At 42.5% G+C, this 71,686-nt stretch overlaps 4 protein-coding genes across 7 annotated transcripts; 1 reads left to right on the forward strand and 3 right to left on the reverse strand.

Annotated features, from left to right (window-relative positions):
• Positions 1-4,710: 4,710 nt before the first annotated feature.
• On the reverse strand, positions 4,711-18,785 carry LOC115151847 (carbonic anhydrase 5B, mitochondrial). Of its 3 annotated transcripts, none has more exons than XM_029696138.1 (7): positions 18,243-18,782; positions 15,846-16,043; positions 15,270-15,388; positions 14,211-14,306; positions 10,669-10,731; positions 8,209-8,367; positions 4,711-8,065 (listed from the first exon to the last, which is right to left on the reverse strand). In XM_029696138.1, the coding sequence occupies exons 1-7, from the start codon at positions 18,382-18,384 to the stop codon at positions 7,895-7,897; spliced, it is 948 nt and encodes a 315-aa protein (XP_029551998.1). In that variant the 5' UTR covers positions 18,385-18,782; the 3' UTR covers positions 4,711-7,894. The 3 variants fall into 3 exon arrangements, with proteins under 3 accessions (XP_029551998.1, XP_029551999.1, XP_029552000.1); XM_029696139.1 differs by lacking the exon at positions 18,243-18,782 and adding an exon at positions 16,169-16,484; XM_029696140.1 differs by lacking the exon at positions 15,846-16,043 and having other exon boundaries at positions 18,243-18,785.
• Positions 18,786-19,674: 889 nt separating this feature from the next.
• LOC115151848 (SUMO-activating enzyme subunit 2-like) lies at positions 19,675-21,212 on the reverse strand. The gene is made up of 3 exons (XM_029696141.1): positions 20,897-21,212; positions 20,651-20,790; positions 19,675-20,434 (listed from the first exon to the last, which is right to left on the reverse strand). The coding sequence occupies exons 1-3, from the start codon at positions 21,022-21,024 to the stop codon at positions 20,229-20,231; spliced, it is 474 nt and encodes a 157-aa protein (XP_029552001.1). The 5' UTR covers positions 21,025-21,212; the 3' UTR covers positions 19,675-20,228.
• A 2,575-nt stretch (positions 21,213-23,787) lies between these two features.
• Positions 23,788-45,485, reverse strand: LOC115151846 (SUMO-activating enzyme subunit 2). The gene is made up of 17 exons (XM_029696136.1): positions 45,234-45,485; positions 44,572-44,655; positions 43,861-43,931; positions 43,710-43,774; positions 43,477-43,577; positions 43,230-43,351; positions 41,737-41,804; positions 41,475-41,596; positions 41,248-41,347; positions 38,379-38,527; positions 38,145-38,238; positions 37,453-37,565; positions 37,025-37,180; positions 36,668-36,764; positions 25,022-25,127; positions 24,776-24,915; positions 23,788-24,559 (listed from the first exon to the last, which is right to left on the reverse strand). The coding sequence occupies exons 1-17, from the start codon at positions 45,372-45,374 to the stop codon at positions 24,354-24,356; spliced, it is 1,935 nt and encodes a 644-aa protein (XP_029551996.1). The 5' UTR covers positions 45,375-45,485; the 3' UTR covers positions 23,788-24,353.
• A 14,269-nt stretch (positions 45,486-59,754) lies between these two features.
• Positions 59,755-65,105, forward strand: LOC115151849 (phosphatidylcholine-sterol acyltransferase). 2 transcript variants are annotated; one of them, XM_029696143.1, is made up of 7 exons: positions 59,767-59,833; positions 60,031-60,267; positions 62,572-62,728; positions 62,939-63,054; positions 63,137-63,232; positions 63,370-63,594; positions 63,873-65,105. In XM_029696143.1, exons 2-7 carry the CDS (start codon positions 60,117-60,119, stop codon positions 64,418-64,420), a joined length of 1,293 nt encoding a protein of 430 aa, XP_029552003.1. In that variant the 5' UTR covers positions 59,767-59,833; positions 60,031-60,116; the 3' UTR covers positions 64,421-65,105. The 2 variants fall into 2 exon arrangements, with proteins under 2 accessions (XP_029552002.1, XP_029552003.1); XM_029696142.1 differs by having other exon boundaries at positions 59,755-60,267.
• Positions 65,106-71,686: the final 6,581 nt, after the last annotated feature.

Consider the following 71,686-nt stretch of genomic DNA (forward strand, 5'->3'; position numbering starts at 1 on the left):
CAAGGAATGTCATTTTGTCTGGAGCTCAGAGGGACAAATATTGCCCCACTCACACAATTCCTGCCGTTTTCCTCCGAAGAGGAGGACATGGGAAAAGAATAGTGGATTTACCTCCTAAGGTCTTCAAGTTTTTGGCTCCTCATTCAACACAGCAAAAAAAGTTATTTCAGACATACACAGGCTTAGTTTTTCATCTATAATCTGAATAGTTGTTTTTTTCCTAAATACCAAACCCAGGTAACTGCAGAGAGCATTGTGAAGAAATAAATTAGATATACAAAAGTATGTGGACACCCTTTTAAATTAGTGGATTCGGCTATTTCAGCCACACCCGTTGCTGACAGGTGTATAAAATTGAGCACACCGCCATGCAATCTCCACAGATAAACATTGGCAGTAGAATGGCCTTACTGAAGAGCTCAGTGACATTCAACGTGACACCGTCATACGATGTCACCTTTCCAACAAGTCAGTTTGTCAAAATTCTGCCCTGCTAGAGCTGCCCCAGTCAACTGTAGGTGCTGTTATTGTGAAGTGGAAACGTCTAGGAGCAACAACGTCTCAGTCTCAGTGGTAGGCCGCACAAGCTCACTCACTACCAAGTTCTAAACTGCTCTCTGGAAGCAACGTCAGCATCAGGACTGTTCGTCGGGAGCTTCATGAAATGGCATTCCATGGCCGAGCAGCCGCACACAAGCCTAAGATCACTATGGTCAATGCCAAGCGTTGGCTGGAGTGGTGTGAAGCTCGCCGCCATTGGACTCTGGAGCAGTGGAAACACGTTCTCTGGAGTGATGAATCACGCTTCACCATCTGGCAGTCCGACGGACAAATCTGGGTTTGGCGGATGCCAGAAACATTCTACCTGCCCGAATGCTTAGTGCCAACTGTAAAGTTTGGTGGAGGAGGAATAATGGTCTGTGGCTGGTTTTCATGGTTCGGGCTAGGCCCCTTAGTTCCAGTGAAGGCAATTTTAACGCTACAGCCTGCAATGACATTCTAGACAAAAAGGGAAAGCCCTTTCCTGTTTCAGCATGACAATGCCCCTGTACACAAGCGAGGTCCATACAGAAATGGTTTGTTGAGATTGGTGTGGAAGAACTTGACTGGCCTGCACAGAGCCCCAACCTCAACCCCATCGAACACCTTTCGGATGAATTGGAACACCGACTCCGAGCCAGGCCTAATCGCCCAACATCAGTGCCCGACCTCACTAATGGTCTTGTGGCTGAATGGAAGCAAGTCCCAGCAGGAATGCTAAAACATCCAGTGGAAAGCCTTCCCAGAAGAGTGGAGGCTGTTACCGTAGCAAAGGGGGGACCAACTCTATATTGATGCCCATGATTTTGGAATGAGATGTTTGACGAGCAGGTGTCCACATACTTTTGGTCATGTAGTGTACCTTGGTGTCTGACTATGCCCTCTACTTGTGTAACTCCTGATAATTTATTTAGAATCCGGCCCTACGATTCAGAGGCGGTCGGTGCCGTTTAAGATGGAGGACGATAAATTTTTTATTTCAATTACAGCATATTGGATGACTGTCATTCATATTCCATTCACTCAGCTCAATATAACATCGATAAGTTTAGGCTACTGCATGATTCTCACATTTTCCCTATACCCATCATGCAGTTGCTACAACCTGCCCATGAATGAAAGTTTACAAAGTATGTGCACAGTTTGAGAGAAATTGACACATTCAATACCGCCTTACACACTTTTGCCTGCATCTAGCTGATCTAGGGTGTAATCATTAGCCCATCAGTTGGAAACGAGTTTCTATTGGGCAAACTCAGATATGTTTATATTTTTTTAGTTTATTTCTGTTTTAAGAAACGTTTTTCAACAGATTACAGCAATTATTGGTGACGTGAATATATTTAGTATAGTTTTATCTAAAAAGGATAACTTTTTAAATGTTTCACTTTTTATGAAATTTACTGAGGATGGTCCTTCTCATCCTCCTCTGAGGAGCTTCCACTGCTACGATCTCATATTGCACAATATGACATTCCACACCCTTCTTTTAGTTTAGTCAGTCACAAGAACACAAATGTTAACGCACATGGGAAGACTTATTTCCCCTCATTTATTTCCCAGTTCTCTTTTTGTCCTCTTCCCTCTCATGATGTCCAGACGTTTTAATACCTACTGATATACTCAACCGAATCACTGGTTTGTGGGACTCATCATTCGTTAACCCAGGTATCAGAGGACTAAGCACGATGGTGGTTGGGCAGTTTGTGTGCATCATGGCAAGGTGAAGTGATGATCATCACTGGCAGAGTGATGAAGGTACTGCTGCCTCCAGATGTGGAGGTTCTGCTTTCTCTCCCGGCAGGTGATCTAAGGGTGGGACTGACCTCTAATACAGGGCTGGTCAACATAAGGAAGCAAAAACAATCAACCATCCTCTGAATGGAGCCCACAGAGGGCCTGCCAGCAGGGGCGCAGGGAGGATCTGAGGCTGTTGCTGAGATTGCATGGAACATATGTTTGTACATAGTGTTGCTATTAGGATAAGGAGTCCCATGAACAGCAATCCTTAAAACAATGAGAATAAGTAAATACAGTAACACAACAAAATTAATGTTATACAAGCTCTGTGATGTAGGCTCACATTGTCTGAGGTGAGAAACTTACTCAGAAGTAGTCTAACATTCACTGCATCTTTAAAAATTCAGTAAGTCAGTAGAAAAATCAAGAGAACAGAAGTCCCCATTCCCATGGTCTCTGTGTGATGTGTTTTGGACTGAGATCAATAAAGACATTTATGACATTGCATTTTCTGATTGACAAAACAATGAACACAGGTTATTTTCTTCAGTTCAAAACAACATCTGAAGATCCTGTGAACAAAGCATACTGGCATAAGGAGTGCCCAATCTACTGCCAACCATTCTCATAACCAAAGAGCCTGGACTATCCTCCTTTTATGTTTCAAGGAGCCAATTTCAGGTGAAGCTGGGGTCTTCCATTCACATCAGAGAGGACTTCTAGTTCTCAAACCCTATTTATGAGAAACAGATTGAAATATCTGATAAACCAAACAAACTTTTGAGTTGGGGGGGAGAAAGAGCAGCTGGATGGGAGTTCTGAGAATGTCCTGAAGCTGCAAGTTCCTGTTTACAGTCCTAGTATGTGGGCTTTGGGAGATTGGTTGCTCATCTTTTGTTCTAAAAATATCCTCTTAAAACAAATAACAAAACCAAGAGAAGAAGAAATTCTTTAATTAGACATTTTCTTTCATCTTCTAACTGCCATTCATCTTGTAACTTAAGGTCAGTGGAAAGAGGTCAGCTCAAGCATGAGGACCAGACGGACATGACACTTATTCCCATACTCTGAATGATAGCCATGTAGTCACAAAAATATTCACTCTGATCGCCTGTTCATTTAACTTCGCCATTTGTTTTTACACAGTTCAAAGAGCAGCTTCTCAAACTCTCCCATACAATAATGGGAAACCATGCAGCCTTTTGGGAGATATCTCATCCCACTTTTATATCCCCCGTGGCGAACCATAATAAACACGAATAGGGGTCTGTTTGAATCAAGTTGAGACAAAACTCAAACCAGGTTTCCTAACATTTATAAACACCCACACCCCATTCTCTGTTGTCTTCAAAGGTGCCGTCTAGCCCTTCTGTGGCGTTATCAGCCCTGGTCCAGGTCCTTATTGAATGTCTGGGCCTAGGCTCTTCTCTGATAGGGAACAATGGAGTGCAGCACAATTATTGTGGACAAACCTTTAAGAACCCAGAGCTCTGTGACATTGTTTCTGTTGCAGACCCTCATCTTAGTTCATGTGTAGGGAGTTCTGGCTTGAAATTGCAACGAAACATTACATACGTGCATAACAGTGAAGAGGAACCTTCATGTAATTCAAAGTGTTTGGTGTATTGAAAAATTGTATGGAAGTGCTTCATAGGTACAAGCCCTGTAACTTCAGTATATTCTGCTACTTCAGTGCCTACTACTGCCCCGCATGACTCATAGCATGACAAGCCCAATGCTGAGTAACAACTAAAGACAACAAGTACCTTGTTCCACAGGCAAACCATCTTTCCACAATATTGACTATTGTACCCTCCCTCCTTTTCCCACCCTATTGAGGATATCATAAGAGACACATTCAACACACCCCAATATGACCATCCTATAACAACCACATGGGCTCACAAAATCAATGGCAAAGTCCAAAAAAGTAAAAGATGATGGCATGTCCCATAAAATACTTGTGTTATTATATGGGAGATGCAATCACCCTTACTTTAACTACATGACTTGGCCCAGATGAGCACCCCATTCCATATTTTTTTTAATACCACCTGCACATCAAAATAAAATAGGCATTTCTTTATTATATTAATCTTTAATATAGGCTTTAAAATCTTATATATAAACATTTTCTGTCAGCAGTGGATGTAAGGTCCATCCCTGTGGCGTTTTAGGCCTGTGGGACATGATAGTAGCACCACTTCCTGGTTGCACAGCTGGACTGGGCCAATCCGGCACCTGGTGCAATAACAGGCCTGTTGGAAGAGGGGCCCCAATTTATCCCTTGAACCACAGCTCCTCAAGGCCCATGGGGCAGGAATTTGGCCGCCGACGATCAAACAAATACAACATGTACTACAGTACAACACACAGAACACTCCTCTAGCCTCAGGAAAACACCTGCTAAGTAGCAAACAAAGGGGAAGTACTGCAAGTCATATTTATGTAAAACATGTACACTGAGTATACAAAACATTAAGAACACATGCTCTTTCCATGACAGACTGACCAGGTGAATGATAGGATCCCTTATTGAAGTCACTTGACAAATCCACTTCAAATCAGTGTAGATGAAGGGCAGGAGACAGGTAAAAAAAATATTTTTAAGCCTTGAGACATGGATTGTGTGTGTGTGCCAGAGGGTGAATGGGCAAGATGAAAGATTAAAGTATCGGTGCCAGGCGCACCGGTTTGCATCAAGAACTGCAACGCTGCTGGGTTTTTCACAGTTTCCCCTTGTATCAAGAATAGCCCACTACCCAAAGGACATCCAGCCAACTTGACACAACTGTGGGAAGCATTGTCGTCAACATCGGCCAGCAATATTAGGAAGGTGTTAATGTTTTGTACACATTGTATATCGATCGAGATCATTGTGCATACTAAACTTTTACACGTTTAAAACGGGCATTGATGGCAGACACATTAAAATACAGCAGTTCACCAGAGGACATATTAACCAAGACTAATGATCCATTTTTAAAGTACATAGTCATTATAGTACAACATTTGTGTCCGTTTATCATTTGAAAACTAAAAATACAGTTAAATGAATGGAAACCTCCAACTGGAGAGTATCATTTCAAATATTAAAAAAAGGCAGAACATAATTAAAACAGACCAAGACAAATGGAAGTTGAAAATAGGCCCTGTACAACAGAAAATAAAATCTCTATACTACCATCAAACCTATCAGCACCCATAAAAATGCCCATATGAAATGTGTAACCATTCATAACTGTGTTCAAATCCTCCCTGTACCCCAACATTGTTCCCCTAAACTCTAGTGTAACAAAATGCCACCTTTAATTTCATAGGGAACGCAGTGAAACAAGCAAGTGTCAGTTGGGTATAGAGGGCAAGAGTCTTACGGTTCCTCAGTGTTAGGACAGTGCTTTACAGTTTTCAAAACAGGTTAGTGTCAAGCTACTTCTCTGCAATTGACCTAGTGGGGAGAGGGCCAGGTGGCTCTTTCAAGGGAGAGGCCCCACAAGGGACAGTTTATACAGGAACATTGTTATTGAATGATCACAAAGACAACCATTCACTCACGTAATGCTTTATAGAACAAACAATACCAATGTTGCGTCAATGTCTGCTCTCCCTTTTCATTCCGTTTATAGAACAAACCAATCAATCCCTTTAGCACCTACTTCACTTTCTCTGAAAACTGCAAACATAAGACCCCCCCTCTTTATCCAATCACTCCCTTTCTTTGATGAAAACAGTGAAGCACTGGAAGGCACACCCAGAAAACTGCAACGATAAGTAGGCTAATGGAAAACAGGCAGCAAGGTATTACAATTGCTATATCACGTATCATGGTTTTGTGTCAACATGGGGAATAGCAGTGCTTATATTACAGTTAACCTTTTGGAACGCTATTAAAGCATAACATTAAGTGTAGTTATGTTTTAAAGTTGATGCATGTAGTTGGTTCCACTGAAATCCCTGTCCAGTTCTGCTGGGAACTTTAAAATCTCAATTATATAAGTACAGAAAAAGCTTAAGTCTCAAGAAATGACATACAAATATCAGGAGAATGATTTCTGTCGGTGTGCTGCTAGTGCTTCTAAAAAGGCAAGTAAAAACCTACCGACCTTCACCAATAAATAAATACAGAACCAACAAGATAACAGGTTAATGATGTATGATGTGATACCCTCTTAACTCTCCCAGCGCCTAAACCAGAAACTGGAAAACATACAAATTGACTGACTTAAGCTTGGTAGGGGCAGAATATTATCGATATGCGTTAGACCAGCAGGCCCCAACAGAATAGACACACTGCCATGAGCTATTGATCTATGAGAACAGAGGTGACCGCCATGTGTCAGTATGATGCATAAAATAGAAGGTACTATGGTAGATTCCTGTTTAGTAGAACAGAACAATTTGATTACAAGAGGAATATATGCTTAGACACCCATGCTAAAATACAGATGTTTGCTATTGAATTCAACAAAATAGTTCTGCATATTAGTTGTAACAAATGCCTGTGTCCCTGTGCTTATAAGGCCTTATAAAAAGGTGTCCATCCTACACATATGATTTTTACCTCTAACTTACAGATAGTGAGATGTACATTCTAGTCCACTCAATAGACTATGTAATAAAATCAATCTAAAACATCTTTCAAAGCAATGAGCAACACTCATTTGTGCAGTTTGGAGCCTTAGCTAGGCCCAAATACAATGAACCAAATCTCTTCGGCTGTGTGCCGTAAACAAGTTCAGAGCTTAAACCTTCAAACTAAATCCCACATCCATATATGGAGCCCCTTCACCTCAAATACTTTGTCAAGGAAGGAGAACAATTACTGCAAGAGTACTGCTCATACACGAGTGTGATATTCTTATGCTTTAGATTATTAAATCGGTGATAGTATAAAAGTGCAGGTAACTGCCAAAATAATGGAAACACTTGAGTAAATGAGGGAAACAAAGTATATTGATAGCAGATGCTTCCACAGGTGCACTTGCTGAGTTAATTAAGCAGGTAACAGCCCATCATGCTTACTTAGGGTGATGTATTAAAATGCTGGGCAGATCATTATTTTGGATACGCCCCCATAGGATGACAATGCCCCCAACCACAGGGCACGAGTGGTCACTGAATGTTTTGAGCATAAAAACAATGTAATTATTTTGACAGTTACCTGTATTTCAGCAGAATCCCTCATTGGTTTCTGGAAGCATTTCAAGTGGGACTGTTAAGGACTGAATAAAAAAATCTATATATATAAAAAAAAAAAATACTGATTCACCTAAGAGACAGGGGTTTAAAAAAATCAGTTAGCATAGACTATAGCAATACACCTGCCATGTGTTGATGATGCCTTTCACTTATTGACAGGACAGCAGGCAGTGAGATAGCTGTCTAGTGCCAAGGATGGTCAACAAAACAGCTTTTAGATGGTGAAATTGGAATTAGAAAATCCCTGGGACTTAAGTGAAATCAGAGTGCTTTCTGAATGCATAAGCGTTTGGAAAGATGCCATCAGTATGCCTTCTGTAGAGTCAAACGTAAGACTTTGTTAGCCCAAAAATGTGCTTCCCAGGGTATTGCATTATTTTGGTTTGAAGGGTCCGAGTGAGTCTCTGTGTAAAGGTCAGTGGCCTGTGTGTGGACCCTTTGCAGGTTGCTCCTCCTTCAGGAAGGGCGTAAACGAGGAACGCACAGTGCGTCCCTGCAGCGACTGCTGCACACGGAAGTTGTTGACCATGCTCTTCTGTACCTCCTCCTCTGCTGAGGTGAAGAGAAGGCTCCGAAACACAGCCAGCTGAGGAAGAGACAGGACAGGGAGAGAATGTTATGCAGACATGGAACTGCCGAGAGAAGTCACTAAAGTGTAGTCCACGAGTAGTTCTAACATTCCTTCCCTTTTCACCACACACATGCACACGCTCTCACTCACACACTAACCTGCTCATGGCTGACTTCTATGTGCTGCTTCATGATAATCCAGGTCACAGCTTCGGTCAGAGGAGGCGTGGTCAGTGACCCTGCATACGTCCAGTAATCATCAATGTTAGTGGGCAGTAGGCAGGCTGGGTCGAACCTAGTGAACTCAACAACACTGTCCTAAGGAGCAAAAAGGGGAAGAGGTATGGGTTACATGGTGCTGCCAACCGTGTCATAAGTTATAATAATTATTATTATTGCCATTTCCCAACCACAACCTTAATGTGTGATGTATTGTTGTCTCTACCTTCTTGACCTTTGTGCTGTTGACTGTGCCCAATGTTTGTACCATGTTTTGAGCTGCTACCATGTTGTGTTGCTGCCATACTGTGTTGCTACCATACTGTGGTGTCATGAGTTGCTGCCTTGCTATGTTGTCATCTTAGGTCTCTCTTTTTGTAGTGTCTCTTGTGATGTGTTTTGTCCTATATTTATATTGTATTTATTTATTTTAATCCCAGGCCCCCGTCCCTGCAGGAGGCCTTTTGGTAGGCCGTCATTGTAATTAAGAATTTGTTCTTAACTGATTTGCCTAGTTAAATAAGGTTAAAATATATATTTCATTGTAGTGGCATGTAATTTGACTCATGGCCACTAGACGGCAGTTAAAGTTGACAGTCTCCCCATCTCGGATCATACAGTATGTTCCTTTGCAGTAATACTTCTGTGGAAGGTAACAAAGGGTGTGTGTGTGGGGGGGCGTCTTTAAATAATGCTAATTTGACCATTCTCCTATTTGTTTAAAATGCAGTGGTAAATATGAAACTACACCCCCAACTCTCTGTCATGGTTTTAACCATTTATTTCTGTGGCAGTGCTGTCCATCCAGTAGGCTAGTGCTGAATTTCAGCTTCAGTCGAGCTCCTTTCAGCATAGATACTTTGTCATTTTCGCCATTTGTTTGCCATGCAGCCTTGATAAAAATAGCCTGTCTTTATTCCAATGCATTAGATTTATCCATTGATTTATCATTGTTTGCTTTTGTCAGTCAGCTGTTTAAAGCACTCATTGCTGTTTTTTTAGGTGTGCGCAGGTACTGGTGTTCTCCCTGCCAACCGTGCCCAGAAGTACCAGACCATCTATATTGGTTTTCTTTACTGGATCACCTGATGGTCGACAATATCACAAGACAACTAGCCTACAGCTAGACACCAATGCGCATCCAATTCATCCAACAAGTTTACCTTAATGACAGTAGTTGACTCTTTTGGTTAGAAGCATTCGGTTTGGCAATGGAATAGGCCTACATTACTTTGGATTTGTGTGCCCATGAGAACTGTTTTCACTGCGAAACATCACATAATGAAATGTTACAGACATAGTTACACTTAGTGGACTTTCCCAGATCTCCAATATCCATTATTTGTATAGGGTTTAAGTTCAATATTCTAATTCAATTGTTAAATACTTAATGACATAACACTGTCATAAATGTCATTAACATAAGGAAAGAAAGGTACTGTTTTATGTCCCCTTATCTGTGAAGATTCCAAACATTAACTCCTGACTTATGGACAATTAAAACATGTTTTGATTCAAATGTATTATATTGAATGTAAGCCACCTATACTGCGTGTGTTCATGTGTTTGAGATTGCCTTGGCTGAGGGGGTAGGCTACCGGCAATGGTGTAGCCCTAGTGAAGGATAAACGCAAGTAAATGTTGTTAACCCACCTTAAAACATGTTTTACATTTTTTTAAATGCATTCATTTTAAACACTACATCCCTGACTACCGGTAGGCCCATTTGAAATTCATGCTAATACACATTGTAGGCTAGTCTAGTAGGTTGACCGTGTGTTAGGGTGACCATCCCGTTTTTCCCGGGACAGTTTCAGCCCCATTTCAAGTGTCCCAACTTTTCAGGCTACAAAAAATATCAATTTGTCAGCAAGACGCATCAATTAAAGTAAGAATAATCAATGGCAATCGCTGAATGACATTAGGCACAATTTTGGTGCTTTGTAACAAATCTAGTAACAGTCAAACAGCGCAAGTATACATGCAGTTTGGATGCTGGAATTATTTTGGAGTGGACCAACATGCCTACTTTTTAAAGAGATTTGTTTGACAATCAGATGGAAATATGACTAGTTGTGTTCATGCCACATAAAAAGGTCATTTATTTTTTACAATTTAAATTACATCTTTATTATTAGGCCGATAAATTTGAGAGAGAATCCCCCGAATAGCATGGTGTAATTCACACTCCAATAGCCATACAAATGTCATGTGTGTGCCACCGGAGAGAGGCTTGTCTAGAATACCAACCTGAGTCGTACAGAACTGACTACTTATGTTCTTAAGCTTTGGGCGGCCTTCTCAGAAACTCAGCGACAAAACACCTGCTTGAAACATTCTCTCTGAAACCTTGTTAACAAAATCACCTGCATGGTTTAAGTGGTCAATCATTGAACTCACCTTGTGTCTGACAGCAGGTAGGACATCTACTAGTTTCTGCAGTCCCTCGTGTCTCTTCCCTATCTGAGGAGGAAAATAATCTGTGTCTGAGCACTGAGTCCTTCTGTCAGGCATGTGCTGTGAGTTTACATTCACTGCATGGGGTGTTTACATTTCAATGTCAGTAAATATTGAAATGGTGTGTATATGACGTGTACAGTTGAAGTCGGAAGTTTAAATACACCTTAGCCAAATACATTTAAACTCAGTTTCTCACAATTCCTGACATTTAATCCTAGTAAAAATTCCCTGTTTTAGGTCAGTTAGGATCACCACTTTATTTTAAGAATGTGAAATGTCAGAATAATAGTAGAGAGAATGATTTCATATTTTATTTCTTTCATCACATTCCCAGTGGGTCAGAAGTTTACATACACTCAATTAGTATTTGGTAGCATTGCCTTTAAATTGTTTAACTTGGGGCAAATGTTTTGGGTAGCCTTCCACAAGCTTCCCACAATAAGTTGGGTGAACCCACCAGGTACAACCCCAAATCCGCACCCTCATAGATATCATCCTAACCAACTTGCCCTCCAAATACACCTCTGCTGTTTTAAACCAAGATCTCAGCGATCACTGCCTCATTGCCTGCATCCGTAATGGGTCTGCGGTCAAACGACCACCCCTCATCACTGTCAAACGCGCCCTAAAACACTTCAACGAGCAGGCCTTTCTAATCGACCTGGCCCGGGTATCTTGGAAGGATATTGACCTCATTCCGTCAGTAGAGGATGCCTGGTTATTCTTTAAAAGTCCCTTCCTCACCATCTTAAATAAGCATGCCCCATTCAAAAAATGTAGAACCAGGAATAGATATAGTCCTTGATTCTCTCAAGACCTGACTGACCTTGACCAGCACAAAAACATCCTGTGGCATTCTGCATTAGCATTAAACAGCCCCCGTGATATGCAACTTTTCAGGGAAGTTAGGAACAAATATACATAGGCAGTTAGGAAAGCTAAGGCTAGCATTTTCAAGCAGAAAGTTGCATCCTGTAGCACAAACTCCAAAAAGTTCTGGGACACTGTAAAGTCCATGGAGAATAAGAGCACCTCCTCCCAGCTGCCCACTGCACTGAGGATAGGAAACTCTGTCACCACCAATAAATCCACTATAATTGAGAATTTCAATAAGCATTTTTCTCCGGCTGGCCATGCTTTCCACCTGGCTACCCCGGTCAACAGCCCTGCGCTCCCCACAGCAACTCGCCCAAACCTCCCCTACTTCTCCTTCACCCAAATCCAGATAGCTGATGTTGTGAAAGAGCTGCAAAATCTGGACCCCTACAAATCAGCCGGGCTAGACAATCTGGACCCTCTCTTTCTAAAATTATCTGCCGAAATTGTTGCAACCCCTATTACTAGCCTGTTCAACCTCTTTCGTATCGTCTGAGATTCCCATAGATTGAAAAGCTGCCGGGGTCGTCCCCCTCTTCAAAGGGGGAAGACACTCTAGACCTCAAACTGCTACAGACCTATATCTATTCGAGCCTGCCTTTAAGGTCTTTGAAAGCCAAGTTAACAAACAGATGACTAACCATTTCGAATCTCACCGCACCTTCTCCGCTATGCAATCTGGTTTCAGAGCCGGTCATGGGTGCACCTCAGCCACGCTCAAGGTCCTAAATGATATCATAACCGCCATCGATAAGAGACACATTACTGTGCAGCCGTATTCATCGACCTGGCTAAGGCTTTCGACTGTCAATCACAACATTCTTATTGGCATACTCAACAGCCTTGGTTTCTCAAATGATTGACCAACTACTTCTCTGAGAGTTCAGTATGTCAAATCGGAGGGCCTGTTGTCCGGACCTCTGGCAGTTTCTATGGGGGTGCCACAGGGTTCAATTCTCGGGCCGACTCTCTTCTCTGTATACATCAATGATGCCGCTCTCGCTGCTGGTGAGTCTCTGATCCACATCTACGCAGACGACACCATTCTGTATACCTCTGGCCCTTCTTTGGACACCGTGTTAACAAATCACCAAACAAGCTTCATGCCATACAACACTCCTTCCGTGGCCTCCAACTGCTCTTAAATGCAAATAAAACTAAATACAACCGATTGCTACCTAGGTGTCTGGTTAGACTGTAAACTCTCCTTCCAGACTCACATTAAACATGTCCAATCCAAAATTAAATCTAGAATTGGCTTCCTATTTCGCAACAAAGCATCCTTCACTCATTCTGCCAAACATACCCTCGTAAAACTGACCATCCTACCGATCCTCGACTTCGGCGATGTAATTTACAAAAGAGCCTCCAACACTCCTCAGCAAATTGGATGCAGTCTATCACAGTGCCATCCGTTTTGTCACCAAAGCCCCATATACTACCCACCACTGCGACCTGTATGCTCTTGTTGGCTGGCCCTCGCCAAACCCACTGGCTCCAGGTGATCTACAAGTCTTTGCTAGGTAAAGCCCCACCTTATCTCAGCTCACTGGTCACCATAGCAGCACCCACCCGCAGCACGAGCTCCAGCAGGTATATCTCACTGGTCACCCTCAAAGCCAATTTTTCCTTTGGCTGCCTCTCCTTCCAGTTCTCTGCTGCCAATGACTAACTTACTACAAAAATCTCTGAAGCTGGAGACTTACCTCCCTCACTAGCTTTAAGCACCAGCTGTCAGAGCAGCTCACACACCGTAGTCTGGCTTTTTTTTAATGGCGGTTTTGGAGCAGTGGCTTCTTCCTTGCTGAGCGGCCTTTCAGGTTATGTCGATATAGGACTCATTTTACTGTGGATATAGATACTTTTGTACTCGTTTCCTCCAGCATCTTCACAGGGTCCTTTGCTGTTGTTCTGGGATTGATTAGCACTTTTCGCACCAAAGTACGTTCGTCTCTAGGAGACAGAACGCGTCTCCTTCCTGAGCGCTATAACGGCTGCGTGGTCCCATGGTGTTTATACTTGCGTACTATTGTTTGTACAGATGAACGTGGTACCTTCAGGCGTTTGGAAATTGCTCCCAAGGATGAACCAGACTTGTGGAGGTCTACAATTCTTTTTCTGAAGTCTTGGCTGATTTCTTTTGATTTTCCCCATGATGTCAAGCAAAGAGGCACTGAGTTTGAAGGTAGGCCTTGAAATACATCCACAGGTACACCTCCAATTGACTCAAATGATGTTAATTAGCCTATCAGAAGCTTCTAATGGGAATTTTCCAAGCTGTTTAAAGGCACAGTCAACTTAGTGTATGTAAATGTCTAACCCACTGGAATTGTGATACAGTGAATTATAAGTGAAATAATCTGTCTGTAAACAATTGTTGGAAAATTGACTTGTGTCATGCACAAAGTAGATGTCCTAACCGACTTGCCAAAACTATAGTTTGTTAACAAGAAATTTGTGGAGTGGTTGAAAAACTAGTTTTAATGACTCCAACCTAAGTGTATGTAAACTTCCGACTTCAACTGTATATGGTCAAGTATATATGACGGTGGTGGTGGGTTGCATGTGGTAGGGATGCATTGCTATGTTAACAAGCAATAAGTTACCTTGAGGAAAACCCCGATAACAGCCAGTCCATTCTCCTCCATTACCGCCTCCTCAAACCGGCTGTACTTATCAGAGTTCCAGTGGACCATGTGGAGCTATCAACAGAGGAGGCAACGCATACATTAATTAGAACCTATTTATCCACACACCCAGAGAATTCAAATGCAATGTGTCACAGATTATATTTACTGCTGGATAATTATGAATCATCTTTAATATCGTTCTCAAGATAATTGATTGTTCTACCACAAAGGTGATCGTTTATCAAAACTAACAAAAATAAATCTGATTCTGAATGTGAAAATCCACCTCAAAATCCTCCAACCTGAACAGATGGGTTTCAGTAGCTTTTAAACCAAACGGAGCATTGTCTGACCCTGAGGTCACATGCAGCTGCTCTTTGTTTTACTCCATCTGAGTGTCCAACCCAACCCTACCCATACCACAGAACCCTCTTCACCCTGGGACCTGGGGACATTTCTATAAAGAACGGTACAACCCAATAAGTAAAGTGAGAAGGATCCATTACCTCTGTTACACACTGTGGTGTGCTCCTATTAGGCACAGAGTGAGTTGTGTGCTGTAATCGTAACTTGAGCCTCTGTACACACACTGCACCTGGGGAGTGTTGAGAACCCTGACATGGTCAGATTCTCACAGTCACTAACGCCAGCAGGGCATGGCAGTAGTACTCCCTCTATTGTATGCTTTAGGTGAGTGGAACAATATGAAAATAGATCACACATTAAAAGGTGGGCCTTAAGGATAGGACAGAATGCATTCTGCTTCTATATGTAGAGGTTTCCAACAGCCACAATCCCCCTGTCACAGAAATTGCATACCAATGTCATCATGGATTGGCTAGGGCATCAGCATTGACTTGATGACTAAGCAGTCCCTACTATCTACCATTCCATGACACAGTCTCCTGAAGACTATGGCTCTATTAGACTTGACATGTTAGGAGGTTCTTACTATAGCATAGCTAGAGTCATTCAACAAAGTTAACAGATACTGTCTGTATTTAAATGTTAAGTGAGAGGACGTGCAGTAGCTACCTCAGCAGGGAAGAGGCGGCGGTCCACTGTGTGCTCAGAGCCCCATGCATTGCTCTCCCCCCAATGGAAGTGGAACTGACACAGCCGGAAGTTATCCTCCAGAGGACCCCCTTTAAGTGCTGAGTGTGTGAGAGATCGACGAGAAGAAATCGACCACTCATCAATGTTGTGTTAGAGACACATACAATAATGAGAAGAAAGCGTAACTAATACACACAACAGCTGTGGCGAGTGATAAACATGATTATATAAACATACTTGTTAAAACAGAAGTATCCTCTTCTCACACAAACACACATTAAAAGCAGAACTAAGAATTAAATTACAGATCAATTAGCCTACTGTATTCTTGGCATGAAAATATTTATGTAAAGTCTAGCGGTTAACAAAATATACATTTCTGAAATAATATTGGATTGGAAATTAGAGTAATTAGACTGTCTAAACAATAAGACCATGATGTTGAGAAATAAGCCTAGGGCAGGGATACTTAAATGTAAATCAAAGCCACGTTCCACGTGGCAGGCATTGCGGTTTTAAATTAGGAGGTCACGCGGCAGAACAGAAACTGCTTACTGGATTTGTCGGTGGTGTCATCATACTCAACCAGGAATGAGTACCCGTTGTTCCATATCTGTGAACATGTCCTGGGGTCGTAATCCGGGGTCAGTGGCTTGAGATGCGGATCAAAGACACTCTTGCGCACCCGAATATCGATAGGAGATTGTCTGTTGCCCCCAGGAGCAACAAGTGGTCCCTGCCACATTGGATGCACTGGAGTCAAAGCATAGGAAATGGGATTTAAATCTAGTCTGATAGTAAAATGTAAAACAGCTTGTCTTCAGTAAATCACATTAGGTCCTATTGCTTAGCCTACTATAACAAATGCTGACACTTACTTTTCATAGTGTACTCTCCAGCTTCCTGCATTCTTAAATTGGCTATAATAGTCAAATTCCCAAATAACATAAGATCAAATGTCTCAAAGTCGTCAAGCAGTGAGACCAGTAGTCTAAACCTCCTCCGTTGATTCCGTTTAAGAAATTAGAAAAGCAGGAGGAGGAAAAAGAGAATTTCTTCACTAACTCCCATTGAAAGGAAATGACAGAATAAGTAAAATGTGGGTAGGCTACAGAAACAGACTCGCGGAATGTATTGGCAGCCCACCAGGTCTACTCCGCAGCAGGAAAGGGAGACACTAGTTCAGCTCTGAATGGAACGTTTCTTAGATATGCATCTACTACAACTTCCTGGTTTTGCCATTGGGCTGCGAAACAATAACTGCCTATGATGCAATTTACATCAGTCACTGACCGCTCTGCCAATGCTTAACTTATATATGTACAAAGGTCGTTTGGAAAAGGTATTTCATGGAAAAATGTATTTCCAATTATCCATTTTGCTACTGTACCTGAAAAAAAAGGCCTATCCTTACTAGCATTTTCTAAATTCGAATGAACCACCTGCAACTGAACACAGACCTATTAGAAGATATGTTTGACCGAATCGAGGACGAAGATAGTGTCGCCAAGTTAAGGTTGATCAAAAATTCTCTGTGCTACGCCAAACAGTAGCTATCCTGCAATGACTAATAGATCACAGCTCGTAACAATCTACTAGATATTCATGAAGTATGTGGACGGGTGTGGCTATTTCACAAAACATTGTGTAAAACTTGCCGCCATTGGATTCTGGAGCAGTGGAAACACTTTCTCTGGAGTAATGAATCACGCGTCACCATCTGGCAGTCTGACAGACGAATCTTGGTTTGGTGAATGCCAAGAGAACACTACCTGCTCCAATGCATAGTGCCAACTGTAAAGTTTGGTGGAGGAGGAATCATAGTCTGGTGCTGTTTTTCATGGTTCGGGCTAGGCCCCTTCATTCCAGTTAAGTGAAATCTTAATGCTACAGTATACAATGACATTCTAGACGATTCTGTGCTTCCAACTTGTTGGCAATAGTTTGGGGAAGGCCTTTTCCTGTTTCAGCATGACAATGCCCCACTGCACAAAGCGAGGTCCATACAGAAATGGTTTGTCGAGATCGGTGTGGAAGAATCCCAGCGAACACCTTTGTTAATGCTTGTTTACGGAAGACAGAGGCGACCACCTGTGCTAAGCGTAACTGGGGAGAAGGTGTAGCGGAAGTGTAGTTCGTCGGCTGGACAGACACACAGCCATATGGATCTGTGCAAATCTGCTACATTAAGTGAAATATATATACATATTATTTCTCGCTTATACAGTATTAAAGAAATGCCATACGTTTCGAAAACCCTATTGCAAGCAATGATTGACGGTTCTAAATATTAAAACAGAGCGCTGGGATTTTAGTTCACATATTCCCACCGGTATGCGATGCTTATATCTGAGAACCCTTGGAATAATGCATAATGCCTTGGGTTCTGGAGAGCAAAGTCAGGCCTTATGAATGTCATGAGTAAGGACAGACCATAAACCAAACATGCAGTGTAAAATAGGCCAAGTTAAAAAATAAAATACAAAAGATAAAAACATAAATTGTGATCACAGTTACGATCAAATTGACATGTGTATGTACACACCATAGTTACAATCAAAACCAGTACCCGGCCAGAAGCTCAGAATTAAGTAATTCCCCCTGAAAATGTGACGCCAATTCACTCATGCAGAAATCCAGTCCTTGGTTTCCATGTATTCTTTGTGCACCGGTTGCGATGAAAACAACGCCATTAATTAACCCTTTAGTAATGTAGACATTATGGATGTCGATTAAAACTTTACAACGTAGCCATTCGCGTTACTGCTGCTTGAGCGATTGAAACAGTCTTATTTATTGTGTAATCTCAGCTGCCAGCTGGACTGACCATTAATGGCACTGTTCCAGTCTTATGAAATGAAGAGCAAACAGCTAGCGAATTCAACTGCAACTAATCATAATTCAACTGTAATATGATGAAAGCTACCGTACTTTTAAAGTTTAGACACTTACAGGCTGAAAGCACATATTTGCTTGAACATGCAGTGAGGTTGCATCTTCTCACAGGTATCAACCGTTGACCTTTAGTTTGCTTGATGATATGTCTTTGCAGATGCCGGGCAAGTGGGTTTACGATCGATGAGAGAGCCACCATGACCACGGTTCTACGAATAGGCTACTCGAAGTTTGCGAGAGTCAAAATGAGCTGTTGTGTTATCTTTTCAGGTAAAGCAAAACGTCAAATAAATTAAAACTGCTCCCGTCTCCCGAGTCGTTCGGTTTCATATGTTTTCAATCAGAAACAACAACAGGAGTTGCGTTATGCCCCCTCTTCCACACTGTGACAGTTTCGGATGGCTGCCGGCTGGCTCTCCACGCTATAGCTTGATTGGTCTGGAAAATAGACAAGCTTTCACAAGATTGAAACATTCACGTAAATTCCAAACGTTTTCACTTGACCTGTTGATGCGTGCTAACTTGAACACCGCGGCGATTTATGTTGGCTACCTACTGCTATCGCACGCGCCGAATCAATAATGTGGTTCCAAAAGGAAGAGATCGCTGAGTGGGGCTCGTGGAAGGCTTTCGACCAATCGGCTTTATCCTCTGAGAGGCGTTTCAAACAACATGCGCGAGATCTAGACCCTTGACATAGATCTTTGGTGTACTTTTTGCTTAGTTTTGTTGAAATGTCTGTGTGGTTCTTGTCATATGTCATAACAGCACAATTAATCGGAGCCTCGTGATCTCCAATACAATACACGGTCAAATGTGCAGTGCTTTCTCTATATAAAAAAAAAACTCACTCATTGACTGTGTCGTTTCCAATTGTGGATGAACACACGTGCGTCTTTACCAACAGCCCAAGTGTTATATTCTGATTTAATGTCAATTATTGGATGAGGTTATTTTGATTAACATGAAAGTCTTGCAAATGTTGTGCAAACATTGTACTAGTATGGGACTGAGAATATGTTCAGCTAAAGCTCCTTAGGAATGTCATGTTTATTGTAAACATGCTTATGTTATGGCTTTTCTTGTGTACTCCATTTACTGACAGGGCTGAGATGACTCTTTTGGACCTACACACACCTCCAGTTACAAAATATTTGCTCTGAAAAATGTTTTTCCTTGGAAGACAAACGTTAAAAGGATGTTATGAAACTCATTCGCTCTTTCGGCAAACTTGTAATTGCTATAATGAGGCCTTTTCTCAGCCTGAACACTTCAGAACACAACTGTGGCAAAAACAGATCATTTATTGTCTAACCAAAACCAAGCAATGAAAGGGCTTCATAGTCCCCCCAAAAAGCACCGCAAATAAGTTAGCAAATTGAAATTTGGTGGTGTGTCCAGTAAAAACAAGCCAAAGTACTGATGTTCCAAACAAATACTGTATACCAGTAATACTGTGTATGCTAAAGCTTAAGAAAACAATTTTGGGGTCGTTAGATCTGTAAGTGTTTATTGTGTCGTTATCTATTTGGTCCAAAGGGAGGTTGAGGCCTGGATATGATGGCTCCAACTATAAACCACATGAAAGATTTATAAATAAAGTAACAAACTCCAGTACAATTTCTTTTTTAACCAGCTGTGACAAAGCAACTCGTCCTGCAAGTGGTCAGTGGTTAACAATTACAAAGAAAATTCAGTCAATGCTTGACTCAAAGAAATGATTGGGTTTGTTAACATTTTTTACATTCCTTCAATGGTGTAAGTTTACTGGATGAAATACGCTGAATTTTTTTATTTATTAAATGTTTCTTTCAGTCTCCCTACAAACCACACCCTGACTTGTGACATGACAAATACATTATAAAAAAATACAAAAAGCTAAAAGTATTTTATCCATCTGTGATGGACCAAAATAAAAAAACTGGCACACTTAACAGTTTTTGTACATTTATATTTACACATGTTTGGTAAAAGGAACAGCGTATGAAAACACAAACACAGAGTTTCATCCTTCTGAAGAGGGGAGGGGCCAGGAGAGACATACTAGTCTAGTGCAATGATGTCATCATCGTCCTCATCGGCAGCCGAAGGCTGATCCAGGCGTTGGCGCTTGGCTGAAGCCTCGCCTGTCTCAGCATCATGGAGCTTCCTCTTGTGGCCTCCTGAGTCCATGCGGACATCCATAGTGCTGGAGGACGGCTCCTCCTCGTCCGAATCAACTATCAGAACATCATCCTGCTCAGCAGGGGCTAAGAGGAGAAAGGAAATCAAGAGAAAGTCAGATGAGAAACGATTGACATGTACCTTTTTAGAGTTTACGTTCAGCTACAAAATAAACATAGCTGTACATGATGCTCAGTACTGTAAACAAAATGGTTTAAAGGACAGGTGACTTATGACCAGGATTTTGATGACTAGACAGTCTAAAACAGTCCATCTCTGTTGTCAATGTCAGTTTTGCTCACCTTTGGAAGAGGTGGATGGTTCTGCAGAGTCTTTGTTGCCGTTGGCAACATTCTTGTCCTCTTGTGCGCTGGGTGGGGTTGGAGCTTTGTCAGGGGCGTCACCCACCACCTCAAACTCCACATCCTTTTCCAAGTCCTCACTTTTCCAGACAAGCGCAGAAATACATTTACATTAGGGAAACAAATTTGCATTAGTCATGCAAATGCAAAGGCCTATACAGCACACAGATATACATCCTCTCTTACCAGTGAATCACGTTAACCAGGAGTGTGTAATCCTGCAGAAAGTCATCCACTTGCAGACGGCTACCATGTCGTATCCCAAAGTCAGACAGAAACTTGCTGTTGTTTGCTATAAGAAGAGAATGGTGCATGATAATAAATATGTACACCTGATAAGAGTATACCGTTGAGTACAATATAGGGTTTAGCGATATTATGATAGCACCGCCTATCGACGATGATCGACGGCCATTGCCAATGGTGACAACATTGTGATGTGACAGACAACGGTTTTGCCCAGGGGTCTCCAACCCTGTTTCTGGAGAGTTACCGTCCTGTAGGTTTTTACGCCAACCCTAATACTTGGTTGATAACCTGAACCAGGTTAGTTACAACTGGGGTTGGAGCGAAAAGGACAGTAGCTCTCCAGGAACAAGGTTGGAGACCCCTGGTTTAGCCTATTTGAGCTTGACTAGCGCCGCGCAATAAATAACGGAGTCGGGCAGGGCAGCTCAGTAACATTGAGTAATTTGTCTATTCCTATTTGCTATAATCTTGTTTTATGAAAGGCTTCATATTAATGAAGGCTGGCCTATTTCAATAAATATGTTATACAGAACGCAAGAGGAATGTAGGCTAGACAGAGCAGAGTAGTACACCAAAGCAGGGCAAATTGGCCATTCAGAAAATATTGTCTCTCTCTCCCCCCTCTCTGTCGGATGCTTGGGCCTTATGGCCTAAACCAAATTTTTATATATACAGTGCCTTCAGAAAGCATTCATACCGCTTGACTTACTCCACATTTTGTTGTGTTACAGCCCGAATTCAAAATTGATGAAATAGATTTTTTCCCTCTCGCCCATCTATACATAATAACCCATACTGACAAGGTGAAAACATGTTTTTAGAAATGTTAACAAATTTATTGAAGATTAAATATCTCTATTACATAAGTAGTCACACCCGAGTCTATATTTTGTAGAAGCACCTTTGTCGGTGATTACAGCTTTGAGTCGTCTTGGGTATGCCTGTATCAGCTTTGCACATCTGAATTTGGGGATTTTCTCCCATTCTTCCAGGGAACAGCATTCTTCAAGTCTTTCCACATACCTTCAATGGGATTCAAGTCTGGGTTTTGGCTGGACCACTCAAGGTCTTTCACATTCTTGTTCTGAAGCCATTCCAGCGTTGCTTTGGCTGTATGCTTGGGCTCATTCGCCCCAACCGAAAGTCCTTTGCACTCTGAAGCAGGTTCTCATCTGGGATTTGACTGTATTTGGCTCCATTCATGTTCCTTCTATCCTTACCAGTCTCACAGTTCCTACCGCTGAAAAGCATCCCCATAGCATGATGCTGCAACCACCATGCTTCACGGTAGAGGTTATGTTCGACGGGTGATGAGCTGTGCCTAGTTCTCCCAGACAGCGCTTTGCATTCAGGCCAAATATATTGAACAAAAATATGAAATGCAACATGTAAGTGTTGGTCCCATCTTTCATGAGCTAAAAAAAAAAAAAGATCCCAGAAATGTTCCATGCTCACAAAAAGCTTATTTCTCTAAAATGTTGTGCATAAATTTGTTTACATCCCTGTTAGTGAGCATTTCTCCTTTGCCAAGACAATCCATCCACCTGACATATCAATATGTCGATTAAACAGCATGATCATTACACAGATGCATCTTGTGCTGGGGACAATAAAAGGCAACTCTAAAATGTACAGTTTTGTCACAACACAATGACACAGATGTCTCAAATTGAGCGAGCGTGCAATAGGCATGCTGACTGCAGGAATGTCCACCAGAGCTGTTGCCAGATAAGTGAATGTTCATTTCTCCACCATAAGCCGCCTCCATCGTTCTAGAGAATTTGGCATAACATCCAACTGCAGACCACGTAACAACCCCAGCCCAGGACCTCCACATCCGGCTTCTTCACCTGCGGGATCGTCTGAGACCAGCCACCCGGACAGCTAATGAAACTGAGGAGTATTTCTATCTGTAATAAAGCCCTTTTGTGGGGAAAAACTCATTCTGATTGACTGGACCTGGCTCCCCAGTGGGTGGGCCTATGCCCCTGTCCATTCATGTGAAATCCATAAATTAGGGCCTAATGAACTTGTTTAAATTGGGTTCCTGACCAAAGTCCTTCATGCCCGGTTGCTCAGTTTGGTTGGACGGCCACTGTGCTCTTGGAAACTTTCAACACTAGAAATAGTTTCATACCCTTTCCCAGATATATGCCCCATCATAATTATCTCAGATCTACGGACAGTTCCTTGGACTTCATGGTATAGTTTCTGCTCTGACATGCAGCCCAAGTGTTTTATTCTGATTTAATGTACATTTTTGGATGAGGTTATTTTGAATAACATTGAAGTCTTGCAAACATTGTACTAGTATGGGACTGAGAATATGTTCAGCTAAAGCTCCTTAGGAATGTCATGTTTATTGTAAACATGCTTATGTTATGGCTTTTCTTGTGTACTCCATTTACTGACAGGGCTGAGATGACTCTTTTGGACTTTAATCCCTACACACACGCACACACACCTTCAGTTACAAAATATTTGCTCTGAAAAATGTTTTTCCTTCAGTCCCAGGACGTTGGAAGACAAACGTTAAAAGGACGTTATGAAACTCATTCGCTCTTTCGGCAAACTTGTAATTGCTATGAGGCCTTTTCTCCGTCTGAACCCTTTAGAAGACAACTGTGGCAAAAAAAATGTGTCTAACCAAAACCAAGCAATGAAAGGGCTTCATTGTCCCCCCCCGCCCACAAAAGCACCGCAAATAAGTTAGCAAATTGACATTTGGTGGTGTGTCCAGTAAAAACAAGCCAAAGTACTGATGTTCCAAACAAATACTGTATACCAGTAATACTGTGTATGCTAAAGCTTAAGAAAACAATTTTGGGGTCGTTAGATCTGTAAGTGTTTATTGTGTCGTTATCTATTTGGTCCAAAGGGAGGTTGAGGCCTGGATATGATGGCTCCAACTATAAACCACATGAAAGATTTATAAATAAAGTAACAAACTCCAGTACAATTTCTTTTTTAACCAGCTGTGACAAAGCAACTCACCCTGCAAGTGGTCAGTGGTTAACAATTACAAAGAAAATTCAGTCAATGCTTGACTCAAAGAAATGATTGGGTTTGATAACTTTTTTTTTTTTTTACATTCCTTCAATGGAGGTGTAAGTTTACTGGATGAAATACGCTGAAAAAAACATTTGTTATTAAATGTTTCTTTCAGTCTCCCTACAAACCACACCCTGACTTGTGACATGACAAATACATTATAAAAAAATACAAAAAGCTAAAAGTATTTTATCCATCTGTGATGGACCAAAATAAAAAAACTGGCACACTTAACAGTTTTTGTACATTTATATTTACACATGTTTGGTAAGAGGAACAGCGTATGAAAACACAAACACAGAGTTTCATCCTTCTGAAGAGGGGAGGGGCCAGGAGAGACATACTAGTCTAGTGCAATGATGTCATCATCGTCCTCATCGGCAGCCGAAGGCTGATCCAGGCGTTGGCGCTTGGCTGAAGCCTCGCCTGTCTCAGCATCATGGAGCTTCCTCTTGTGGCCTCCTGAGTCCATGCGGACATCCATAGTGCTGGAGGACGGCTCCTCCTCGTCCGAATCAACTATCAGAACATCATCCTGCTCAGCAGGGGCTAAGAGGAGAAAGGAAAACAAGAGAAAGTCAGATGAGAGACGATTGACATGTACCTTTTTAGAGTTTACGTTCAGCTACAAAATAAACATAGCTGTACATGATGCTCAGTACTGTAAACAAAATGGTTTAAAGGACAGGTGACTTATGACCAGGATTTTGATGACTAGACAGTCTAAAACAGTCCATCTCTGTTGTCAATGTCAGTTTTGCTCACCTTTGGAAGAGGTGGATGGTTCTGCAGAGTCTTTGTTGCCGTTGGCAACATTCTTGTCCTCTTGTGCGCTGGGTGGGGTTGGAGCTTTGTCAGGGGCGTCACCCACCACCTCAAACTCCACATCCTTTTCCAAGTCCTCACTTTTCCAGACAAGCGCAGAAATACATTTACATTAGGGAAACAAATTTGCATTAGTCATGCAAATGCAAAGGCCTATACAGCACACAGATATACATCCTCTCTTACCAGTGAATCACGTTAACCAGGAGTGTGTAATCCTGCAGAAAGTCATCCACTTGCAGACGGCTACCATGTCGTATCCCAAAGTCAGACAGAAACTTGCTGTTGTTTGCTATAAGAAGAGAATGGTGCATGATAATAAATATGTACACCTGATAAGAGTATACCGTTGAGTACAATATAGGGTTTAGCGATATTATGATAGCACCGCCTATCGACGATGATCGACGGCCATTGCCAATGGTGACAACATTGTGATGTGACAGACAACGGTTTTGCCCAGGGGTCTCCAACCCTGTTTCTGGAGAGTTACCGTCCTGTAGGTTTTTACGCCAACCCTAATACTTGGTTGATAACCTGAACCAGGTTAGTTACAACTGGGGTTGGAGCGAAAAGGACAGTAGCTCTCCAGGAACAAGGTTGGAGACCCCTGGTTTAGCCTATTTGAGCTTGACTAGCGCCGCGCAATAAATAACGGAGTCGGGCAGGGCAGCTCAGTAACATTGAGTAATTTGTCTATTCCTATTTGCTATAATCTTGTTTTATGAAAGGCTTCATATTAATGAAGGCTGGCCTATTTCAATAAATATGTTATACAGAACGCAAGAGGAATGTAGGCTAGACAGAGCAGAGTAGTACACCAAAGCAGGGCAAATTGGCCATTCAGAAAATATTGTCTCTCTCTCCCCCCTCTCTGTCGGATGCTTGGGCCTTATGGCCTAAACCAAATTTTTATATATACAGTGCCTTCAGAAAGCATTCATACCGCTTGACTTATTCCACATTTTGTTGCATTTTTTTATTTTATTTATTTCACTTTTATTTAACCAGGTAGGCTAGCTCAGAACAAGTTCTCATTTACAACTGCGACTTGGCCAAGATAAAGCAAAGCAGTGCGACACAGAGCTACACATGGAATAAACAAACATACAGTTAAATAATACAATAGAGAAAGTATATATATACAGTGTGTGCAAATGAGGTAGGATAAGGGGGGTGAGGCAATAAATAGGCCATAGTGGCGAATTTATTACAGTATGGCAAATTGAACACTGGGGTGATAGATGTGCAGAAGATGAGTGTGCAAGTAGCACTACTGGGGTGCAAAGGAGCAAAATAAATAAAATAAATAACAATATGGTGATGATGTAGTTGGATGGGCTATTTACAGATTGGCTATGTACAGGTGCAGTGATCTGTGCTTGAGCTGCTCTGACAGCTGGTGCTTAAAGCTAGTGAGGGAGATACAAGTCTCCAGCTTCAGTGATTTTTGCAGTTCGTTCCAGTCATTGGCAGCAGATAACTGTAAGGAAAGACGGCCAAAGGAGGAATTGGCTTTGGGGATGACCAGTGAAATATACCTGCTGGAGCGCGTGCTGTGGGTGGGCACTGCTATGGTGACCAGTGAGCTGAGATAAGGCGGGGCTTTACCTAGCAACGACTTACAGATGACCTGGAGCCAGTGGGTTTGGTGACGGATATAAAGCGAGGGCCAGCCAACGAGAGCATAAGGTCGCAGTGGTGGGTAGTACATGGGGCTTCGGTGACAAAACGGATGGCACTGTGATAGACTGCATCCAATTTGCTGAGTAAAGTGTTGGAGGCTATTAAGTCAAGGATCGGTAGGATAGTTTTACGAGGGCATGTTTAGCAGCATGAGTGAAGGATGCTTTGTTGCGAAATAGGAAGCCGATTCTAGATTTAATTTTGGATTGGAGATGCTTAATGTGAGTCTGGAAGGAGAGTTTAGTGTCTAACCAGACACCTAGGTATTTGTAGTTGTCCACATATTCTAAGTCAAAACCGTCCAGAGTAGTGACGCTGGACGGATGGGTAGATGTGGGCAGCGATCGGTTGAAGAGCTCGCATTTAGTTTTGCTTGCATTTAAGTGCAGTTGGAGGCCACGGAAAGAGTGTTGTATGGCATTGAAGCTCATTTGGAGGTTACACAGTGTCCAAAGAAGGGCCAGAAGTATACAGAATGGTGTTGTCTGCGTAGAGGTGGATCAGACAATCACCAGCAGCAAGAGCGACATCATTGATGTATACAGAGAAAAGAGTCGGCCCAAGGATTGAACCCTGTGGCACCCCCATAGACTGCCAGAGGTCCGGACAACAGGCCCTCTGATTTGACACACTGAACTCTATCTGAGAAGTAGTTGGTGAACCAGGCGAGGCAGTCATTTGAGAAACCAAGGCTGTTGAGTCTGCCGATAAGAATGTGGTGATTGAGAGTCGAAAGCCTTGGACAGGTCGATGAATACAGCTGCACAGTACTGTCTTTTATCGATGGAGGTTATGATGTCGTTTAGGACCTTGAGTGTGGCTGAGGTGGTACCCATGACCAGCTCGGAAACCAGATTGCATAGCGGAGAAGGTACGGTGGGATTCGAAATGGTCGGTGATCTGTTTGTTAACTTGGTTTTCCAAGACCTTAGAAAGGCGGGGGGGATAGATATAGGTCTGTAGCAGTTTGGGTCTAGAGTGTCTCCCCCTTTGAAGAGGGGGATGATCGCGGCAGCTTTCCAATCTTTGGGGATCTCAGACGATACGAAAGAGAGTTTGAACAAGCTAGTAATAGGGGTTGCAACAATTTCAACAATTTCCAGATTGTCCAGCCCTGCTGATTTGTAGGGGTCCAGATTTTGCAGCTCTTTCAGAACATCAGCTATCTGTATTTGGGTGAAGGAGAAATGGGGAAGGCTTGGGCAAGTTGCAGTGAGGGGTGCAGGGCTGTTGACCGGGGTAGGGGTAGCCAGATGGGAAGCATGGCCAGATGTAGAAAAATGCTTATTGAAATTCTCAATTATTGTAGATTTATCGGTGGTGACAGTGTTTCCTAGCCTCAGTGCAGTGGGCAGCTGGGAGGAGGTGCTCTTATTCTCCATGGACTTTACAGTGTCCCAGAACTTTTTGGAGTTAGTGCTACAGGATGCAAATTTCTGTTTGAAAATGCTAGCCTTTGCTTTCCTAACTGCCTGTGTATATTGGTTCCTAACTTCCCTGAAAAGGTGCATATCGCGAGGGCTATTCAATGCAGTACGTGTTACAGCCCGAATTCAAAATGTATTAAATAGATTTTTTCTCCTCTCACTCATCTATACATAATACCCCATAATGACAAGGTGAAAACATGTTTTTAGAAATGTTAGCACATGTTTTGAAGATGAAATATCTATTACATAAGTAGTCACACCCCATAGTCTATATTTCGTAGAAGCACCTTTGGCGGTGAGTACAGCTTTGAGTCGTCTTGGAAAGCTATGTATGCTTGGGCTCATTCGCCCCAACCGAAAGTCCTTTGCACTCTGAAGCTGGTTCTCATCTAGGATTTGCCTGAATTTGACTCCATTCATGTTCCTTCTATCCTTACCAGTCTCACAGTTCCTACCGCTGAAAAGCATCCCCATAGCATGATGCTGCAACCACCATGCTTCACGGTAGAGGTTATGTTCGACGGGTGATGAGCTGTGCCTAGTTCTCCCAGACGGCCCTTTGCATTCAGGCCAAATATATTGAACAAAAATATGAAATGCAACATGTAAGTGTTGGTCCCATCTTTCATGAGCTAAAAAAAAAAAAAGATCCCAGAAATGTTCCATGCTCACAAAAAGCTTATTTCTCTAAAATGTTGTGCATAAATTTGTTTACATCCCTGTTAGTGAGCATTTCTCCTTTGCCAAGACAATCCATCCACCTGACATATCAATATGTCGATTAAACAGCATGATCATTACACAGATGCATCTTGTGCTGGGGACAATAAAAGGCAACTCTAAAATGTACAGTTTTGTCACAACACAATGACACAGATGTCTCAAATTGAGCGAGCGTGCAATAGGCATGCTGACTGAAGGAATGTCCACCAGAGCTGTTGCCAGATATGTGAATGTTCATTTCTCTACCATAATCCGCCTCCGTCGTTTTAGAGAATTTGGCATAACATCCAACTGCAGACCACGTAACAACCCCAGCCCAGGACCTCCACATCCGGCTTCTTCACCTGCGGGATTGTCAGAGACCTGCCACCCGGACAGCTGGTGAAACTGAGGAGTATTTATATCTGTAATAAAGCCCTTTTGTGGGGAAAAACTCATTTTGATTGGCTGGACCTGGCTCCCCAGTGGGTGGGCCTATGCCCTCCCAGTACCACCCATGGCCGTGCCCCTGTCCATTCATGCGAAATCCATAGATTAGGGCCTAATGAACCTATTTAAATTTGGTTCCTGACCAAAGTCCTTCATGCCCGGTTGCTCAGTTTGGTTGGACGGACACTGTGCTCTTGGAAACTTTCAACACTAGAAATAGTTTCATACCCTTTCCCAGATATATGCCCCATCATAATTATATCTCAGATCTACGAACAGTTCCTTGGACTTCATGGTATAGTTTCTGCTCTGACATGCATTGTCAAACTGTGTGACCTTATATAGACAGGTGTGTTTCTTTCTAAATCATGTCCATGCAATTGAATTGGCCACAGGTGGACTCCAATTAAGCTGTAGTGACATCTCAAGGATGATCAACGGAAAGTGGATGCCCTTGACCTCATTTGGAGTGACATAGCAAAGGGGTGTGAATACCTATGTAAATAAGATTTCTGTATTTCATTTTCAATGTGTAGAAATGTCCAAAGACATGTTTTCACTTAGTCACTATGGGGTATTGTGTGTAGATGGGTGAGATTTAAAAAACATTGAATCAATTTTGTATTCAGGCTGTAACACCAAAATGTAGAATAAGTCAAGGTGCATGAATACTTTCTGAAGGCACTGTAAATAACGGACAGTCCTTAACTATCTTGTGGCTAGCCGTTTTTAAAAATGTAGGCTATATTTCTTCTCACTCTCCATTCGATAGGCTATGAATATGACTTTGGGCTAGGCTATGCTTTCATCGTTTTATGCATGCATGTCGTTCTCCTGATCAAACAATTAATGCTGAATGCTAGCTGAGTTACATCACAAAAAGTAGTTTGAATAGCCTAAAAATATAAGGTAGCCAGGGGACTAATAATGAGAGAACAAACATCAATAGCCTATAGAAAAATTGAATAACAAGTTTAACAAAGTTTAAGCTTATTATGAAATAAATCCCTCCATGTGAGTCTGAAAACCAAATGGCCAATAACCTAAACTCAGCTAAAAAAGAAACGTCCTCTCACTGTCAACTGCGTTTATTTTCAGCAAACTTAAAATGTGTACATATTTGTAGGAACATAAGATTCAACAACTAAGACAAACTGAACAAGTTCCACAGACATGTGACTAACAGAAATTGAATGTGTCCCTAAACAAAGGGCGGTGTCAAAATCAAAAGTAAGTCAGTATCTGGTGTGGCCACCAGCTGCATTAAGTACTGCAGTGCATCTCCTCCTCATAGACTGCACCAGATTTGCCAGTTCTTGCTGTGAGATGTTACCACACTCTTCCACCAAGGCACCTGCAAGTTCCCGGACATTTCTGGGGGGAATGGCCCTAGCCCTCACACTCCGATCCAACAGGTCCCAGACGTGCTCAATGGGATTGAAAGCCGGGCTCTTTGCTGGCCATGGCAAAACACTGACATTCCGGTCTTGTAGGAAATCACGCACAGAACGAGCAGTATGGCTGGTGGCATTGTCATGCTGGAGGGTCATGTCAGGATGAGCCTGCAGGAAGGGTACCACATGAGGGAGGAGGATGTCTTCCCTGTAACGCACAGCGTTGAGATTGCCTGCAATGACAACAAGCTCAGTCCAATGATGCTGTGACAAACCGCCCCAGACCATGACGGATCCTCCACCTCCAAATTGATCCCGCTCCAGAGTACAGGCCTCGGTATAACGCTCATTCCTTCGACGATAAACGCGAATCCTACCATCACCCCCGGTGCGACAAAACCGCAACTCGTCAGTGAAGAGCATTTTTTGCCAGTCCTGTCTGGTCCAGCGACGGTGGGTTTGTGCCCATAGGTAATGTTGTTTCCGGTGATGTCTGGTGAGGACCTGCCTTACAACAGGCCTATAAGCCCTTAGTCCAGCCTCTCTCAGCCTATTGCAGACAGTCTGAGCACCGATGGAGGGATTGTGCATTCCTGGTGTAACTTAGGCAGTTGTTGTTGCCATCACACCTGTGGTACAGGATGTTCAGATGTACCGATCATGTGAAGGTGTTGTTACACGTGGTCTGCCACTGCGAGGACGATCAGCTGTCCGTCCTGTCTCCCTGTAGCGCTGTCTTAGGTGTCTCACAGTACAGTCATTGCAATTTATTGCACTGGCCACATCTGCAGTCCTCATGCCTCCTTGCAGCATGCCTAAGGCACGTTCACGCAGGGACCCTGGGCATCTTTCTTTTGGTGTTTTTCAGAGTCAGAAAGGCCTCTGAAGTTATTTGGATTTTTACGAATTATCTTTGAAAGACAGGGTCCTGAAAAAGGGACATTTCTTTTTTTCTGAGTTTATATTCCTACTAGACATTAAAGAAGCTTCAAGAAAAGTTAAAATTATAAACAGTAGCCTATTTCCCAAATATTATAATAGCCTAAGAAGGTGTTGTCCTAACGTTGCCGTTTTGAAAAACAAGAATGAAATCGGAGTCAAGCTTTGAGAGATTGAACAAACAATATTTAGAGAGGATGAGACAAAGCAATTATCTAGTTGTGATGATGGTAGACTTTGCTTCTCTCCAGCCCATGATTTATAACCTAACTCACTACAGACCATTCCTCATCAGTTGACCGTCACTTTGCTCCGTCATGTGAGCGTCACACACACGCATACAAATCTGTTCCACGCTGAAGCTCCACCAGAAAGGAATATAAGAAGATGTTTGCCTCTGCCCAGGCTTTCAACAACATCTCATCCTGAATTGTCCAGTTGTAGTCCAACTGTTTATTTTATTTGTTTTTCTCTCTCCAAATTTAGGGCCAATAGGGGCCAATACCATCGTATATCACAATGTTTTACGAGTACATAATCGCAATAGGACAAATGTTGACATTGTCCAACCCTAGTACAATATACAGTCCATAGCTTGACAACACTTGTCCTTTTGTCCGGGACAAGCAAAAAATAAAAATAAGATTTAAGTCCAAAAAACTAAAAATTGTCAAAGCACACATCACAATATAAAATAATTACTCCAGTCTGAATTGGATAAGAGGGGCCAATATTATATTATAATCTATTTCTCATGTACATAAATTAAAGCCTACATGTCAAAGTGTAGGTGCTATGCATATTGGCTACAGCCTCATATTATGTCCAAATCGATGCTGACGTGAGGCGCCAGAACATTCTGCCAAACTTTTAATAACATATAGGCAAAATGGCAGTCATGTTTGACAAATATAATGAAGGATAATTAACATTAACGTACAAAAGCCTGGATTCTGTCAAAATACTCGAGGCACGGTTCGTTCAGATCAAATGGTCACAAGACTGGAGAGCAATTTTCCCTCTAAGCTGCGCATGAGCTCCCCCCGGGACTGCCATGCAGAAGAAATATCAGTGCGCACAGAGAAGCACGAGAGTGAATTTCACTCAACTTTCTAGTTTTCCCCATTAGTTAACACGATCAACTTTCCCTTTACTGTGGGAATTGTAATGGAATCTACGCAATATTAGCCCCTTTCAATGCAACATACCGAAACAAAACAAACTATGCAAGACTTAGTATGCAAAACAAACTATAAGAGAATTTGTTGCAGGCAGAACACATCTGAGTTGGAGTCTATTGCATGACAGGCACGACTCAGGCAGCACTACACAGACCAGTGCATTGTAACCAAATCAGAGCTGCAGTAGGCAGCCAGAGAATAGCAGAGAAGCCGGTGTTTGGAGGATATATTGGCATGGTTTGCCGTCTCGGGCCTAACACCCGTGCCAATATATCCTCCAAACACCGGCTTCTCTGCTATTCTCTGGCTGCCTAATGCAGCTCAAACACCGGCTTCGAGGGCATTATCACTTTTATACAAATGGGTTACCAATATATTCAAATAATGATTGCTATATTCTAATTTAAAAGGTTTTGATTCATTTATTCATACCATTTCATCCTTCCAAAAGACAGTCACGACACAAATCTAGGGTTGCTACCCAAGCCGGCTGGTCGTTTGTTCTATTGGTTCGGTTGCTAGAGATGCGACCCAGTCGTTCAGTCTTTTTGTTCTGCATCTATGGACACGACTCAGTCGTTCGTTATAAATGTTCCATTGCCATACTGGCTGGCAATGTTCTTATCCGCATTTGCATTTAAGCTGTTTTCTAGTGACATTTATTTGGATACATCCATAACAATGAGCTAATGAGGCACAATTTTGTCAGGACACTGTTGTTCAGAGGAGCTAGTCAACAACACAGCTAACACAATCACTTCAAACTGAAGCTGGAATGACTGCAAACTAGCTGCACATCGTTTCACCTTTTTTCAATTGATATTTCTTTGTATAAATACAAATGATGCCAGCTGATTCATGATTTCAACTGGCTGAGAAACGCTACCTGACTGTCTCGTCCCGACACGTTCATTACTGTGGGAATGCTGAAGATCGAATTTCAATATTGAGACAATGTTGCAAATGTCGGAGAGACAGACAGCAAGATTAATACAAATCTCCCGTTGAAAACTAAAATGTTAGTCTAAAAGAAATGTGAGATAATGTCTATATTCTTTTTATAGTGGAGATCAAGTTTATAAAGTACCTGGCTGGGCTGATAAGACAGTGGACTGCACAGTCAGATGGAACAGAGTAAATAGACATTTTAACCTGTCTGGGCTAGGGGGCAGTATTTTCACGGCTGGATAAAAAACGTACCCGATTTAAACTGGTTACTACTCTTGCCCAGAAACGAGAATATGCATATTATTAGTAGATTTGGATAGAAAACACTCTGAAGTTTCTAAAACTGCTTGAATGGTGTCTGTGAGTATAACAGAACTCATATGGCAGGCAAAAACCTGAGAAAATTCCAAGCAGGAAGTGGCCTGTCTGACCATTTGTAGTTCTTTCTAGTCCCTTTCGAAACTACAGTATCTCTGGGGTTACGTTGCACTTTCTAAGGCTTCCATTGGCTCTCTAAAGCCTTCAGAAAGTGGATTGAGGCATCTCCTGTCTCTGGGCAGAGTATGGTAGCTCAGTTTGTCAGTGGTCTGCCTGGTGACTAAGAGACTGGGTATGCGCGGTCCCGCGATCATGCTGTTTTTTCTTTTCCTCTTTGAATGAAAACACTATTGTCCGGTTGGAATATTATCGCTATTTTACGAGAAAAATAGCCAGAAAAATTGATTTTAAACAGCGTTTGACATGCTTCTAAGTACGGTAAAGGAAATTTTTTTTTATTTTTTTTATTTTTTATTGTCTCGAAATGCGCTCGCGCGTTACCCTTTGGATAGTGACCTGAACGCACATAACTATGGATTATTTGGAACAAAAACAACATTTCTTGTGGAAGTAGCAGTCCTGGGAGTGCATTCTGACAAAGATCAGCAAAGGTAATACAATTTTTCTAATAGTAATTCTGAGTTTAGTGAGCCCCGAAGTTGGCGGGTGTCAAAATAGCTAGCCGTGATGGCTGAGCTATGTACTCAGAATATTGCAAAATGTGCTTTCGCCGAAAAGCTATTTTAAAATCTGACATAGCGATTGCATAAAGGAGTTCTGTATCTATAATTCTTAAAATAATTATGTATTTTGTCAACGTTTATGGTGAGTAATTTAGTAAATTCACCGGACGTTTTGGGTGGGAATGCATGTTCTGAACATCACATGCCAATGTAAAAAGCTGTTTTTGGATATAAATATGAACTTGATTGAACAAAACATGCATGTATTGTATAACATAATGTCCTACGAGTGTCATCTGATGAAGATAATCAAAGGTTAGTGCTTCATTTAGCTGTGTTTTGGGTTTATGTGACATATATGCTTGCTTGGAAAATGGCTGTGTGATTATTTGTGGCTATGTACTCTCCTAATATAATCTAATGTTTTGCGTTCGCTGTAAATCCTTTTTGAAATCGGACAATGTGGTTAGATTAACGAGAGTCTTGTCTTTAAAATGGTGTAAAATAGTCGTATGTTTGAAAAATTGAAATTATTGCATTTTTGAGGTTTTGTATTTCGCGCCACGCTCTTCCACTGGCTGTTGAATAGAGTGGGACGGTGACGTGCCACCTAGCCCATAGACGTTAACTTCATAGATTTAGCTGGTGGTAATTTGTGGAATAGACACCGGCTGGGAATTCTATTTTAACCAATCAGCATTCAGGATTAGACCATTGCCATATATAGATCTGTGCCATTCACTTTGAACTGGACTTTTTGCAGCATCAGCAGTCGAGAGTAGATGCACTTGTTTTGAGATCAAAGCGAGAGCTTCATGTAGGGACGTGTGTACATTTGTTCATATCCTTTGCTAGTTAGTGAGTTATTAGCCCGGTTATTGATAATTTGTAGTCAGCAATGGGGAAGTGACTGATTCCTACAAGAGCACAAATGTGTGCATTTCAAGACATCTTTGAAAAGTCAGTCAGCTAAAGAGCTTTTTTTGTCTTAAAGGGGCAACGTTGTATTTTGATACAGGCTTGAATAAGCCAAGTGGCCAATAGGCAGAGAGTAGAATAATTTGTCTGATTCACTGTAATAATGGTATGGGAATAATGATGCATTTTATATTGTAAAGTGGTTTCTTGCATCAAACAACATGTTCAGTCACCTTGTCTGAAGGACACGTGGTTAAACAGTATTTTTTATTTATTTAACTCTTGCACTGAGATGCAGTGCCTTAGGCCGCTGCGCCACTCGGGAGCCCTGGTTAATGTTTTTTTCCAAAGTCTCAAAGTAGGCTTATATTGAACACATTGGCTGCTACTAACACATTGGCTGCTACTGTAGGCTGAACGATAGAACAGCTATTTCCATGTTAAAATGTTATTGGATGCATTCTCCATTGTTTTTGATGGTAGGCTCTTGTTTGGACTACATTATGATCAAATAGCCACAGTAGCATACTTGACCACTGTTAAAACTAACTTAAAAGCGAGTGTTTTCCCGCTAATTGCATTTTTGGAACATTTGTACGTAGCCTACAGCCATGAGCGTATTGTTGAGCTTATAATATGAAGAGATAAAACTATCAACATTTTATGCTAAATGGTCTGATCTGTTGCATCGACCTCATTGCTTTTCGGATTTCGCTACTCCCGCAATAACATCAGCTAAATAAGTGTATGTGACCAATGAAATGTGATTTGATTTTAAAAATAATATGTGCAGTGGTTGTATTTTGACCCGTAGACATTGTTCATCGTTCCAGGGACAACAGGACACCCTTCATTTCAAGCCCTGGAGGGAATTATTTAATAAACCAAAAAAAAGTATTTGGTTGTACTTGTAATGTTGCATTATTTTATAGGCTACCAAGGGTGGCCAACCATCTTTCAGGACAGAGTGTAGGCTGGACTATGCAAAGAAGCCAATAGGCAGAGTGTAGCTAGCCTACCTTCTTGTCTGATTCTCGAGGGTAAAAAAATATAATAATGCATTTTATTTGTAAAGTGGCTAAAAATGTTAATGTCAAGGCCTGCAGTCACCATGAGAACAGATTGGCATCCTCTACTGGTCTCCTTGGGAACAGTCTGATATTATTCTGTGATTGTCTTATACCTTCAGTTTCACCCTCCTCAGAGGAGATGAGGATTGTCCCTTTCCCATCCTCGATCTGCACATCTGGCGCCACCATCCCAAACTTCTCCTTTAATATCTAACAAAGAAACAAGTATCTTTAGCGGAACACATAGATATGCTGATCACTTTTCACTGTGTTGTGGTGGTTGCAACAAACAAGCAAACCAGATTGGTGTTGTATAGTCAATATCCATCTGGCTTCATCTCTGCCTCTATGGTCAAAAATGTCTTCATCACTGGCCAACAACGTCCATACCAGTCTGTTTTTGTCTGTCTTTATCAGTCTGATTGTAAGGATGGTCACACACATACAGGAGCCAGAGAGGCATACATTACCTTGTCTTGAAGGGCCAGCACAAGAGTTTTGTGCACATTCAGTTTGACTGTAACCTCTGGCTTGCTGGCACACACATAACAGTTGGCACTGGGTGGGTCCAAAGCACATGGAACAAGCAGCTTTTTCCTGGGGTTAGGCTGCTTGTTCAGGAAGATCTAAGAACACCATACAGAAAGGAACATTAGAAAATGTTTCAGAGCACAGTAGGCATACACCAAACACCCATAATCTGCTATTAAATTATTTACAACCATCATGGCTACAATTTGTGAATGAAATGCTGGGCCAAGTAAGTGATATGCTGCATTTTGAAAATAGCGCCCCATTCATACTTTCAAAGCTTCCCCGAGTGTGCAGACTAGGGGCAGATGATCAAAGGTAGAGTACCACCCTCTAAGAGTAGAAGGGATCTCTCCTGATTTCTCACCGTGCGACACTGCTCCACATCTCCAGACAGGATCTTCAGAGCCTCCAGCACAATGAGGCCAGCAATGACTGCATTGGTTGTGGCGATTGCTGGAATGATGTTCCCTGCCATGGCTGCAAGGAACAATTTACAAAATCAAAACACCATAATAGGTATCAGTCTTAGAAACATTTAAATGCCCAGTGCAGTCAAAAACATGATTTATATACATTTCCACAATATGAGGATGGAATAATACTGTGAAATTATGAAAATGATTATGCTCTTTTTAGTCTAAGAGCTGTTTGAAAAGACTGCCTAAAACTTCTGCCTGTTTTGGTGGGATGGAGTTTTGGCCTGCCTTGTGACATCAAGTGTGACATCAAGTGGTACATTAGTTAACAGACCAATAACAAAGAGTTCCAAACCTCTCAGCCAATAACATATAGTTTTCAGTTTCCCCCTGCCCACTCAGACCACTCCCATACAGTCCTAGCCATATTCTTGCTTGAGAAATTGACAATTTTAATTAAAAACAAACAATCACAGTAAGGTACTTAATTGTTAAGCAGAAATGATTTGATATCGAGATAAAAACAGCAGCATTGGAACTTTAAAGCAAGAAAGTAAAATCAATTGTATGAATCTGTATCAATAATAAATTGTCACAATAATAACTTAACAGCTCGACATCTTTCACCCAAAATACCCACACTTGATGTCAAAACGGCTCTTCATGTTCATGCTAAAGATATGCATGCGCAAGTTGGCGGCTGCTGTCACAAAGTCCATCGCTGGAGGGTCATCCTAGCAACAGGAGGAAAATGTTACTCAAATGCAATGCCAAAAGAGCATCATCTTCCCAGGACTATTTTCTATCTCCACCAAAATATTTTGTTCCAGTGGGGCAGTGTTGATTCTGCAATTTCCCATCCTTCGGTCCTCACCTTGTCCCACACAAGTTCTGCTCCATCCCCTTTGTCAGCCAACATGGAGCGCAGGGTTTCCACGCTGCGGGAGAAGAGCTGGGAGTAACCTGCCACACCCAACACCTGTTGGTCCTTCAGTCCCGTCCCAGTCACCTCCTGGGGACACGCTATCGCACAAGCAGAGAGAGAGAGAGAGAGAGAGACAATGACAAAACTACCACAAAAAAATCCACTGGTCCACTGCACTCTACTGCAGCTTGGAGCAACATAATATGTACTGAACAAAAATATAAACGCAACCATTTCAAAGATTTTACTGAGTTACAGTTCATATAAGGAAATCGGTCATTTTAAATTAATTAATTCGGCCCTAATCTATGGATTTCACATGACTGGGAATACAGACATGCATTTGTTGGTCACAGATACCTGTACAAAAAGAAAGAAAAAAAAGTAGGGGCGTTGATCACAAAACCAGTCAGTATCTAGTGTGACCACAATTTGCCTCGTACAGCGAGACACATCTCCTTCGCATAGAGTTGATCAGGCTGTTGATTGTGGCCTGTGGAATGTGGTCCCACTCCTCTTCAATGGTTGTGCTTAATTTCTGGATATTGGCGGGAACTGGAAAACGCTGTAGTACACGTCAATCCAGAGTAGAGGTCGACCGATTAAATCGGCATGGCCGATTTCAAGTTTTCATAACAATCGGTAATCTGCCTTTTGGATGCCGATTATGGCCGATTACATTGCATTCCACGAGGAAACTGCGTGGCAGGCTGACCAACTGTTACGCGAGTGCAGCAAGGAGCCAAGGTAAGTTGCTAGCTAGCATTAAACTTATCATATAAAAAACAATTTATCAATCTTAACATAATCACTAGTTCACTACACATGGTTGATGATATTACTAGTTTAACTAGCTTGTCCTGCGTTGCAGATAATCAATGCGGTGCCTGTTAATTTATCATCGAATCACAGCGTACTTCGCCAAATGGGTGATGATTTAACAAAAGCGCATTCATGAAAAAAGCATAACCGTTGCACAAATATACCTAACCATAAACATCAATGCCTTTCTTAAAATCAATACAAGTATACTTTTTTAAAACCTGCATATTTAGTTAAAATAAATTCATGTTAGCAGGCAATATTAAGTTGGGAAATTGTGTCACTTCTCTTGCGTTCATTGCACGCAGAGTCAGGTTATATGCAACAGTTTGGGCCGCCTGGCTCGTTGCGAACTGTGAACTAATTTGCCAGAATATTACATAATTATGACATAACATTGAAGGTTGTGCAATGTAACAGCAATATTTAGACTTAGGGTTGCTGCCCGTTTGATAAAATACAGAACGGTTCCGTATTTCACTGAGAGAATAAACGTTTTGTTTACGAAATTATAATTTCCGGAATTTACCACATTAATGACCAACGGCTCGTGTTTATTATATTATAATTAAGTCTATGATTTGATAGAGCAGTCTGAGCGGTGGTAGGCGGCAGCAGGCTCGTAAGCATTCATTCAAATTTTAATGCATTTGCCAGCAGCTCTTAGCAATGCTTGCTTCACAGCGCTGTTTATGACTTCAAGCCGATCAACTCCAGAGATTTGGCTGGAAATACTAAAGTGCCAATTAGAACATCCAATAGTCAAAGGTATATGAAATACAAATGGTAGAGAGAAATAGTTGACGCGTCATAATTCATATAACTACAACCTAAAACTTCTTAACTGGGAATATTGAAGAACTGGGAATATTGAACCACCAGCTTTCATATGTTCTCATGTTCTGAGCAAGGAACTTAAACTTTAGCTTTTTTACATGGCACATATTGCACTTTTACTTTCTTCTCTAACACTGTGTTTTTGCATTATTTAAACCAAATTGAGCATGTTTCATTATTTATTTGAGACTAAATAGATTTTATTTATGTATTATATTAAGTTAAAATAAAAGCGTTCATTGTTCATTCAGAATTGTTGTAATTGTCATTATTACAAATATATAAAAATTGTCCGATTAAATCGGTATCGGCCTTTTTTGGTCCTCCAATAATCGGTATCGGCGTTGAAAAATGATAAATCGGCTGACCTCTAATCCAGAGCATACCAAACATACTCATTGAGTGACCTGTCTGGTGAGTATGCAGGCATGGAAGAACTGGGACATTTTCAGCTTCCAGGAATTGTGTACAGATATTTGCAACATGGGAAGTGCATTATATGCTGAAACATAACATGATGGCGGCGGAGGAATGGCACGACAATGGGCCTCAGGACCTCGTCACGGTATCTCTGTGCATTCAAATTGCCATTGATAAAATGCAATTGTGTTCGTTGTCTGTAGCTTATGCCTGCCCATACCATAACCCCACCGTAGAGCACTCTTAACATCTGCAAATCGCTCTCCCACACGACGACATGCACGTGGTCTGCAGTTGAGGCCAGTTGGACGTACTGCCAAATTATCTAAAATGACATTGGAGGCGGCTTATGGTAGAGAAATGAACATTAAAATCTCTGGCAACAGAGCTGGTGGGCATTCCTTCAGTTAGTATGCCGATTGCATAATTCCTTAACTTGAGACCTCTGTGACATTGTGACAAAACTGCACATTTTAGAGAGGCCTTTTATTGTTCCTAGCACAAGGTGCACCTGTGTAATGATCATGCTGTTTAACCAGCTTCTTAATATGCCACACCTGTCAAGTGGATGGATTATCTTGGCAAAGGAGAAATTCTCACTAACAGGGATTTAAACAAATTTTTGCACAAAATTTGAGAGAAATAAGCTTTTATTTTATTTCTGCTCATGAAACATGGGACCAACATAATACACAATGCGTTTATATTTTTTGTTCAGTGTAGGATGCTAATATCTTACCAAGTTTCTGAATCTCAAGCCAATCCAGAGGGAGTGGCGCTTTCCTCTTCTTCCACAGCTTGTCCATGGTCAGGAGGTACTGGATGTCATCTTTGAAAAGCTGGAGGACCACACAAATCAAATGGCTATTAGCCAAAGTCGAGGGGCTAATAAGCTTGTTGACAAGACAAGGGGACACTTTCACTTAAGCAGTCCTTTAGTAAATGCTTGTTCACACTAAAGCCTACCTTGTTGAAGAGTTTGACTGCGTCGTAGCCTGTGGATCGTGCCCAGTCCTTGGTGGACACCCGCTTGATGTCTCCATCCTGATCAGATGCTGTGGCTCGGGCTTCAGTGTCTGCAGGGTTCCCTGAGAATAGGAGACCTCAATGAAAACCAGTGTACACAGCAGCCTTTTACTGCATACGTGTCAGTGCATCTCACCCCTCTGGTCTATGGAGGGCAGGGAGGTGGCAGTATTAGAATTCTCTAGTGTTGCGCTCTACTCACATGAAAGCTCTGGGTCAGCTGTGTCAGGGGACACCTCCTGATCTGCATCCTCCTCTCCAAAGAGCTGGCTGAGGTGGAGATTAAAATAAAACTGGATTGTCACTATCATGGGCTTAATCTCAACCTCCCAGCAATAAAACATATCTCTGCAAGCAATACCACCACTCCTTCCGTGGCCTCCAACCGCTCTGAAATGCTAGTAAAACGAAATGCATGCTCTTCAAAAGATCGCTGCCGGCACCCACTCGCCCAGCATCACTACTCTAGACGGTTCTGACTTAGAATATGTGGACAACTATAAATACCTAGGTGTCTGGCTAGACTGTAAACTCTCCTTGCAGACTCATATTAAGTATCTCCAATCCAAAGTTAAATCTAGAATCGGCTTCCTATTTCGCAACAAAGCTGTATATCACTGTATATAGACTTTTTGTTTTCTTTTTTTCTACTGTATTATTGACTATGTTTTGTTCATTCCATGTGTAACTGTGTTGTATGTGTCTAACTGCTATGCTTTATCTTGGCCAGGTCGCAGTTGCAAATGATAACTTGTTCTCAACTAGCCTACCTGGTTAAACAATGGGGAAAAAAAAAAAGCCTGCTTCACTCATGCTGCCAAACATACCCTCGTATAACTGACTGTCCTACCGATTCTCGACTTCGGCGATGTCATTTACAAAATAGCCTCCAACACTCTACTCAGCAAATTGGATGCAGTCTATCACAGTGCCATCCGTTTTGTCACCAAAGCCCCATATACTACCCACCACTGCGACCTGTATGCTCTCATTGGCTGGCCGTCACTACATATTCGTTGCAAAACCCACTGGCTCCAGGTCATCTATAAGTCTTTGCTAGGTAAAGTTCCGCCTTTTCTCAGCTCACTGGTCACCATAGCAACACCCACCCGTAGCATACGCTCCAGCAGGTATATTTCACTGGTCATCCCCAAAGCCAACACCTCTTTGGCCGCCTTTCCTTCCCGTTCTCTGCTGCCAATGACTGGAACGAATTGCAAAAATCGCTGAAGTTGGAGACTTATATCTCCCTCACTAACTTTAAGCGTCAGCTGTCAGAGCAGCTTACCGATCGCTGCAGCTGTACACAGCCCATCTGTAAATAGCCCATCCAACCAACTACCTACCTCATCCCCATATTTGTTTTTCTGCTCTTTTGCACACCAGTATTTCTACTTGCACATCCTCATCTGCACATATATCACTCCAGTGTAAATTGCTAAATTGTAATTACTTCGCCACTATTCGCCTATTTATTGCTTTACCTCATTTGCAGATACTGTATACAGAATTTTATATTGTGTTATTGACTGTACATTTGTTTATTCAATGTGTAACTTATTTGTCGCACTGCTTTGCTTTATCTTGGTCAGGTCGTAGTTGTAAATGAGAACTTGTTCTCAACTGGCCTACCTGGTTAAATAAAGGTGATATAAATAAAAAAAATAATTTAAAAAGCACTTCAACAACACTTACTTGAACAGGTACTTGGCCCACACAATGCAGTGTATAGGCTCAGAGGGGGTGTTGCGAATGGTACAACCAGGGAAGGTTTTCTGTGTGGGTTTGGGCTGGCACTCATAACACTCAGTAAGACCCTATAGTGTGGAAAAGCAAGGAGAGGGAGGTGATTATTTCACTCTGTATCTAATGAATTTTTACTGCACTGAACATGACCATGCATCTAATCGGCATCCACAGGTTGTTTTCATCCGTGTCTTACCTTCTTAATAACGGTCACCTGCCCAAGGTAGCCAGCTGTGCCACTCTCAATCAGGGGAATGTCAGCTGCAAGACACATCCTGTTCACATGGTTACGAGCCGCTGCAAGGATGAAAAGATTCAGCTGGCGGTAAGACCAGGACCACAACAGGGAAGAGATACCAAACGTACTCTACGGACAGACTAGGGTTAGGGAAAGAGGGTGTAATTAGGGGGAAGTAGATATTACTATACCTCGATTGTCCAAAGCATTCATGACAAGCATGAAGTTCCTGAAGAATTCCACATTGTAATCTGGGCTGTGAAGGACAAACATACCAAACATTAAACAGGATCAAGGACATTAAGTTCTCACACCAGCAACTCACAACACTAGATAACTTACTTCATGATGCTGTCATGGTAGGCTGTAATGTTGGCAGTGGGACAGAATTGCAGCACACTCTCTTTGGCCACCTGCAAGACAGCCAGCCGTAAGTTCACAAATAGTATTTAGATTGTGTACAGCATACACTGAGTGTACAAAACATTAGGAACATAGCTTTCACCTGCTCTTTCCAGGTGAAAGCTATGATCCCTTATGGATGTCACTTGTTTAATCCACTTCAAATCAGTGTAGATGAAGAGGAAGAGACAGGTGACTGAAGGATCTTTAAGCCTTGAGACATGAATTGTGTATGTGTGCCATTCAGACAGTGAATGGGCAAGAAAAAATATTTAAGTGCCTTTGAATTGGGTATGGTTGTAGGTGCCAGGCGCACCTGTTTGAGTGTGTCAAGAACTGCAACGCTGCCGGGTTTTTCCACACAACAGTTTCCTGTGTATATCAAGAATGTTCCACAACACAAAGGACATTCAGCCAACTTGACAACTGTGGAAAGCATTGGAGTCAACAAGGCATGCATCCCTGTGGAACGCTTGACACCTCGTAGAGTCCATGCCCTGACGAATTGAGTCTGAACAGCCTCAGGGCAAAAGGGGGTGCAACTCAATATTAGGAAGGTGTTCCTAATGTTTTGTAAACTCTGTGTATTTTAGAATGCACGACCAAGTGATCTCATGTTTGTGAAAGAACAACAAAGCATCTGTCCCCTACCTGCGCCTTGGACTTCCCCACATGTTTCTTCTGGAACAGGAACTGTCTGTTCAGGTTGCTCACATCAATAGTGTCCAGATCAATCTATAAATGAGACACAGCAAATCGAAGTTAAAACACAATTACTGATAGAAAAAATGCAATTAATACGATCAAGACAGGTTCACAAAAAAGTTTAACGTGGTATGAAAGACTTTGCTACAACGTGTATAACGTTAGCTAGTTAGCTACCTAGCGTGCGTTATTATATATCTAGCTAGCTGCATTGTAGATTACATTGCTTATCACAAATCACCGGCATTGCTAGTAGCTAGCTAATTAGCCTTCAAGCATACCGGTATGGGCAGCTTAGCATTGTCTAGCTAACGTTAGCAGACCACAAAGAGGTCGGAACAACATGGCGCGCAATTGAAATTCTGGGCGAAGTGACCTAAATTTTGTGTTTTTATATACACATGCATGTAACTAGCTAGCTATATAACTACATCGCTAACTCCACCACTTACATATAGCCAGGTCCATGTGAAAATGTTCTAATATATACACTTATTTCAGACTAGCTAGCATGCTAGCTACATTATATGCTAGCACGCTAGGCCTTTCACACATCAGCCCGTAGCTGCACAAAGACCCAGAAAATGTCCGCCCCCTGCACGACTTACAACTTCTATATTTTTGAAGCCGGTGAGTACAAGATTTTTCAAGAGCTCGCAACCAATTCCTCCAGCTCCGACCACCAGCACCCGGCAAGCGGATAAGGAATCAGCGAGCTCTTTTCGGAGAGACCCCACTAGTTGTACCATTGTTGATCAGAAAAAGACAGAAACTGCAGTAGACCAGAAGAGAGAGGAGCTAGCTATGTGGCTAACAAGCTAGCTAGCAGCAGGCACCACCTCCTCACTCCGATAAGGGGGCCTTTCCACATAAGCACACAAAGACTGATCAAACACTATGCCTATAGTGCCGCCTTCTGGAGAGGCGAGGTTTAGGCTTTTGAGTTGAGTTCGTTGAGTTTCCTTCTCTGACAGTACAGTGCTGAACTGCACACCAAAACCATGACCAAAATAGGCGTTGTTGCTGCCTTTCTCACTATGTGGGTGGGAAGATATTGTTGGATACCAGTTTTGATGATATAGCTAGTTCAAGATAGAGCAGTGGCAAATTCATTCCATTCAGATTGACAAAAACATCCAGTCAAGCTAAAACAAGTAGTCATAATGAAAATGATTGAGAGCCAGAGTATCACTGACATAAAACTAGTTTATTGCTTTGAGTGGTGGTAAACATATATATTGAAGTCCACCTTTGCACTAACTCTCTTGCACTGACTATGCACACCCACTAGACTCTACCCACATGCTCACACCCCAACACACACCTCACACACACAATTCACACTCACCACATACACTGCTGCTACTGTCTATGATCTATCCTGTTGCCTAGTCACTTTCATTGAATCAGATGGCTCATTCATCACAAAGCCCACTGATATTGCAAACTACTTTAATGACTTTTTCATTGGCAAGATAAGCAACCTTAGGGATGACATGCCAGCAACAAATGCTGACACTACACATCCAAGTATATCTGACCAAATTATGAAAGACAAGAATTGAAAAAAGTATTGTTGTCTATCAACAATGGCAAGACACCGGGGTCTAACAATCTGGATGGAAAATTACTGAGGATAATAGCATACGACATTGCCACTCCTATTTGCCACATCTTCAATTTAAGCCTACTTGAGAGAGTGTGCCCTCAAGCCTCGAGGGAAGCTAAAGTCATTCCACTACCCAGGAATAGTAAAGCCACCTTTACTGGCTCAAATAGCCGACCAATCAGCCTGTTACCAACCCTTAGTAAACTTCTGGGGAAAAAACTTTTGACCAGATACAATGCTATTTCACAGTAAACAAATTGACAACAGAATTTCAGCATGCTTATAGGGAAGGACACTCAACAAGCACAGCACTTACACAAATGACTGATGATTGGCTGAGAGAAATTGATGATAAAATGATTGTGGGGGTTGTCTTGTTAGACTTCAGTGCAGCTTTTGACATTATTGATCATAGTCTGCTGCTGGAAAAGCTTATGTGTTATGGCTTTACACCCCCTGCTATAATGTGGATAGAGTTACTTGTCTATCAGAACACAGAGAGTGTTGTTTAATGGAAGCCTCTCAAATATAATCCAGTTAGAATCAGTACTTCCCCAGGGTAGTTGTTTAGGTCCCTTGCTTTTACATTTTTTTACTAACAACATGCCACTGACTTTTAGTAAAGCCAGAGTGTCTATGTATGTGGATGACTCAACACTATACACATCAGCTACTACGGCGACTGAAATGACTGCAACACTCACAACAAAGAGCTGTAGTTAGTTTCAGAGTGGGTGGCAAGGAATAAGTTAGCCCTAAATATTTCCAAAACTAAAAGCATTGTATTTGGAACAAAACACTCACTAAACCCTAAACCTCAACTAAATCTTGTAATAAATAATGTGGAAATTGAGCAAGTTGAGGTGACTAAACTGCTTGGAGTAACCCTAGATTGTAAACTGTCATAGTCAAAACATATTGATGCAGTAGTAGCTAAGATGAGGAGAAGTCTGTCTATAATAAAGCAATGCTCTGCCTTCTTAACAACAAAATCAACAAGGCAGGTCCTACAGGCCCTAGTTTTGTTGTACCTTGACTACTGTTCAGTCGTGTGGTCAGGTGCCACAAAAAAGGACTTAGGAAAATTGCAATTGGCTCAGAACAGGGCAGCATGGCTGGCCCTTGGATGTACACAGAGAGCTAATATTAATAATATGCATGTCAATCTCTCCTGGCTGAAAGTGGAGGAGAGATTGACTTCATCACTACTTTTATTGATGATAGGTATTGACATGTTGAATGCACCGAGCTGTCTGTCTAAACTACTGGCACACAACTCCGACACCTATGCATACCCCACAAGACATGCCACAAGAGGTCTCTTCACAGTCCCCGAGTCCAGAACAGACTATGGGAGGCACACAGTACTACATAGAGCCATGACAACATGGAACTTCTACACCTGCATTGCTTGCTGTTTGGGGTTTTAGGCTGGGTTTCTGTACAGCACTTTGAGATATCAGCTGATGTAAGAAGGGCTTTGTAAATAAATTTGATTTGAAATTTGATTTTAACTATTTTCCACATCAAGTAACTGGCGAAAGCAGTAAAATTAGATTTAAAAAACAGATTAAAAAACACCTTACGGAACAGCGGGGACTGTGAAGGAGCACAAACATTGGCACAGACACACGCATGAACACACACACACAGACACACACACGATAACATACATACATACATATGGATTTAGTAATGTAGATATGTGGTAGTGGTGGAGTAGGGGCCTGAGGGCACACAGTGTGTTGTGAAATCTGTGAATGTATTGTAATGTTTTTAAAATTGTATAAACAGCCTAAATTTTGCTGGACCTCAGGAAGAGTAGCTGCTGCTTTGGCAGCAGCTAATGGGGATCCATAATAAATACAAATACAAATGGCACATATTGGTAGATGGGTAAAAATAAAAAGTAGACAATGAACATCCCTTTGAGCATAGTGAAGTTATTAACTACACTTTGGATGGTGTATCAATACACCCAGTCACTACAAAGATAACTCAGTTGACGGAGAGGAAGTAAACCGCTCAGGGATTTCATCATGAGGTCAATGATGACTTTAAAACTGTTACAGAGTTTAATAGCGGTGGTATTGAGAGAACTGAGGATGGATCAAAAACATTGTAGTTGCTCCACAATATTAACCTAATTGACAGAGTGAAAAGAAGGAAGCCTGTACAGAATCAAAATATTCCAAAACATGCATTCTGTTTGCAACAAGGCACTAAAGTAAAACTGCAAAAATAATTGCCAAACAATTAACTTTTTGTCCTGAATACAAAGTGTGTTGTGTTTGGGGCAAATCCAATACATTACTGAGTAACACTCTCCATATTTTCAAGCATAATGCTGGCTGCATCATGTTATGTGTATGCTTATAATTGTTAAGGGCTGGGGAGTTTTTCAGGGTAAAAAATAAATTACAAAATGGAGCTAAGCACAGGCAAAATCCTAGAGGAAAACCTGGTTCAGTCTGCTTTCCACCAGACACTGGGAGATGAATTCACCTTTCAGCAGGACAATAACCTAAAACACAAGGCCAAATCTACACTGTACTCTTAGAAAAAAAATATGTTATCTAGAACCTTAAAAGGTTCTTCATCTGTCCCTGTAGGAGAACCCTTTTTGGTTGCAGGTATAACCATTTTGGTTCCAGGTAGAACCCTTTTTACAGAGGGTTCTACCTGGAACAAAAAAGGGTTATCCTATGGGGACATCCAATGAACCCTATTGGAACCCTTTTTTCTAAGATTGTGGGGTGGCTGACCAAGAAGACAGTGAATGTTCCTGAGTGACCGAGTTACAGTTTTAACTTAAATCTACTTGAAAATATATGGCAAGACCTGAAAATGGCTGTCTAGCAATGATCAACAACCAATTTGACAGAGCCTAAACAATTTTTAAAAGAATAATTGGCAAATGTGGCACAATCCAGGTATGGAAAGTTCTTGGAGACTTACCCAGAAAGACTCACAGCTGTAACCGCTGCCAAAGATGCTTCTACAAAGTATTGACTTAGGGGTGTAAATACTTATGTCAATGAGATATTTATGTATTTAATTTACAATAAATGAGCAAACATTTATAAAACATGTTTTCCCCTTGTCATTATGGGGGTATTGTGTGTAGATGGGTAAGAACATTTCATCCATTTTGATTTCAAGCTGTAACACAACAAAATATGGAATAAGTCAAAGGCTATGAATACTTCTGAAGGCACTGTACATAGCTACCTCAATTACCTCTTACCCCTGCACATTGAGTCGGTACTGGTACTCCCTGTCTATAGCCATGTTATTTTTTTTATTGTCATTTGCTCACTGTGTATTTATTCCTCTTGTCACAATTATTAATTTTTTTATCTTTAACTCTGCATTGTTGGAAAAGGACCTGTAACAGCTGTCTTCTGAAATGAACCAAGGCGCAGCAGGTATGTGAATACTCATTTTTTAATTTCAAATAAGGAGTAGAGCATCCACAGGAACAACACAAAAGGGTGACACCAGTGACAGTTCTGCAGGCTATAAAAGCAGTGCAAAAAACAACCACCCACCACCCCAAAGAAAAACACACACACCTATATAGGACTTCCAATCAAAGGCAACTCAACACAGCTGCCTTCAATTGGAAGTCCCAAATCAACAATCAAACATTCACATACACAAAAACTGTCACGTCCTGACCCCACTACCCCCTCTACTGGTCAGGACGTGACAGTACCCCCCCCTCAAGGTGCAGACGCCGGGATGCACCTAAAAAAGGAAAACAAGAAAATCCCCAACCAAAATTTAACACCTAAACAATAAGGGAGGGAAGGGAGGGTGGCTGCCGTCACCGACGGCACTGTGCTACACCCTCCCTCCCCAACCCACCTATCCTGGAGGTGGCTCAGGTGCAGGACGTGGACCTCGCTCCACCTTCGGCGTCGCCCACTTTGTTGGCGCCGATAGCTGCGCCGGGCAGACGGGCCACTCGGGCTGACCCTGGCAGACGGACCACTCTGGCTGGGTCGGAAGACATGCGGGCCACTCTGGCTGGGCCGGAGGGCATGCGGGCCACTCGGGCTGGGCCGGAGGGCATGCGGGCCACTCGGGCTGGGCCGGAGGGCATGCGGGCCACTCGGGCTGGGCCGGAGGGCATGCGGGCCACTCGGGCTGGGCCGGAGGGCATGCGGGCCACTCGGGCTGGGCCGGAGGGCATGCGGGCCACTCGGGCTGGGCCGGAGGGCAGGAGGGCCACTCGGGCTGGACCGGAGGGCAGGAGAACCACTCGGGCTGGGCCGGAAGGCAGGGGGGCCACTCGGGCTGGGCCGGAGGGCAGGGGGGCCACTCGGGCTGGGCCGGAGGGCAGGGGGGCCACTCGGGCTGGGCCGGAGGGCAGGGGGGCCACTCGGGCTGGACCGGAGGGCAGGGGGGCCACTCGGGCTGGACCGGAGGGCAGGGGGGCCACTCGGGCTGGACCGGAAGGCAGGGGGGCCACTCGGGCTGGACCGGAGGGCAGGGGGGCCACTCGGGCTGGACCGGAGGGCAGGGGGGCCACTCGGGCTGGACCGGAGGGCATGCAGGCCACTCGGGCTGGACCGGAGGGCATGCGGGCCACTCGGGCTGGACCGGAGGGCAGGAGGACCACTCGGGCTGGACCGGAGGGCAGGAGGACCACTCGGGCTGGACCGGAGGGCAGGAGGACCACTCGGGCTGGACCGGAGGGCAGGAGGACCACTCTGGCAGATCCTGACAGGCCGGGCACCCTGGCAGATCAGGGCAGGCGGGCACCTCTGGCAGAACAGGGCAGTCTGGCCACTCTGGCAGAACAGGGCAGTCTGGCCACTCTGGCAGAACAGGGCAGTCTGGCCACTCTGGCAGAACAGGGCAGTCTGGCCACTCTGGCAGAACAGGGCAGTCTGGCCACTCTGGCAGAACAGGGCAGTCTGGCCACTCCGGCAGAACAGGGCAGTCTGGCCACTCCGGCAGAACAGGGCAGTCTGGCCACTCCGGCAGAACAGGGCAGTCTGGCCACTCCGGCAGAACAGGGCAGTCTGGCCACTCCGGCAGTTCAGTGCAGTCTGGCCACTCCGGCAGTTCAGCGCAGTCTGGCCACTCCGGCAGTTCAGCGCAGTCTGGCCACTCCGGCAGTTCAGCGCAGTCTGGCCACTCCGGTAGTTCAGCGCAGTCTGGCCACACCGGCAGTTCAGCGCAGTCTGGCCACACCGGCAGTTCAGCGCAGTCTGACCTCTCTGGCGACTGTTGACTGGCGGGCAGCTCTGACGACTGTTGACTGGCGGACAGCTCTGACGACTGTTGACTGGCGGACAGCTCTGACGACTGTTGACTGGCGGACAGCTCTGGTGATGGTTGACTGGCGGGCAGCTCTGGTGACTGTTGACTGGCGAGGCTGGGCTGACGCACTAGACTCCTGATGCGTGGGGCTGGTATTGGACTTGCCAGCCTGGAGACACGCACCTCCATGCTAGTGCGTCTAGCGGGAAACACCGGACCGAAAGGGCGCACTGGCGGTCTTGAGTGCAGGGTTGGCATCACCCCTTCCGGCTCGATGCTCCCCTTGCCCTGGCACCTGCGGGGCGCTGGTACTGGGCTAACTGGGCTGTGCGTCCGTTTAGGCGAGATGGTGCGTACCACAGCGTAACATGGCGCCCTCCACCTCATACGCACCTCCCTGTAATCACGGGTAGCTGGCTTACGGCTCTTCCCTGGCCTGGCCAAGCTACCCGTGTGCCCCCCCCAAAAAAAAATCTTGGGGCTGCCTCTCGGGTTTCCTACCCAACCGTGTTCCAGCAAAACATTCCCGTTGGTTCCTCTGTCCAGCTGCCTCCACTCTCCTGAGTGCCTCCACCTGTTCCCATGGGAGGCGATCCCTTCCGGCCAGGATCTCTTCCCAGGTGTAGGCTCCCTTGCCATCCAGGACGTCCTCCCATGTCCATTCCTCCTTTTTTTTCTCCTGTGGCTTCCTCCTCTTCTGCTGCTTGGTCCTGGTTTGGTGGGTGGTTCTGTAACGGCTGTCTTCTGAAATGAACCAAGGCGCAGCAGGTATGTGAATACTAATTTTTTAATTTCAAATAAGGAGTAGAGCATCCACAGGAACAACACAAAAGGGTGACACCAGTGACAGTTCTGCAGGCTATAAAAGCAGTGCAAAAAACAACCACCCACCACCCCAAAGAAAAACACACACACCTATATAGGACTTCCAATCAAAGGCAACTCAACACACCTGCCTTCAATTGGAAGTCCCAAATCAACAATCAAACATTCACATACACAAAAACTGTCACGTCCTGACCCCACTACCCCCTCTACTGGTCAGGACGTGACAGGACCCGTAAGTAAGCATTTCACTGTTAGTCTACACCTGTTGTATACAAAGCATGTGACAAATATAGTTGCATTTGATTTCATGTGAAATAATTCTTTACCATTAATCAAGCCTTTACAGTGCTTTACCTGCTAAAACACAGTTTGAGAATATGTATCGTGCACATGGCATCAGAGCAGTAAGCAAGGTATTCATCTTCATCCTCCTTGGTCATAGTGGGCTATTTTTTCTGGTAGCACTGCTGTTTCTGCTGAAGGTCCTTGGTCTCCTACAGATATATTATGTATTACATGATACTGTATAACAGCAATACAGACCAACATTAGAAAAATACAGACATATCTATCAAAATTAAAACCATCTTTTACAAATCAACCACACATTTTTTGACACAGTTATTGTCTGTAAAGAACCCTTTAGTTCTTTAGATTTTATCCTGTGTTTATCCAATTATCGTATGTTTTGAAGTACCCTCTCAAAACGTGCATGTATGAGGTTGGCCTTATCCACGAGCCACTTCTTCAGGTCAGCTGTATAGCAGCCTGTCTGGTCAGGTTCTCTGGGTCACCCAACTGGGCCTAAAACGGTGCTAAGATGTCCAGCTTCTTCACCTTCTGTCGAAGACGCTCCTCTTTGGCCATCCTCTCCTGGACATGACATGAGGTAGAGAGGATATACTGTAGGGTAAGAAGGAGGCACCGAGGGTCAGTCAGCCTTCTGTGATGAGAGGGTGAGTGTAATTCTTACTAGTGCCTCTCAGTGACAGCGTGCTCTCTCATTCCTCACTGTGTTGTAGATGGAGATGTGAAGCTCAGTACTGCCCTCTTCTTGTTCTCTTACACCCAGTATTGCCCTCACCTGAGCAAAAATACTAACTGTTTATTACTTTGTTATTTCTCTAATCGGAAGACATGTCGGAAAAGGTCTATTAATTCATGCCAAAGTACATACACAACACATGCACACCTCATTCTCAGACTCCTTGACTGTGCCACATTCTCCTCCACCTTCATCATATGGACTAACATTTCATACAGAGATTCTTACTTGGCTTCTAAAATGGATCTACCTGAAAGCACATCCATAAAGACCATTGGACAGACACCATTGTTACTTAACCCACATAACGGAAGAACATTTTATCTCAAATTGCTGGTGGCACCAAATAGATGATCTAAGCCAGTTGTAAATTCTGTAGATTGTTTAGCTACTGTTTATTGCCCCTGAAGATTACACCTGAAAGGTGGATGCCAGGTGGATAGGTGGGAGCCATCTGAAGGGTGAAGGAGTGTGGGTTCTGGGAATCCCCTGAATCTCTGGGCTTGAAGTTTCTCCAATGACCGGGAATAACCCGGTCATCCTCCCGGTGGTATGTCACTTGGATCCTGTCCTCAGACACCAGGAAGATCCATTCTGCTACATCCTCCCCAGCTGTCTTGGACCTGTCTCAATTGAACCACTCCACCACCACCACCACCACATACCCTGTACAGCCTGAATTTAAAATGGATTCAATTGAGATTTTGTGTCACTGGCCACACACAATACCCCATAATGTCAAAGTGGAATATTTTTGTCATTTTTTCATGGACTCACTCTGTGACCAATAATCGTGTTTAACATGATTTTTGAATGACCACCTCATCTCTGTACCCCACACAATTATCTGTATGTCACGTCCTGACCATAGAAATATGTTATTTTCTATGGTAGAGTAGGTCACGGCGTGACATATTTTTTTCTATTTCTGTTTAGGATCTAGTTTTGTATTTCTATGTTGGGGTTTTGTTTGGGATGATCTCCAATTAGAGCCAGCTGGTCCTTGTCTCTAATTGGAGATCATACTTAAGTAGGGGTTTTTCCACCTGGGTTTTGTGGGCAATTAATTTTGAGTTGTGTATGTTTCACCTCTGTGTCACTTTTTTTGTCATTCAGTTTATTTATGTATTGCATAGTTTCACAGTATAAATAAAATGTGGAACGGACACACACGCTGCACTTCGGTCCGCTCATTCCTATGACAGCCGTGACACTGTAAGGTCCCTCATTCGAGAAGTGAATTTTAAACACAGCTTCAAACACAAAGAGCGGGTTGAGAGCGGGTCGAGAGTTTCAAGTTCCTTGGTGTCCATATCACCAACGAACTATCATGGTCTAAACATACCAAGACAGTCGTGAAGAGGGCACGCTAAAACCTTCTCCCCCTCAGGAGACTGAAAAGATTTTGCATGGGCCCCCAGATCCTCAAAAGGTTCTACAGCTGCACCATTGAGAGTATCCTGACCGGTTTCATCACCGCCTGGAATGGCAACTGCTTGGCCTCCGACCGTAAGGCGCTACAGAGGGTAGTGCGAACGGCCCAGTACATCACTGGGGCCAAGCTTCCTGCCATCCAGGCGGTGTCAGCCCATAAAATTGTCAGAGACTCCAGTCACCCAAGTTAGACTGTTTTCTCTGCTACCGCACGGCAAGCGGTACCGGAGCGCCAAGTCTAGGACCAAAAGGCTCCTCAACAGCTTCTACCCCCAAGCCATTAGACTGCTGAACAATTCATAAAAATCGCCACCAGACAATTTACATTTTCAATTGCTAGACTAATGGTCATGAGCACTCACCTCAATTTAGCTAACACTTCCCAGCCTAATTGTAACCAAATAAAGAGTCAGTGAAAACAATAATCTGATGTTGAATGATTTTGTCAAGACGAGATCCCATGCTTTTCTCAAAGCAGGACAATGGCGCTGTCCCAATCAAAACGGTGCTAAAATTATAGTTGACCACACACAGCGATTGCTTTACATTTATTAGAGTGGTGGATTACTTTGGGAGTTTCACGTAACCACGGCTGTGAACTAAGCGGCACATTCAGTTGACTACAATTTTTTTGCACCAGCGCAAAAGATTAGAGTCTGACCCAAAATCATTTGATCAATGGAGTTGATCAAGAATGGTTCACAAAGGCCACTATCTCACAGTCAAGTCCCAGCCACCATTCACGATCACACTTATCTTTGTCTAAATTTGACCATCCTAAGGTGCCTCGTTTGAAATATATGGCATGTCCTTATAGGGATGTTGGGATTAAGGAACAGTTTCCCAGACCAATGCATGAATAACCCCAGCATGAGAGCTCATTCTTCATGTCCACACTATAACACAGTCCAATTCAGGTGTCACATGGGCTGGTCAACAATGGGTGTTAGCAAATTAGGTACATATGAGGGCAATGCACATCAGCACTTTCCAGATGGCATTTTGGCTGCTGAGTGGCTTCCTGACATGTGGCAGTTTAGTTCCATGGTGTCTCTGTCTGTAGTAACTGCCAGAGGGGAGGACTGATGGTGGAATTGAGTTCTGGGAGATTCAGGATGACATTAACATTGGTGAGGTGCAATTCCTATGACATGGGAAGGCCCCCTAAGTTGATGGCATTTCTTGTCAATGAGTGTCAGGTTGTGCTGGTTCATTGTGGTGAACACTTGCCTTTATGCGCTTGTCATGTGTGTGGTTTCATCCTCTCGGCATACCATGATGTCACCAAGTCAACATATACAGCAACTTCAGGGCAGACTTTCTGGAGAAGCAATGTGCCAGCTCAACCGGAACAGCATAAGAGGGTCACCGGAACATGTCAATGTGCATCACGAATGCAGTAAGCCAGCAGAAGGTAATGTTGGATTCAGGCAGCCATATTGGACTATATGAATCAAAAATCACTTCTAAATGATAAGGAGGTGACATTATAGCCCAATTATGTAGGCTAAAGTTATATTCCACAGTGGGGGCAAGCTGTAAAGCGAGGGAGCGGGTGTCCGAGTCCATGGTTGTATTCTCTTTCCTTTCATTGGAGCCTCATTGTTGCCTCATTGATCCTCAGAGGCTTGTGAATTGAAATACTTGGTGTTGCCATGCCAGGCAGTCTGCTGCCTTTTATATACACAGGCAAAGGTGTTTGAGTGCAATTATGGTGGGGATATTGGATTCCCAACATACACTACGTGACCAAAAGTATGTGGACAACTGCTCGTCGAACATCTCATTCCAAAATCATTGGTGTTAATATGGAGTTGGTCCCACCTTTGCTGTTATAAAAGCCTCCACTCTTCTGGGAAGGCTTTCCACTAGATGTTGGAACATTGCTGCAGCAACTTGCTTCCATTCAACCACAACAGAATTAGTGAGGTCAGGCACTGATGTTGGGCGATTAGGCCTGGCTCACAGTTGGCGTTCCAATTCATCCCAAAGGTGTTCGTTCGATGGGGTTTAGGTCAGGGCTCTGTGCAGGCCAGTCAAGTTCTTCCACACCGATCTTGACAAAACGTTTCGTTATGGACCTTGCTTTGTGCACAGGGGCATTGTCATGCTGAAACAGGAAAGGGTCACGATTCATGATTCATCATGCCAGAGAACGGGTTTCCATTGCTCCAAAGTAAAATGGCGGCGAGCTTTACGCCACTCCAGCCGACCCTTGGCATTGCGCATGGTGATCTTAGGCTTTTGTGCGGCTACTCGGCCATGGAAACCGTTTTCATGAAGCTCCCAACGAACAGTTGTGCTGATGTTGCTTCCAGAGGCAGTTTTGAACTCTGTAGTGAGTGTTGCAACCGAGGACAGACGATTTTTACACGCTATGCGCTTCAGTATTCGGCCGGCCGTTCTGTGAGCTTGTGTGGACTACCACTTCACGGCTGAGCTGATGTTGCTCCTAGATGTTTCCACTTCACAATAACAGCACATACAGTTGACCGGGGCAGCTCTAGCAGGTCAGACATTTGACGAACTGACTTGTTGGAAAGGTGGCATCCTATGACGTTGCCACGTTGAAAGTCACTGAGCTCTTCAGTAAGGCCATTCTACTGCCAATGTTTGTTGATGGAGATTGCATGGCTGTGTGCTCGATTTTATACACCAGTCAGCAACGGGTGTAGCTGAAGTAGCCGAATCCGCTAAGTAGAAGGGGTGTCCACATATACATATATAGAATGTACTTCCATTCATTTATTTAAACCGGTACCGTTTACCTCAGACAAGTGCTGTTAGACTTGTGGGGGTTGTAGATCAAAACGGAGAACACCATGCTCGTGAGAATCTCCCCTTTCCACCATGGGGTTAGTTTGTAGCCCAAATGGTTTGGATGCTAGAGACGTTTTCGTCTCATGGTCTGACAAACACCACTCTAGCTCTAACACCTTTCACCGCATATGCGGAAGTGATAGGCAGATGTGGTGGATTGAGACAAATTCAATGGAAAAAACATGGCTCCAACTTAAACTGACAGATTTTTAACGAGGATTTTTTTTTACGTTACTTATCGGTACGTCAACCGACTCTAGGAGGTTAATCAGCTACCAAAAAGTAAAGCTTCCATTCATCGTAAATATTCATAGTTGATATTTCCACCTATTATATCTCTGTCTATATTTCCAAGATGCATTAAGAGATCTTAATTATTTTTTGTTTATGTAGGGCAGACAACTTAATACTTGTATTCCAAATGTTAGCAATATTAGAACTTGAAATATGTTGGCCATCCCCACTCCATCCAGGCATTATTCTGCACTTTGAGTTTAGGTGGTGTGATGATGCACAGAAATACAACAATACTATCACGACTCAGGATATGACCCAGATGAAAACACGGAAGGCGGATAGTACAGTTCTCAGATGATTTATTACAAACACGAGGCATGCAAAGGGCAGGTAGAGGTTCGTGATCAGGTCAGAGTCAGGCAGGTACAGGACAGCAGGAAGGCTCAGGGTCAGGGCAGGCAGAGGTTCATAATCAGGTCAGAGTCAGGCAGGTACAGGACGGCAGGAAGGCTCAGGGTCAGGGCAGGCAGAGGTTCGTAATCAGGTCAGAGTCAGGCAGGTACAGGACGGCAGGAAGGCTCAGGGTCAGGGCAGGCAGAGGTTCGTAATCAGGTCAGAGTCAGGCAGGTACAGGACGGCAGGAAGGCTCAGGGTCAGGGCAGGCAGAGGTTCGTAATCAGGTCAGAGTCAGGCAGGTACAGGACGGCAGGAAGGCTCAGGGTCAGGGCAGGCAGAGGTTCATAATCAGGTCAGAGTCAGGCAGGTACAGGACAGCAGGAAGGCTCAGGGTCAGGGCAGGCAGAGGTTTGTAATCAGGTCAGAGTCAGGCAGGAAGGCTCAGGGTCAGGGCAGGCAGAGGTTCATAATCAGGTCAGAGTCAGGCAGGAAGGCTCAGGGTCAGGGCAGGTAGAGGTTCGTAATCAGGTCAGAGTAAGACAGGTACAGGACGGCAGGCAGAATGGTCAGAACCGGGAAACAGAATTAGCGCAACAGGAAGGCGGGAAAGAACCCTGGTAAGACAAGACGAACTGGCAACAGACAAACAAAAATACACAGGGGATAATGGGGAAAATGGGCGACACAGCACAAAGACAGGTGAAACAGATCAGGGTGTGACAATACATCACAAAACAACAAACAGGGTGTCTCAATTCTGAACTGCATTTTTTGAAATTCTTTTTGTTTTATTATAAACATTTTAATATTTTTCAAGTGATTTAGCAATATCAGAACTTGCAATACTTGGTTACATGACCTTGTGACCCATCCCCCCTCTAACCAGGCATTATGCCATTTTTTTGTTTAGGGGGTGTGTCACAATATCTATCAATTTAACTACTTTTTCACTAAAATAATTTTACCCAACCATCCATTTCATAAATGGGAGACATTAGAGATATAGAAAAATATGGTTATACTTCGTTATACCTCGGGTAGGGGTATCTCAAAAACGAAAGCCCTTTGAGGATTGGCCACTAGTCTATAAAGCAACAAAGAAACCAAACCAGTTGTCCTCTATACGAAAAAGGGCCGCATAGCTGCATTTTCCAGAAAACGTATTTTTTTTTACATCACATGGGAATATCACAAAAAAACGTTCACAACACAATAATAAGGTTATAATAAAGGCTCATTGTAAAGTAAATGGCTTCTGCATTTGGCTCGTTTGACTGTCATTATATTTATATAACATAAGCAAAAACATGTATTGCAAGATTAACACAACGCTGGTGATATTTAGCAAACTGTATGTTTTTTTTTCACCAAGATGTTTCGTTGGTAACTAATATTTAGACATCTCTAAATGCCGGATTGTTAATCATTTACCTTGGTACCATTGTGCAAACAGCCTGGACGGAATGGAATTTATATAACAATCAATAGGTCAATGGGTAGGTAGGTGGTACACGTCGTGTTTGTCCCCCTTCTGTATGCGTGTTAACATTTTCATAGAAATGCAGGTAAACTACTGTAACACGTATTACTTATACTCGGTAGAAGCACACAGATGCGCTTATTGCAGGACATAATATGTGCATCTTTATCATGTTGACTCCTTTATTCCTGCTGTGAGGAGCGCTTTGAAAGTGCGTTCCGACGACGAATAACTAACCTCACGTTATCCCTCTATTTCGCGTCCCACCTCTCTCCCGCACAGGATTAATAGGCCAGTTCTCCTACCGACCCAGTGAGAGACAAGACAACACTGAGCTTTAAGAAAGATTTGGTCAAGATTTGTACATAATGGGATACACATACTGCTGTACCGTGCTCGTTATAGGATACCTTGCGCTACATCAATCTACTGGGTTTTGGCTCTTCGATGTGGTCTTCCCACCAATTGCCAAACTTCAAAACAAAGTGGCAAACAATAGCACTCCGCCGGTTCTTATTGGTGAGCGTTTCTATTTCTTGATTAGTTTGCTGTGATGTGAAAGGCCTATATTGGATTGTGTCATTAGATTATGTTCATGTTTTTATATAATTGTAATATTGTTGGCTTTGTTATATACTGAAAGACAAACGTGTATTTCAAGATAACGGGCTTTCGGGCAGAAAATCGTCCATTCTATGGCGTCTACAATGATTTAGCTTTTTTTTTTACTCAGTAACAGGTGTTGGTGTGAATGCATGGTCCTGGGATATACAGTGCCTTCGGGAAAGTATTCAAACCCTTTTTCCCGCATTTTGTTACGTTACAGCCTTATTCTAAATGTAATACATTTAAGGTTTTTCCCTTATCAATCTACACACTATACCAAATGACAAAGCGAAAACAGTTTAGAATTTTTTGCAAACTATAAAATAAAAAATAAAAATAAACGTTATTTACATAAGTATTCAGACCCTTTTCTATGAGACTTGAAATTGATTCAGTCCATCCTGTTTCCATTGATCATCCTTGAGATGTTTCTACAACTTAATTGGAGTCCACCTGTGGTAAATTCAATTGATTGGACATGATTTGGAAAAGCACACAGCTGTCTATATAAGGTCCCACAGTTGACAGTGCATGTCAGAGAAAAAAACCAAGCCATGAGGTCAAAGGAATTGTCTGTGGAGCTCCGAGACAGGATTGTGTCGAGGCACAGATCTGGGGAAGGGTACAAAAATTGTTCTGCAGCATTGAAGGACCCCAAGAACACAGTGTCCTCCATCATTCTTAAATGGAAGAAGTTTGGAACCACCAAGACTCTTTCTAGAGCTGGCCAAAACTGAGCAATCGGGGGAGAAGGGCCTTGGTCAGGGAGGTAACCAAGAACCCGATGGTCACTCTGATAGAGCACCAGAGTTTCTCTATGGAGATGGGAGAACCTTCCAGAAGGGCAACCATCTCTGCAGAACTCCACCAATCAGGCCTTTATGGCAGAGGGGCCAGACAGAAGCCACTCCTCAGTAAAAGGCACAGGACAGCCCACTTGGAGTTTGCCAAAAGGCACCTAAAAAAACTCTCAGACCTTGAGAAACAAGATTCTCTAGTCTGATGAAACCAAGATTGAACTATTTTGCCTGAATGCCAAGCGCCACGTCTGGAGGAAACCTGGCACCATCCCTACAGTGAAGCATGGTGGTGGCAGCATCATGCTGTGGGGATGTTTTTCAGCGGCAGGGACTGGGAGACTAGTCAGGATCGAGGGAAAGATTAACGGAGCAAAAATAAATCCTGCTCCAGAGCACTCAGGACCTCAGACTGGGGTGAAGGTTCACCTTACAATAGGACAATGACCCTAAGCACACAGCCAAGCCAACGCAGGAGTGGCTCCAGGAAAAGTCTCAGAATGTCCTGGAGTGTCCCTGCTAGTGCCCGGACTTGAACCTGATCGAACATCTCTGGAGAGACCTGAAAATAACTGTGCAGCGATGCTCCCCATCCAACCTGACAAGAGTTTCAGAGGATCTGAAGAGAAGAATGGGAGAAGCTCCCCAAATATAGGTGTGCCAAGCTTGTAGTGTCATACCCAAGAAGACTCAAGGCTGTAATCATTGCTCAACAAAGTACTGAGTAAAGGGTCTGAATACTAAATGTGACATTTCCATTTTTTGGTCAAAATGGGGTATTGTGTGTAGATTGAGAAAAAAAACAATTTCATACATTTTATAATAAGGGTTTAACGTAACAAAATGTGGTTAAAGTCAAGGAGTCTGAATACTTTCCGAATGCACTGTATATTTACATTATTTAGTAGACGCTCTTATCCAGAGCAACTTACTTTTATATGAATACTAGTCCCTTGTGGGAATCAAACCCACAACCCGGGCGTTGCAAGCGCCATGCTCAACCAACTGAACCACACAGGATTCCTAATGCCATTTGCTGAGGGTTGGACTGGGGTGAAGAGCGTACTGGTATTCCTTTTTCAGCATTTGCGGGGTCAATCAGCAAATCTGCCTGGAGAGGAGAAAGTGTTGGGTTAATAAATGTTTTATGGGGGCAGTAATGCCACACATGATGTCCTAGGAGGCGCTGTGTTGGGGAACTGGTAGGGCTTGGATTAGGGTTGGGGCTCGTGTGTTTTATTTATATATATGGGATTGGTCAATGTCTTGAGTCTGTTTGATGGGACAAATCACACAATCCTGTCATCCTCTTCTTTCTCATCTCCCATTGTTGTATGCTCTTTTTCAAATATTTTAATTCAAGTTGTGCTGATTGAACAAGTTGGAGACAAAGTTCTAAAAGTTTATCACTTTTGACCAGTGCCAGGGAACCTAGGAAACCAACTTGAGGCCAAGATTGACAAGCCAAGCCTTGTGCATTGGATGTGCTACAAAAGGACTGATGACTTTTTCACACTCTGGATTGACCTAAATATGTTCATGCCAATTGGGATTGACTGTTGGATTGATAATATAAGGTGAGGAGGAGAATTAATATAGTCAATGTCATAATTCTGTTTAGATATGATCATTAATTTCAACTTATACACTTATGGAGCATTTGCTAATTGTTCATTGTATCAATAAATAATGCACTGTAAGAGAGCAGCATATAACCACAACTCTATTTTCATGATTTTGAGTGGTTGGGATAACATTCTGTACATACTGCATATTTCCTGCTACAGAATTTTATACAACAGGACAACTGGCAAGACCTCCAATTCTGCAGGGGTGACAGTGAGAGTGCCTGGTTTTGGACAAACATATAGTGTTGAGTTCTTAGACACCAACAAGCTGGCAGGTGAGAATAACCATAATGAGGCCATCTTTTCCTGTAAATGTTTTCTTTTTAATTATAATTTCATTAAAATTTGTCTTACCAGGTTATTTTCATACTATGGTTACTCATTTGGTCAACATTGGATATGTCCGCAATGAGACCATCCGAGCAGCGCCATATGACTGGAGGATAGCTCCAAGTAAGTGACATTATGGACACAAACACACCATCCAACTGACAATCAATTTCCTGTCAGCAAAATTACAAGTACAACTCATTCATTGTTTGTGCAAACATGGTTACACATGTGACTGTCTATTTGTCTCTACTAACCAGATGAGCAGGATGAATACTTTGCACGACTGAAGAAGCTGGTTGAGGATATGTATGAGGAGTATCAACAACCAATTTACCTCCTGGGACATAGCATGGGAAGCAATTATGTCCTCTACTTCTTATATCAGCAGACCCAGGCTTGGAAAGACCAGTACATCAAAGGCTTCATTTCACTCGGTGCACCCTGGGGTGGGGCAGTCAAGCCCCTTCGAGTGCTAGCATCAGGTACTCTGTCACAATCCGGTGGACAGATTGAAACATCACCCATAGTAGAAACATAACCTAAAACAATCTGAAACCGTGCTGAAGTACTTCTTATTGTCCCATAGATCACATTGACAGTAAATCACTACATATTGCAAAATCGTTTTACTTGAGATGATGCCCACATCTTAATTTTCTTGAAAGGGTGGTAAGACTGGTTTGTCTAGATTACTTTGGCGAGTCACACATTGGCTGGAGATTGACAAAATAAAAAAATTAATATAACTTTGTCTCCGCAGGTGAAAATAATGGCATCCCAATGGTGTCTAACATCAAGATGCGGGAGGAGCAACGAATGACCACCACAAACCCCTGGATGCTTCCATTTGAAGAGGCATGGCCTGCAGACCACACCTTCATCTCCACACCCTCATTCAACTATACCCACCAGGACTACCAACGCTTCTTCAAAGATATCGACTTTGAGGATGGCTGGTTCATGTGGGAAGACACCAGAAACCTGACCTCAGGTCTGCCCCCTCCTGGTGTTGAGATATACTGCTTCTATGGTGTGGGGCTGCCTACACCAGTTACCTATATTTATGATGACCAGTTCCCAAATGTAGACCCTATAGACTATGTGTATGCTGATGGGGATGATACAGTGGATAGTCTTAGCATGGGTCAATGTAAGCGCTGGATAGGGAAGCAAGCGCAACCTGTCCATGTCAAGGAATTAAGGGCCATGCCCCACTTGGAAATAGTATTCAGTAGCAAGGTGCTCAACGTGGTCCAGAGTATCCTGGAAGGAAGATATGAGGAAGAGGATTATGAATTCCATGACTGATGAACTTCCTGTTGACCCCACTGTCATGCAAGACCGGCCCCTGTTGGATCAGCCTCCCAAATCGACACTGTAAGATGGTGCATGGGATGGCCCTCCCACCTACACTGTAGAGTACCATTACAAACTATCTTAAATGTCCTTAATAGTAGAGAAAGAGCTACACCTTTAGTGGGGTGTACTAGAATCGACTGCAATAGAGTTCCTATATCATGTGTGTATAAATGAGCATTTTTAAGTGTGTGGCTGACTGCATTTTCCTGACAGGCTGCATGAGGGCATCTCGTACAATGACGCTGACGTCAGCCCCGGAGTAGCCTTCTGTCTTTTTGTCAAGCTTACGCAAGTCACCGTAACTCAGGTTGTGGGGCGTGTGGACCTAGCAGGCTCCTCTGGGAGAGGGATGTAGATAAGCTTCTTAATCTGAGTGTGACATAATGCACTGATTACAATGCTTGATATGGACTTTATCGTATCCATTAGGAAATAATTTCTGGTTGAACAGTACAAAACACTTCCCATTTAATATCTACAGTGCCTTCAAAGTATTCACACCCCTTTTACTTTTTCCACATTTTGTTGTATTACAGCCTGAATTTAAAAAGTATAACTTTGTCAAAGTGGAACAATCACAATGTTTAAAAAAAAAAAGTTTACTAATAAAAAAATAAATGTCTTGAGTCATTAAGTATTCAACCCCTTTGTTATGGAAATTCTAAATAAGTTCAAGAGTAAAAATGTGCTTAACAAGTCACATAATAAGTTGCGTGTGTGCAATAGTGTTTAACATGATTTTTGAACGACTACCTCATCTCTGTACACCACACATACAGCTAATTGTAAGGTCCTTCAGTCGAGCAATGAATTTCAACCACAAAGGCCAGGGAGGTTTTCCAATACCTCGTACAAAAGGGCACACATTGGTAAATGGGTTTAAAAAAATTACATTTTGAAAAAGCAGACACTGAATATCCCTTTGAGCATGGTGAAGTTATTAATGACACTTTGGATGGTGTATCAATACACCCAGTCACTACAAAGATACAGGTGTCCTTCCTAACTCAGTTGCTGGAGAGGAAGGAAACCGCTAAGGGATTTCACCATGAGGCCAACGGTGACTTTAAAACAGTTACAGAAGTTTATGGCTGTGATAGGAGAAAACTGAGGATGGCTCAACAACATTGTCATTGTGAGGTAATTCATTTTGAATTCAGGCTGTAAGACAACAAAATGTGGAATAAATCATTGGGTATGAATCGTTTGATGGCACAATTGTTCTACAAACATTTCAAGAAAAATGTAGTAGAGTTAGTCCTGAGAAACTTCAATTAACAACCCTCCATGTTCCAACACACAAACTCGGGACATCGAAGGGTCTGGTTAGTTTTATAAGGAGGAATGACAAACCACACACATGCAAAGACCTCTGAGCCCTGTGTTTAGTAAGTACCTTATTGTCATACTTGAGTAAAAGTAAAGATACCTTAATAGAAAAAAAGTGAAAGTCACCCAGTAAAATACTACTTGAGTAAAAATATTTGGTTTTAAACATACTTCAGTATCAAAAGTCAAAGTATAAATAATTTCAAGATCCTTATTTTAAGCAAACCAGATGGCACAATTTTAGTGTTAAAAAAAATACAAAATGTATTTACGGATAGCCAGGGGCACACTCCATCACTCAGACATAATTAACAAACAGAGAATTTAGCCAGATCAGAGGCAGTAGGGATGTTCTATTGATAAGTGAGTGAATTGGACCATTTTCTGTCCTGCTAAGCATTCAAAATGTAACAAGTACTTTTGGGTTTCCGTACATAATGTTGGGGGAAATGTAGTGAAGTAAAAGTTGGCAAAAATAGAAAATGGTAAGGTAAAGTACAGATATCCCAAAAAACATAAACTTATTTTTACTTTACACCACTGGTGGTGGCTGAAGAAGAGGCGGGTGTCAACTGCTGTGGCCATCTGCTACGCCCCACATGGGAGACTTCCTTAAAAAATAAAGGGTGAAGAAGTGGCTCTCACTGCTCTGGTAGCAGTCACTGAACACTTCTAGAGAGAGGAAGGGTTTAACACTCAACACCTGACAAAAATGCTGCAGCACATCAGTGATATGCATTACCCTGTAACAAAGAAAAAGGCTAACCTACCTTTGGCCAGGTTGTCAAACTTCTGAGCCAACTCCTTCATGGAAAGCTTGGTCTCTGTCTCACTCTCCATCTTCGACAGCTCCCTCAGCTTCTTACATCCTGCCAGAGCACTGAGGACAGACTCAATCCCCCACAAAAGGGACTCCTCAGCTACACCCCAGATGAACAGAGAGGCTCAGGGAGAAAGACAGAGCTGCTTCCTGTACAGACACTCACTCTGCTGAGAGGTGGGGAGAGTGGGGGAAGAGAGGGAGAGAGTGAATACAGTTAGCACAGCAGTAACAGTTACCAATGCATTATTATAGAATGTATCACCATAGCAGTGTTGATAAATAAGTACGAGGCCGGAGGAGATGGCTGCCGTTTTATGGGCTCTTAACCAACCGTGCCATTTTGTTAGTAACTTATTTTGTACATAATGTTGCTGCTACCGTCTCTTATGACCGAAAAGCTTCTGGACATCAGATCCACAATTACTCACCTTGAATTGGACAAAGAATTTTTCGTTAATGAGTCAGATGAGGGATTTACTCCAGACATCTGCACACGCCCTCATCCCCTTCATTCACAGGAGAAAGAGAGAGGTTTTGCGGAAGGAGATCGGGGTGCCTTGTGAGGATCCGGCGACGAGTGGCTAATCTGCCTTTGCCATCGGTACAATTGGCCAACGTACAATCGCTGGATAATAAAATGGACAAACTAAAAACACGTATATCCTACCAACGGGACATTACAAACTGTTGTTGTGTCTTTAGTATCATTAAAAGGTGAAGACTTATTTTATCAAATCAATTCTCTGCAATTACTACATGATTAAACAAATCATATAAATGTAATTAACTAGGAAGTAGGGGTACCACGGAAAATCTTCAGATTACAAAGTTATAATTTCCCGAATATAATTCTTCAGATATTTTCATATCTGATCAATTAGTCTTCTATTAATGAATTATTCTTTACCTCACGTCAGTCTCATTCCAAACGTCGGAAAATTGTTGGTTATCTGCACGAACCCAGCCTAAACTATAACTCATCCATACACCAATTGGCTTAATCATTTATTTACTAACTAACTAATCACAGAAATGCATAAACAAACAGTTGCTATTGGTTACTCACTATGATAGGGAAGATCCCCTAGTGGGCTAAACCGATTGACAGCCTCTGGTTACTCATGTTGGTTGCTCTATCGGCTTTTATTCGTAACAATAGAAAAGGCAGTTCCATGACGCCAGATCATGTTTGTGCTCACGGGGGCAGGCCAATGACTTAGTTCAACTTTAAAGGGAATACAATTCTCTCACATTAAAGGTTTAACATCACATCATTTCACAAATAGTTTAATCTTCACTCATTCATTTTATACAAGAATTAGATGCAAACCTCATAACTGAGAAATGTACACATTCAGAGATAAAGGTGTGTCCTGTCCTCTGAGGTCCCCAAATGAAACCCTCGTCAGACCCGTCCCTTAAGTGTCCACGGACCCTTACCACATTCGGGAAAGGGGGAAATAGTTTAATCCCAAAAATGGGGATTTAGGAGTTTGGCCAAGTAAAATCCCTTGTTCTCTCAGTATTCTCTTTATGCATGGCCAGAGTGAGAGTCTCCATCAGGAATTTATGAACTGAGATAACAGAACCTGGGTGTAGGAGAAAGTGAGAGAGGGGGAAGCCACGATCTACACCCAGAAAGGGCCACGTCATGACACTGTAATATCTTATGTTTCACTGAGTCGTGAACGAACGACAACATGAATAACATACAGCTGGCGGGTTTTACACTGTACCAGCAGGATAGAACAGCAGCCTCTGGTAAGACAAGGGGTGGCGGTCAATGTATATTTGTAAACAACAGCTGGTGCACGATATCTAAGGAAGTCTCGCTCGTCTGAGGCAGAGTATCTCATGATAAGCTGTAGGCCACACTATCTACCTTGAGTTTTCTATTTACCACCACAAACCAATACTAGCACTAAGAATGCACTCAATGAGCTGTATACAGCCATAGGCAAACAGGAAAACGCTCATCCAGAGGGGGCGCTCCTAGTGGCCGGTGACTTTAATGCAGGGAAACTTTAATCAGTTTTACCAGCATTTTAAATGTGCAACCAGAGGGGGAAAAAAAATATACAAATAAAATAACATTTAAAAAGAAAAATTCTAGACCACCTTTACTCCACACACAGATGCTTACAAAGCACTCCCTCGCACTCCATTTGCCAAATCTGACCATAATTCAACCTCCTGATTCCTACTTACAAACAAAAACTAAAGCAGGAAGCACCAGTGACTCGGTCAATAAAAAAAGTAGTCAGATGAAGCTACAGGATTGTTTTGCTAGCACAGACTGGAACATGTTCCAGGATTCTTCCGATGGCATTGAGGAGTACACAACACAACAGTCACTGGCTTCATCAATAAGTGCATTGATGATGTCGTCCCCACAGTGACTGTACGTACACTACTGTTCAAAAGTTTGGGGTCACTTAGAAATGTCCTTATTTTTGAAAGAAAAGCACGTTTTTTGTCCATTAAAATAACATAAAATTGATCAGAAATACAGTGTAGACATTGCTATAAATGACTACTGTAGCTGGTAACGGCTGACTTTTAATGGAATATCTACATAGGCGTACAGAGGCCCATTATCAGCAACCATCACTCCTGTGTTCCAATGGCCCACTTATCCAATCCAAGTTTATCATTTTAAAGGCTAATTGATCATTTGAAAACCCTTTTGCCTTTATGTTGTTTGCACAGCTGAAAACTGTTGTTTTGATTAAAGAAGCAATAAAACTGGCCTTCTTTAAACTAGTTGAGTATCTGGAGCATCAGCATTTGTGGGTTCGATTACAGGCTCAAAATGGCCAGAAACAAAGACTTTCTTCTGAAACTCGTCAGTTTATTATTGTTCTGAGAAATTAAGGCTATTCCAAAGCGAGAAATTGCCAAGAAACTGAAGATCTCGAACACCACAAGAGTGATGGTTGCTGATAATGGGCCTCAGTAGCAGCAGCGTACACTCTGTTATTATCTATGCATAGTCACTTTAATAACTACCTACATGTACATATTACCTCAACTAACCGGTGCCCCCACACATTGACTCTGTTCCGGTACCCCCTGTATATAGCCTCGCTATTGTTATTTTACTGCTGCCCTTTATTTGTTACTTTTATTTCTCATTTCTTTAAGTATTTTTCTTAACACTGCATTTTTGGTTAAGGGCTTATAAGTAAGCATTTCACTGTAAGGTCTACACCTGTTGTATTCGGCACATATGACAAATAAAATGTGATAATTGAGAACAATGCATCTATAAATTCTACATGTAGACTGTTGTGCCATTTTTTTACTGTATGTGTTTTCTGTATTTTTTATTTTTTTTACTAAGGTCTATCTTTGATACCAAATCAATTCTGATGAAACATTTACAACTTTATTGCCCCAGTGTTAAATTCAGTTGCCAATAGGTTTCTCATTTCTGTGGGACAATTGGTTTATCCCATACAACATATTCTGGTAGAAAATACATTCATAAAGGCCACATTGACTGCAAATGAAAATGTATGAACCACTCCTTTAAATGCATAGTATTGTTAAAATTTGTCTCTCATGTGTTGCCAATTAATTCATAAGTATTACTTGCACAATAATATAATAATTGTTTGAGTGTTCTTCAAATTTATAATGATCATTGCGCAATGGCTTGAATAAATATTAAATGGAACAACAATTATGTAGTATTATTGCCAATTTCTATTTATTTGGGGAATTTTGCAAAGCACTTCTAAATTTCAGCAATATATACACACTGTTAAATTCCTGACTAACAAAAGTAACAGGAATAGCTGGAACACCAGCTAATTATTTAACTGATAACAATATTCACATTAGGAGCACCTTCCTAATATTGAGTTGCACCCCATTTTTCCCTAAGAACAGCCTAGACATGTAGGCTATTGTAGCATAGATACTAGGGACTGAGTGGGGGTTGGGGGACACTGTGGCCCTGTAAAAATTGGACGGGCCAATGTGAAAATGTTCTCTTCAAAAGAGTTGACAGTAGTTTAAAACCATTAATACTTTTGTTGTATTATTAAAGTAAATCGATCTTTGTTAATAGATTTCAATAATATATTGTTAGTTATTTTCAATAAATGTATCATCTTTGTTATTATTTTAAAATCAGAAACATGTCCTGTAATTGGTAGGTTAACATTGCCCTTGATTAGTGGGGGTTTTAATCACTGAGGTATAATTAAGCAATAAGGCCTGAGGAGGTGTGGTATATGGCCAATATACCACAGGTAATCGCTGTTCTAATGCACCACCCAATGCGGAGTGCCTGTATACAGACCTTAGTTTTGGTATATTGGCCATATAGTACAAACCCCCAAGGTGCCTTATTGCTATTATAAACTGGTTACCAACATAATTAGAACAGTAAACAAGTAATTTTGAGTCATACCTGTGGTATACCATGGCTTTCAGCCAATCAGCATCAAGGAGACAAACTACTCAGTTTATAGTAAGGTTTTAACTGTGATGTTTGATAGGGATGTCCCACAGCCAGGGGTGCCACCAGGGATTTTGGGCCTCATGAAAATATATCACATTGGGCCCCACCAACACATCAACCCTGCGCAATTGCTGTAACCACACACCTCCAGAACCCAATCGACCCCTTCAAAGCTTTAAATAACTCTACCTTTGCAGGCTCTTGTAGTCCAATATTTACTGACATGGAGCTGTGAAAATATAACAATGTGCAGACATGCACGCAACATTCTGCATACAGTGAAATTCCCTATTTGACGCAAGATTGATACCCTTTATAAGAAATGTGCTAAAGGCCATCTTTTACAGTCTAAATGTAATTTTAAAGGGTAAATATCTTGAATGGAAAATTCTCCTAACATGAATAACTTAAAATAAATATAACTTATATACATTAACCTCTTCAATTAAAATAAATTAACATCATCATCATCTTTGAATGATATAACAAACAAAATGATAAAAATCAGCAGCAGATTTTTGAACTAAATATACATACCAACTAGAAAATAAGCAGCTGTAAAAGTGGAAATGGAAAACAAAATGGAAATGAA

This window comes from Salmo trutta, chromosome 17 (genome assembly GCF_901001165.1).
Source record: "Salmo trutta chromosome 17, fSalTru1.1, whole genome shotgun sequence".
Lineage (NCBI taxonomy): Eukaryota > Metazoa > Chordata > Actinopteri > Salmoniformes > Salmonidae > Salmo > Salmo trutta.

Bases quoted from the DNA above. Each gene is read 5' to 3' on its own strand.
- LOC115151847 (XM_029696138.1), bottom strand. From the start codon at position 18,384: ATGGTGGCTCTCTCATCGATCGTAAACCCACTTGCCCGGCATCTGCAA. The intron at 16,044-18,242 runs GTAAGTGTCTAA...CTTTGACTCCAG, and splicing joins CAAATATGTGCTTTCAGCCT to TGCATCCAATGTGGCAGGGA. The intron at 14,307-15,269 runs GTAGCTACTGCA...CTCTGTTGATAG, and splicing joins GCCGCCTCTTCCCTGCTGAG to CTCCACATGGTCCACTGGAA.
- LOC115151848 (XM_029696141.1), bottom strand. From the start codon at position 21,024: ATGCACCATTCTCTTCTTATAGCAAACAACAGCAAGTTTCTGTCTGAC. The intron at 20,791-20,896 runs GTAAGAGAGGAT...TGTCTGGAAAAG, and splicing joins CTGGTTAACGTGATTCACTG to TGAGGACTTGGAAAAGGATG. The intron at 20,435-20,650 runs GTGAGCAAAACT...TTCTCCTCTTAG, and splicing joins ACCATCCACCTCTTCCAAAG to CCCCTGCTGAGCAGGATGAT.
- LOC115151846 (XM_029696136.1), bottom strand. From the start codon at position 45,374: ATGGTACAACTAGTGGGGTCTCTCCGAAAAGAGCTCGCTGATTCCTTA. The intron at 43,352-43,476 runs GTAAGACACGGA...TCCACACTATAG, and splicing joins AGGTGACCGTTATTAAGAAG to GGTCTTACTGAGTGTTATGA. The intron at 24,560-24,775 runs GTGAGCAAAACT...TTCTCCTCTTAG, and splicing joins ACCATCCACCTCTTCCAAAG to CCCCTGCTGAGCAGGATGAT.
- LOC115151849 (XM_029696142.1), top strand. From the start codon at position 60,117: ATGGGATACACATACTGCTGTACCGTGCTCGTTATAGGATACCTTGCG. The intron at 62,729-62,938 runs GTGAGGAGGAGA...TTCCTGCTACAG, and splicing joins TGTTGGATTGATAATATAAG to AATTTTATACAACAGGACAA. The intron at 63,055-63,136 runs GTGAGAATAACC...TTGTCTTACCAG, and splicing joins AGACACCAACAAGCTGGCAG to GTTATTTTCATACTATGGTT.